Below are 72,089 nucleotides of genomic sequence, written 5' to 3'. Positions count from 1 at the left end.
TTCACCCTCTTCACTGGCAGCGCCAATCTTCACCTCGCGGACATCATCTTCTTCCCCGACATTCTTCTCCACTTCGTCATCGTTGTCTCCACTATGCCTCAGAGTGATCGTTGCCGGTCAGGGCCCTTTCCAATCTTCACCGGAGATGTCGATAGCTTGTCGAGGCCTCTTTCTTTCCTTGCGATTGCGACGCAAGCCGTGAGCTACATTGCTGTGCTCGGCATCGACCCTTTTTTGCACCCAGATCTTGCAATGTTCTCTCCTGATTCTTCTTACTCTCGATATTATGGTGCCGCCCAATCGTCGGATGTTGTTAGAATCAATCGGCCGCCTGTCCAAGGCGAGCAGGGAGCAACGCTGAGCCGTAGTTTCCTCCCTGAGCCGATGTCACCCTCTTGTCAAAGACCAGATCGAAGACATCGCCGGTCAAGGTAGAGCTGTCAATCTCCTGTAGGACTGTTAGATTCGATAGAGGGGGGGGGTGAATATCGATTCGAAAATACAGAATATAAGCGCAGCGGAAAAGTAAATGAACACAGTTGTTTTTACTTCGTTCGGAGCCTGTGACGACTCCTACTCGAAGGCCCGTGGTCCTTGACCACTTTCGTTGGGCAATCACTAACAGGTCGAAATATGATTACAGAATAAATACATGAAATGATAGCGAAAACAAAGTAATACCGACAAGGAAATTAACTAAAAACCGAAAGAGCACTTTGTCGGAGCTTTGTTGACATCGCAGCAGAGCAGCAAGACCAGCAGTAGAAGAGTTCTCAGATTGATGATAGATTCAGAAGCTCCTGCCTGGGGCTTCTTTTATATGCTGCTCCAGGCGCCTGGATTCCTTCCGGGCGCCTGGAATGTGACGTAGCTGCTCAAACCGAGATGCTCCACGTGGCGACGACTTGGCTGGATATAATTTGCCTTCCGGGCGCCCGGATCCCCTCCGGGCGCCCGGACCACCTTGTTCCAGAAATCTCCTTCTTCCTGCAAAACAAAGTTAGTCCGAGGCAATATATATCCTGCAAAATAGATTGTTAGCACATTTTATCATAGTAGGAATTAGCACAAGTAGTATGACTTAGATTCCATCTTTCCGAGACCGGAATCTAGTCACGATCTCGACTTAGATATCCGAAATGGATCTAAGCCGGATCGACGCCTAATATTCCCTTCCCGGGAAGGCGTCCTCGCAGTCACTCCCCTCCAGTGACTTACCTCACTTACTTGCCAGACGTCCGGTCAGCCCGTCGACCCGTCTGGACTTCTTGCCAAGCGTCCGGTCAGCCCGTCGACCCGCTTGGACTTCTCGCCAAGCGTCCGGTCAGCCCGTCGACCCGCTTGGACTTCTCGCCAAGCGTCCGGTCAGCCCGTCGACCCGCTTGGACTTCTCGCCAGCTATCCGGTCAGCCCGTCGACCTAGCTGGACTTTGTGCCAGACATCTGGTCAGCCCGTCGAGCTGTCTGGACTTCTCCTGCACACTCGATCAAAGTGTCAGATAACAATGAACCTAACTTAACCTGATTTGTCATTCATCAAAACCTGAGTTAGACCGTTAGTGCTACCCGCACCAACAATCTCCTCCTTTTTGATGGAATGACAACCTGGTTAAGTTAGTGAAAAAACGTAAAAAACAGGTACATCGGTTTTAAAGTTAGTTTTAGTGTTTTCAATTTGGTTTATCTAACTTAACCGTCCTAACCCTCCCCCTATGGCATTCATCAAAAAAAACAAGGGTAAACATAGTGTTGAGTTACTGTAAAACAGCTGATGTTGAAAAATATCTGAGTTTGTTTCAAAATTCAAGGAAAAAGTAAAAAAATCCAAGTAAAAAAAATCAAGTTGACTTGGGGGAGACAAGTTGAATTTTGAAAAGTATAAATTAAAAAAAAATTTAAATCAGGTTTTTCAACTTTTCAAAAAAAAATTTCGGTTTAAGTAACTTTTATTTTTCAAAAGGTAAATTTTCAACTTCAATTTTTCAAAACAAAGCAAAAATTAAGTGAGATTAAATTTTGGCAAAATAAATTTTTAAGGCTAATTTGATAAAAGCTAAATTTGTAAAGTTTAATAGTCAACTTTTTAAATCAGGTTTGAAAATTAGGTGGAATTAAACTTCCAAGTTTTTCAAACACTTAGTTAAATTTAACTTTTTGTGAACTAATGTTCAAACATAAATTAGTTTAAAAGGCATTTTTCAAACACACAAAATTTTAGTTAATTTCTCCCCCTGAACTTGATACTTAAATTTAACCAGCTGTCTAACCAATTAGGTACTAACTAACTATCAGAAGATAGTAGCTTTCACTTGGTTAGTCAGATTAAGTTGACTTGACTGATCAACTTAATTTGATTAATATCTGAGTTATATTTAACGTCCAGACTTATGCTGATGCACTGAAATAAGCATCTTAAGTCCAGACAATTTGCCTATGCATCTCACCCCTTTCTATGTTTGTCAAACACAAGCAAGGTAAACCTAAGGTGTTGGTGAGATGCTCAAAAACTAGACCTATGGGTACATGCTTTCTAAGGATTCAAAGCTAGTCTAAGGCAAAAAACTGTTTTTGAAAATCTAAAAATGGAAAGTTTTGAAAGCAAACAAGTTTAACTTATAATTTGAAAGAATTATTTTTGAAAAACCATTCTGACATTTAAAATTCCTAGTCTATTGAGCACATCCCTAATTTTCGACGTAAGTTGCTAAACTCACTTTCAGGGAGTGGTTTTGTGAAAATGTCTGCTAGATTTGATTTGGACTCAATGTATTTGAGTTCAATATCACCTTTAGTAACATGATCCCTGATAAAGTGGTGCCTAATTTCAATATGTTTGGTTCTTGAATGATGCACAAGGTTCTTGGTTAAGTTAATTGAACTTATATTGTCAATTAATACTTTTACATTTGTGATATTTAAGTTGAAATCTTTTAGAGTATGCATCATCCATAATAATTGTGCAACACATTCACCTATAGCTATGTATTCTGACTCAGTTGTAGATAGAGCAACACAATGTTGCTTTCTACTAAACCAGCTAACAAGTGACGAACCTAATAATTGGCATCCACCACTTGTGCTTTTGCGGTCTAATTTACATCCAGCATAATCTGAGTCAGAATACCCTACTAGTTCAAAATTATTGGTCCTAGGATACCAAATTCCTACATTTGTTGTTCCTTTAAGATATCTAAAAATTCTTTTAACTTGTGTCAAATGGGATTCCTTAGCACAAGTTTGGTATCTAGCACACATACTAACTGCAAATAAAATATCAGGTCGGCTTGCAGTTAAGTACAATAGGCTACCTATTGCACTCCTATAATATTTTAAGTCAACTGATTTTCCATTTGGGTCATTATCTAAGATTGTGTTTATTGCCATAGGTGTTTTTATTTCTTTTGTATTTTTCATTCCGAATTTTTTAAGTAATTCTTTAGTGTATTTGTGTTGATAAATATAATTTCCTTCATTTGTTTGTTTGATTTGTAATCCTAAGAAATAAGTTAATTTTCCTACTAGGCTCATTTCAAATTCTTTTTCCATTAGCTTAATAAATTCCTCTAAAAAATCTGAATTTGTTGAACCAAATATTATATCATCTACATATATTTGTGAAATAAATATGTCTGTATTTAACGATTTAACAAACAAGGTTGGGTCAATTTGACCTTGGTTGAATCCTTTAGATGTTAAGTAGGATGTTAGCCTTCATACCATGCCCTGGGTGCTTGTTTAAGTCCATATAATGCTTTCTTTAACTTAAATACATAATCAGGGTGTTCTAGACTTTCAAACCCAGGAGGTTGACCTACATAAACTTCTTCTTTAATTAGTCCATTAAGAAAGGCAGACTTAACATCCATTTGGTATAGTTTGAATCCCTTATAAGCTGCATAACTTAGTAACATTCTAATGGATTCTAATCTGGCTACTGGGGCATAGGTCTCATCATAGTCAAGTCCTTCAACTTGACTAAACCCTTTGGCAACTAGTCTAGCTTTATTTCTAGTAATTTCCCCAGTTTCACTTAATTTGTTTCTAAATACCCATTTTGTTTCTATTATTTTCTTATTCTTAGGTGGTGGTACTAGGTCCCAAACTTCATTACGCTCAAATTGGGCTAGTTCTTCTTGCATGGCTATAATCCAGTCTGGGTCTAGTAGGGATTCATCCACAGTTTTGGGTTCTATTTTTGAAATCAGGGAGATTTGACTCAAGTTCCTAAAAGATGATCCGGTTTGAACCCTTAGGTCTGGGTCACCAATTATTTGATCAGTTGGATGGTTGGGATTCACTCTTATAGTCCTAGGGGGTTCATTTTCTTGATGTTGCTCCTCTTCTTCATGACTTAGAGTCTGGTTGGTTTCTGGAACAAATTCAGGTGGTTGTGTACGTTCTAAGTCTTGTTTAGTTTCTTCAAATTTTACATTAGTTGTTTCTTCAATTTTTAAGGTTACCTTATTGTAAATTCTATAGCCTCTACTATTTAGGGAATATCCTACAAAAATTCCATTTTCAATTTTAGAGGAGAATTTTTCTAAGTGTTCTCTTGTATTTAAGATAAAAGCTGGGCACCCAAATACTTTAAAATATTTTATATTTGGTTGTTTATTATAAAACATTTCGAAGAATGTTTTGTTATGGGTTTTATTTATTGTTGTACTAACGACTTCTGCCCAAAAGTATTTAGGTAGGTTATACTCATTTAACATTGTTCTAGAAGCTTCAAGTAAGGTTCTATTTTTTCTTTCTACAATCCCATTTTGTTGGGGGGTTTTAGGGCATGAGAACTCATGATGGTAACCGTTTTCAAGACAAAAACTGTTAAAGTTGTGATTTTTAAATTCTCCCCCGTTGTCACTCCTAATTCTTTTAATTTTAATATCTTTTTCGTTTTCAATTTGTTTGCAAAAATTTGTAAAAATTTCAAAAGTTTCATCTTTATGTTTTAAGAATTTTACCCAAGTAAACCTAGAATAATCATCTATAATTACTAAACAATATAAGTTTCCATTTATAGATTTGACTCCATGGGAGTCAAAAAGGTCTAAATGTAGAAGTTCTAATATTGAGTTAGCTTGTGGCTGATTTGTTTGTTTGTGAGTGGATTTAGTTTGTTTGCCTTGTTGACAAGCATTACATATGGTTGAATCTAAGTTAGGTAATTTTGGTAAGCCTCTCACAAGTCCATTTAGTTTACTTATATTTCTGAAGTTGGTGTGAGACATCCGCCTATGCCATAACCAAGTTTCTTCTTTTTGTGTTAAATAACATTTAATGGACGAGATGGTTAAGTTGATGGCATAGATGTTGTCTTTTCTAAAACCTTTTAGGCTTATGGTAGGATTATCTAGATGTTTGATTAAACACTCTGTGGATAGAAATTTAACCTTATACCTAGTATCACACAATTGACTTATACTCAGAAGATTATATTTAAAATTTTCAACAAGTAAAACATTTGTAATTATAAAGTCTAATTTTAATTCAATATTACCTATACCAATTACCTTGAGTTTGTCGTTGTTTCCAAAGGCAACTGTTCCTAAGCTTTTGTAAGTGAGTTGAGTGAACTTGGTGTGATCTACAGTCATATGTTTGGAGCAACCACTGTCCAAAATCCACTTGGTTTCCTACAGTAGGATTTAAAGTTAGTCCTTTTTTTGAGCAAACATTATTGTAGTTAAGTTTTAAAGATTTGAAATTAATTTTTAAGTTTAAAATTTTGAAATTAATTTTTAAGTTTTAAAATTAAAATTTTGAAATTAATTTTTAAGTTTAAAATTAAAATTTTGAAATTAATTTTTAAGTTTAAAATTAAAATAAATTTTGAAATTGATTTTTAAGTTTAAAATTAAAATTTTGAAATTAATTTTTAAGTTTAAAATTAAAATTTTGAAATTGATTTTTAAGTTTAAAATTAATTTTTAAGTTTAAAATTAATTTTTAAGTTTAAAATTAAAATTTTGAAATTAATTATTAATTAAGCAAATTTAAGCCTTATTCATCTCACCCGATCTATATTATCAATCAGGGAATCCTATGATTTTGTGAGATGACATTAGATTTTTTTTACTTATGGAATTTTGGTTTAACTTGTGTTCGATTCAGATTTAGCTTTGGTCTCCACAAATAGGCATTCTTCGGATAAATTTCTAAATTTGGTGAGTCACATGGACGTCATTAGAAGTAACCAACTTTTCGAGATTTTCCGAATAGTCCTATCCACGGAGCTTAGTACTAAATCTTGGTCTAACTGGTTAGGATTCGTTTAAGGGTAGCTTCGGTCAGTTCCACTTGGCCAAATACACCAGATCGAAGCCATATCTTTCTAGACATGCGATGCCCAAGTTTCCCTAACGTACTATCATCCAAAAACTTCACCGGTACCATGATTCAAGTTAAACTTGGTCTCTAATCCTAATTACCCTGCCGGGTTAATTTGTTTTGGGTTATCCTGTCGGGTAAGTTAGTTTTGGAGGTGCCAGCTATTCTGGAGCCTCCCCCTGAATTATTGGCCATTGATTTTAAATTTTGGTTTTAGGTTTGTGTCGATTCTTTTTATAGTTATGGTTAACTTGGTGATAATTTTGTTGATTTTTAAAGTGTTTAGATTTTGAATTTGATTCAGGTTTGTATTTTGGATTTTGGTTTGGTTTATTCGATTTTATATAATGTATTTTTTCTTTAGGTATATAATATTGATTAAGTCCTACTTGCGTGGTCAGACACGCTTTCGGAACCCAAGCTTGATTAGTTGATTTGTATTGAGTTATTAATGACTTAAAAGTTTTAATTGAGTTTGACTTGTATCCGAGTCCGGTTTTATTATAACATGCTTTTTGATTGTTCAGGATTAAGTCAAGATTTTTTGATTTTGTTGTGAATTTTTCTAACATTTCTTTTAAATTGTTAATCTCATTTTTTAGTGATAAATTCTCCTCCTCAAGTGTTAGATCTTGAGTTGGATTTGAAGTTTTGATTTGTTCCTTGAGGTTTTGATTTTCCTTAAGAAGTGATTTATTTTCATTTTCTATTTTAGTTAATTTACTATTTAAACAGGAAATAATTCTAAAAATTTTTTTGTTTAAATTAAAATATACCTCATTCGGGCCTTCGGAAACGAGTACGAACTAGTGGCTTGTTTCGGGTTCAGACCCGTCTTCATCTTCCGACTCGTTTTCTGTTTCGTCTTCGCGGGCCATTAGTGCGAGGTGGCTCTGATGTTTCTGCTCTTCTTCCTCCGATTCGTCCGAGGAGTCGTCCCACGTTGCTTTGAGTGCCTTCTTTCTGGTTGGCTTTGGTTTGTCGAACTTCAGTTTTGGGCATTCGTTCTTGTAGTGTCCCTTTTTATTGCAGCCGTAGCAAGTCACGTTGTCACGCCCCAAAGAAGTCCCTGCCAGACAAAAATCCGACAACAACTCCCCTGTACCGGTGACAATATGAAGCATCACTACAACAAAATATACATCAGCCACATGCGGCTGGAATATTTATATACACAACCACGCAGTTATAATAACAGCCCACACGGCTGGAATGAAACAATCACAACCACGCAGTTATATATAAAACAGCCCACACGGCTGTACTAAAAACCAACACAGCGGAAAAACGAAAACGGAAAGCCCAATACAACACAATCAACACACTGCTAGCCGGCTAGGCTTTATACAACAACCACAACAACAAATACAACAACACACCAAATACAACACATATCGAATACAAATAAAGATATACCAAAACCCGAAACGATCGTCGGATGTGACGTAGGACCCGGCAGACAGGATACTCCGAGCGACACCAACCATCTATAAGCTACCTGAAAACATAAATGTATACATGCGGTGGTGAGTATAGGTAACTCAGCGTGTAATAGACAAGATAGTGCATGGTCCATAAACAACATGGAGATCACAAGTATACAGTCTCAGTAGGGAATAAAGAACATGATCATACTATCATAATCAATGCACCTAAACATAACTGACATAATAACCTGACATATAAACTGTACAAACCATAACTAATATAACGATAGATACATACCCAATCTGGAATCGACACATGGTACAATGATCAGTAAACTCACCGGATCTGCAACAGATATACCCGTGACACCTGTGCAATATAAGTACGACTGCATATATATGTAAAATAAATGACATGTATGCAGCATGACAACCAAATGCAACAACCATATCTCAATCAAGTGCAACAACGACAATCACATGCAACTAGTATCTACTAGGCATGTATGCAAATATAACCCCCAGATGCACCGCGCATCATATGCAAAAGTGCATGCATGCTCCATGGTCACCCCCGCCACCTCTCCAGATACCACGACCCCTGTATGGCCGAGAGGCTTGGGTCTGTGACAACTGTACTACCCTCCAGCCCACTATATAGTGGTCGAGGCGGACAGTCCACTAATAGCTATCTAGCTACATAGCATCAGGGTCCCTGACTGCTCACAACGCCGGATCTCACAAAACCTCGTGACCGGGTGGCACGACAGGACTAGCAGCAACTGCTCCAGCTACCACTACCCATGAGTGGTCGAGTGTGCGGTGCTATTCCCAAACCAACTGATGACTCTCTCAACAACAAGGGAGATAATGGTCATCAGATGCAATGTATGATGAACATGATATATATATATAATCATCATCCATGCAACAACCCCAAACCTCATCAATACCTCCAACATGAGTATAATCGTCATGATACCTCCACGTATCCCACCAAACATATGTACACACTACACATGTATAATCAACCAAAAATCTCCAATAATCCCACCAGACACATGTACACAAAAGATAAGTACAATCAACATGTATCCTCCAATAACAATACGATAGACATGTGTATATACTCTAAACATACAATCAACACAACTCCTCTAAAAGTACATGACAAATACGTGTGTACATACAACATGCAAATGCACGGTCAACACGATGACTCCTATAACGCATCCCCACCTATGTACAGTCAACATCATATACCCAATCAGCATGGTAATATCGACAACCCGACAATCCCAACAAGACATACTCTACACGTGAAATCACAACATAGTAGATATCAAGAGTGGAGACTGTATATGAATTAAATAGATCATCACAAGGGTCAAGCATAAGTATCATGCAGGAAAAACAGCAACCGATCATGATATAAGATAAAGCAGCCTAATCCATCCAATAATAACCATGCACTAAGTACAAGAAAGTCTACATAGAGGCCAAGGAAGAAATACCCGCCTTAAATATAGATCGTGCCAAGTAATCCCGTGTCGAGACTCTCGTCCCGAATCCAAGTCCTGCAGCAATCAATATATTTATATTTTATTTAGCTAAATTTATATGAATTAAATAGCTAAATAAAATCCCTAACCCAATAGGATCACTCTAATCAAAACTGATCTCTGACTAATCCTCCAAATCAACACATCCTTTAATCCAATAACAAATCTCTATCATAAATCTACAACAACCTAACATCATCATCAACAATTCCAATCCAATCAGAAATACCTCATTGATACATCACTTACCTTGGAAGGTTGTAGCTGATCCACACTCACAGCTCCCACCATAAACCTGCCAACAGCTACCAAAGCATTCATACATCAATCCTTCCAAAAATTTGTCCAAGAAGCAAAAATACAGCAATGTATCTACTGAATCCTACAATCGGAATCACATTCACCTCAATTGATCCCAAATCAAGTTGCTGTTCACCACCCGGATCAAGAAGGAGGGATCAAAATTCAACCAAACAACACATCACTAACTCATTTCCAACAACAACTATGCACCTTACCTCTTCACCCGAGAGCTACCAAAGACCCCAGCCACAAGAATTGGAGAAGAAGAAGTTCTTCTCAAGGAAGATCCATCACTAGGTTTATCCGAAGCATCCTCCTAGACCAGAACAGAGAGAGCACCATAAACGCATAAAAAAATCCTTGAATTCATAGAATCTCTCGACCAAGCCTTACCTCAATCAATCCCTACAGCTGGTGTCGTGCGATCCACAACTACTGCAACGAGGAACCGAAACTAGGGCTCCGATTCTTGCTCTTGGCCAAGATCAAGTTGTGCTGAGGCGGCACCTTGGATCAAGAAGAAGGTTGTAGACCCGAAGCTAGGGCTCAAGAAGCAGTGGCCAGCACCAGCTGCTCATGAATGTCCGGCAATGGCTAATCGGAGCGGCACGGGGTCGGCATCGCGGGTTAGGGGAGGAATCGCCAGGGAGAGGGAGGAGAGGATCGAGCCGCCTAGTAGCCAAGAGAGCTTGGCATCGGAGAAGCACGCAGAGGAAAGGTCGCTGCCGGCGGTGAACTCGCGGTGGTCGGCAATCGGGCAAGGAGGAATCGCCGGAGAAGGGTCGGCAGATGAGTTGTCGGGGAAGGAAGGTAATTGGGTTAGGGTTCGGCGTTTGGGAAAATAAAAAGGAGAGAAATATAAATTAAATCCAACAATTCCTCACTTAAACGAGGTATCCTAAACAGGCTTTATCCGAACCCATAAGTTTATCCCCGTAAAACCCGCCGTACGAGATCCGAAAAATTCCCAGAAAATTTCTAAAAATTATGGAAAAATCCAATAATATTTATTATTTAATTTTTCGATATCTTACACACGTTCTTTTGTTCTGAGGGCGAACTGATCTTTTGAAGATCCTTTTTGCTGAAGCTCCTTTTTCTCCTGGTGAACATTTTTCTTACCAAGTTCACCAGGTGTTCTTCGTCTTCAGAATCTTGGTCGGAATCTTCTTCAAATTCAGGCTTGCTTTTCTTTTCTTTGGTGGAACCTGCAAATAAGGCTATACCTTTCTCGGCTCCAGCATTAGTTTGTTCATGTAATTCTAATTCACAGAAAAGCTCATCTAACTTTAACTTGGAAAGATTTTTAGAAATTTTGTAGGCATCCACTATTGATGCCCACAAACTATTACGTGGAAAAGCATTTAATGCGTACCTTATTAAGTCTCTATTTTCCATCTGGTGGCCTATCGCATGAAGCCCATTGAGGATATCCTTGATCCTCGCGTAGAGCTGATTCGCCGTTTCCCCTTCCTGCATTTTTATATTAAAAATTTTGTTTAAGAGCAAGTCTCGTTTGGTTACCTTGGCGTCGCTTGTTCCCTCGTGCAGCTCGATCAATTTGTCCCACAGCTCTTTAGCGTTTTTGTGTGGACCGACTCTGTTTAGTTCTTCTCTTGTTAATCCGCACTGTAGAGTGTTGATTGCTTTATTTTCTGTTGATGCCTTCTTCTTCAAATCAGCTGTCCAGTCTTCAGGATCCAGTATATTCCCGGAAGTGTCTGCTGGAATTTTGTAGGGTCTCGTAACGCTCATCCACTGGTCGAAGTCTGTTTTGAGGTAGACCTCCATGCGCTTCTTCCAGTACGGAAAATCATCCCCGTTGAAGAGTGGAGGTCGTACTGTGCTGAAACCTTCTTGTTGAGACATCCTGTACACAGATAAATAACCAAAAAAGAATCCCAAGACTTGGTCTTGGATTAGTAGTGCGGGAAGAGAGAATAGAAGAAAAATCTAGATTGGTGTTGCACCAATTTAGATTTAATTGCAAAAAAAATATTAAAAAATGATGAACCAGTTTTGAGTTTAAGTGTAAAACTGAAGACCGGAAAAAAAAAAGGAAACAAAAAATTTCACCCCCAGTCTGATTGGTGGTTGCACCAAATCAGAGCGGTACCTGCTCTGATACCACTTGTAGGACCGTTAGATTCGATAGGGGGGGTGAATATCGATTCGAAAATACAGAATATAAGCGCAGCGGAAAAGTAAATGAACACAGTTGTTTTTACTTCGTTCGGAGCCTGTGATGACTCCTACTCGAAGGCCCGTGGTCCTTGACCACTTTCGTTGGGCAATCACTAACAGGTGGAAATATGATTACAGAATAAATACAGGAAATGCTAGTGAAAACAAAGTAATACCGACAAGTAAATTAACTAAAAACCGAAAGAGCACTTTGTCGGAGCTTTGTTGACGTCGCAGTAGAGCAGCAGGACCAGCAGTAGAAGAGTTCTCAGATTGATGATTGATTCAGAAGCTCCTGCCTGGGGCTTCTTTTATATGCTGCTCCGGGCGCCTGGATTCCTTCCGGGCGCCTGGAATGTGACGTAGCTGCTCAAACCGAGATGCTCCACGTGGCGACGACTTGGCTGGATATAATTTGCCTTCCGGGCGCCCGGACCACCTTGTTCCAGAAATCTCCTTCTTCCTGCAAAACAAAGTTAGTCCGAGGCAATATATATCCTGCAAAACAGATTGTTAGCACATTTTATCATAGTAGGAATTAGCACAAGTAGTATGACTTAGATTCCGTCTTTCCGAGACCGGAATCTAGTCACGATCTCGACTTAGATATCCGAAATGGATCTAAGCCGGATCGACGCCTAATATTCCCTTCCCGGGAACGCGTCCTCGCAGTCACTCCCCTCCAGTGACTTACCTCACTTACCTGCCAGACGTCCGGTCAGCCCGTCGACCCGTCTGGACTTCTTGCCAAGCGTCCGGTCAGCCCGTCGACCCGCTTGGACTTCTCGCCAAGCGTCCGGTCAGCCCGTCGACCCGCTTGGACTTCTCGCCAAGCGTCCAGTCAGCACGTCGACCCGCTTGGACTTCTCGCCAGCTATCCGGTTAGCCCGTCGACCTAGCTGGACTTCTCGCCAGCTATCCGGTCAGCCCGTCGACCTAGCTGGACTTCGTGCCAGACATTTGGTCAGCCCGTCGACCTGTCTGGACTTCTCCTGCACACTCGATCAAAGTGTAGATAACAACGAACCTAACTTAACCTGATTTGTCATTCATCAAAACCTGAGTTAGACCGTTAGTGCTACCCGCACCAACATCTCCTTCCGTGACTTAGGTTCCATTGTCGGGTCTTTCTTCACCGTACTTGTGAGTTATGCCTCTGATCATCGGAAACACTTGGTTACAGCCATTCCTTGGCTTAACGAGGGGTTTCTGGCCACAAGAAGATTATTAGTTGCGCTGATTCCTATGGCGTGGAAGATTGTTACAAATCTAGGGCCCGGATTTGTATTGAACCAAGTTGACTCGTGTGCGAGCGCAACCTGTGCACACGAATGCCGGACCGGTCGAGGCAAAAATTTAAATTTGCCCAAGTTGAATAACCAACATTTTGCCGCGTAGATCTTTTGCTGCTGTGAAATGGACTGTAACGACCCGCCTTCTACTACTAGGTTGTAAGGCCGATCGTCACATTATGCTGTGTTAAACTATTCCCTGACCATTACTAAATCTAAATGCGGAAGCTGTGCTAATTAAAATTTTGCTAAACGGCTATCACTTCTTGGTTCTATACATGCTAAGGGAGGTAAACTAACCATTCATAACATGTTTTTACCTTCCCCATGGCCAAGGAACTGAACTTAGACACTTCCCCGCTGATACCAGACCTCCCAATCGATCCACGGATCGATTGGAATAGTCGAATCGATCCAGTGATCGATCCAGCCGGCTACTGTATGCGGGACATGAGTTGGATCGATCCGGTGATCGATCCAGCACGCTACTGTGCTCGGGGCAATAATTTGGATCGATCGGCTGATCGATCCAGGCTGGTCAATCGATCCAGTGATCGATCCCAGAGCTCTCTGTTCGCGACGGAAATGGCTGGATCGATCGGCTGATCGATCCAGACGCCTACTGTTCGCGAGCCGAGTCGCCCAGTCGATCAGTTGATCGATTAGAGACCCTCGAATCGATCAGCTGATCGATCCGAGTTTCTGATTTCGACCAGAGGTCTGATTTCAGCACTTGTTCGAGCCAAAATCACCTACAACAATTCTAAACCAATACCAAACATTCTAACAACATTTAAATGACATTCTAAGCATGATTACTAACGATCTAAACAAGTCTTTCATAATTCATGCATCAAAACAACTAAAAATGAGGAAATTAACATTATATAAATCTAAAGTATTAGTTTGCTAGTTTTTCTAAGATCTCTACTCCAGGTTCCTTCCACACACATCCTCATCCTTGCATTGACCTCCAGCCTCCGCTAGTCCATCTTTCCTTTACCTTTATCTGCAGTATAAGGAAAAGAAGTATCTATAAGCTTTCGCTTAGTAAGAAACCATCTACCTCACAAAAACATGCATACGATGCATTTATGATTTTAAAACATGCTATTTGAAATATGTACTGATTAACTAAACGTGGCATGGCATATAAGCATACAATCATGGCATATCTAAAGCTGAACATGTTATCAATCACATGGTATCAATGAAGAACTAAGCTGATACTAAAAACTAAGCTAAGCTAATACTGAACTACTGCTAGGACTGTACTGAATTTACGAACTAATTTGTGAGAGGTTGAAAACCATATACATATAGTAAGTAAAAATACTAAACATGCTGCTGATGGGCCTTGGCAACTGTACTTGCTGTGCGCGCATCCCTAACTAGACCCGGGATTGCAAGTTCCGAATTTAGTAGGGTTTACTAGGTTAGCTAAACCTAGGGACGACTATGGGAGCCCAACCCAATGGATATCTAATCCAGTACAGTGCCACTGAAAAGTAAAATACTGAAATAGCTAATACTATTTTGCTGAATCTAGGTTATCTGAACCTAGAACTAGGTTGTCTGAACCTAGAGGCGACTGTGGGAGCCCACCCATTTGGACATCTAGTCTCATAAAAGCTGAAATAAAAACTGATCATGCTAATTAACATGTTCTATGGCATTTAACTAAATGCCCACTGTATCATAAGGCTGTGCTAGGCATTTTGTCGAGCATCTGGCGCTCTCTAACTCTCCTCTCGATCGGGGAGACCACCTCTAGGCACCCAGCAGCATCTAAACCCCTATCTACAGAGGATACACGTGCTCGACCCATCTAGAGATGCTCACTAATCCCTAAATCTATGAGAAGAGTTAAAATACGCACTATATACTGACAAAATTCAATAAACTAATCTAATGCATAAAAGAAAACACACGAGAGCTACTTATACTGCAGGTGAGGGGTTTCTTACCTTGTGTGCTAGATTTCTTACAAATCTAATCGCTAAAAATTCCTGTGGAGATGACTTCTCGATGGTTCGCTCGCGTCCACGTGCTCTACTCGCAGAGGGGAACGTCCTTGTGCCCGAGATGTCACCGGAAGGCACTCCTATGGCCCTAGGGATGAAACCCTAGGCTTGCTTGGGTGTTGGCGCCGAGAGAAAGAGAGGGAGACAGGGAAGGAGAGGGTATTCGGCGGTGAGGGTTTTTTGAGAAAGAGATGTTGCCGAACCAAACTAAAAATAACCCAAACCAACTTAAGTTTTTAATTTATATTAAGTGGGTAACTAGGCCCAACTCAAATATAAATATAAATGTTTCCCTTCTCTTTCAGCACGGCCCTGTTGGGTTCAACTGGTTACTAGTATTATCCCCAAGCCATAGGTCTCGGGTTCAATCCCCACTTAGGCCGTTTTCGTTTTCTAATTATTTTTGCTACTTCCGTTACTCTAAAAATTCCGGAAAAATATCTAAAAATTCCAGAATAATCATAGAATATTTTTAATTTAGCTTTGAGAATTTTCGGGTGTTACAATCCCCCATACCTTATAAAAAGTTCATCCTCGAACTTAGAATAATTCTGGGTACTTCTGTCTCATGCTGGCTTCTGTCTCCCAAGTTGCCTCTTCTGCTGTGTGACTGTGCCAAATAACTTTGACTAATGATACTTCCTTGTTCCGCAATTTCTTAACTGCTCGGTCTATTATCTAAATAGGCCGACTGTCGTAGCTGAGGTCTTCGCGGATCTGTACCGACTGGGGCTCAATCACCTGGGTGGCATCTGGGGTATGCTTCTTCAGCATAGAGACATGAAATACGTTGTGGACAGCTGACATTTCCTGGGGTAGCTCTAGCTCATATGCTACCTTGCCCACTCTTCTGCTGATAAGGTATGGTCCCACATATCTGGGACTTAGCTTGCCCTTCTTCCCAAAACGCATTACTCCCTTCATGGGAGCTACTCTGAGGAACACTGAATCCCCAACTGAAAACTCTAAGGGTCTGCGCCGTGTATCAGCATAGCTCTTCTGGCGGCTCTAAGCTGTCTCTATCCTCTGGCGGATCTGCTATATAGCTGCTATGGTATCTGCTACTAGATCTGTCTGAAGCTCTAGTTCTTTCTGTTCACCACTCTCATACCAGCAGATTGGAGATCTACACCTCCGCCCATAGAGAGCCTCGTAAGGTGTCATGCCAATAGTGGCCTGATAGCTATTGTTGTATACAAATTCTGCTAAGCTCAGATATTTGCACCAACTTCCCTTGAAGTCTAGGGCACACGCTCGGAGCATATCTTCGAGTACCTGATTTACTCGCTCCGTCTAACCATCATGCTGTGCTGATCTTTAACTTAGTGCCCAACGCTGACTGTACACACTCCCAGAAGTGTGATGTGAATCTGCTGTCTCTGTCTGAAATGATGGTTCGTGGGACTCCATGTAGTCTGACGATCTCCTGGAGATACAATAGAGCTAGCTTCTCCATGGAGTAGGATATCTTGATAGCTAAGAAGTGGGCTGATTTAGTCAACCTGTCGACTATTACCCAGATGGCGTCAAAACCATTCGTGGTTCTGGGCAGTCCCACTATGAAATCCATAGAGATATCCTCCCACTTCCATTCTGGAATCTGTATAGGCTGCAGAACTCCTCCTGGTCGCTGATGTTCTGCCTTGACTCTCTGACAAGTGAGGCAGATGCTAACATATCTGGCGATGTCTCGCTTCATCCCGGGCCACCAAAAATGGTTCTTCAGGTCTCGATACATTTTGGTGGAACCTGGATGCATCACGTAGGGAGTCTTGTGAGCCTCATCTAAAATCTGTCTCCGTAGCTCCTCCTGATCTGGAACACAGAGTCTGTCACCAAAATACAACACCCCGCTATCGGACACTCTGAATTCTCTACTTTCTGATTCTGCTAGCCCTTGCTTGATTTTCTGAATTTCAGGGTCCTGCTCCTGAGCTAACTGAATATCACCAAGAAAGGTAGACTCTAAGGTCATAGTAGAGAGCTGTCCAACAATGAGTTCGAGACCGAAATCTATGATCTCCTTCTGTAGGGGCGGTGATACGGCTGTAAGAGATAATAAGGTAGCACTGGATTTTCTGCTAAGTGCATCTGCTACCCTATTTGCTTTCCCTGGGTGGTAGAGGATGTCTATATTGTAATCCTTGACCAGCTCTAACCATCTGCACTGTCGCATATTCAGATCCTTCTGAGTGAAGAAATACTTCAGACTCTGATTATCTGTATACACTCTGCACTGAGCTCCATATAAGTAATGTCTCCAAATTTTGAGAGCGAACACTACTGCTGCAAGCTCAAGGTCATGAGTAGGGTAATTCTTCTCATAAACCTTGAGTTGTCTGGAGGCATAGGCGATCACCTTGCCGTTTTGCATCAGTACTGCTCCTAGTCCCAACTTAGAGGCATCACTATAGATGTCAAAGCTGCTGGTGTTGTCTGGTAAAGCCAAAATGGGAGCACTGGTCAATCTCCTTTTTAGCTTGCTGAAGCTGTTCTCACAGTCCTCTGTCCACTGAAATTTCCTGTTCTTTCTGGTAAGAGCTGTCGTGGGGAGGCTATCTGGAGTAATATACTGCTAATCCCGAAAGCTCCGGATCTCGCTGGCGTTCTTAGGTCTCTTCCAGTTACTTACCGCTTCTATCTTGCTGGGATCTACCATAATACCATCCTTTGAGATGATGTGACCCAGGAAGGACACCGATCTAGCCAAAATTCATTTCGTGAACTTGGCGTATAGTCGGTTCTGCTGAAGGGTCTGCAATACTAGTTTCAGGTGCTCTGAGTGTTCTTCCTGAGTTCCTGAGTAGATAGGGATGTCATCGATAAAAACAATAACAAACTTATCTAAATACTCCCTGAATACTCTGTTCATGAGATCCATGAATGTAGCTGGAGCATTGGTCACGCCAAAGGGCATGACTACGAACTCGTAGTGTCCGTATTCCGGTCTGAATCTTGTCTTGGGTATATCCCTTCTTTAACCTTCACCGATGATAACCTGATCTAAGATCTATCTTAGAGAACACTGCTCCCTTCACCTGGTCGAGCAGTCATCGATTCAGGAAGGGGATACCTATTCTTGATCGTGACTTGGTTGAGTGATCTATGTATAGACGCATGCTTCCATCCTTCTTCTTCACGAACAATACAGGCGCTCCCCATGGTGAGTGACTCGGGCGTATGAAACCCTTGTCAAGCGGCTCCTGAGTTGCTCATTCAGTTCTGCTTGAGCCATGCGATAAGGCGCTTTGGAGATAGGATTTGTACCGGGAATGAGCTTTATCTCAAAGTCAATCTCCCTGTCTAGTGCTAAGCCTGGTAACTCTTCAGGGAAGACTGTTGGTTAGTCACATACGACTCGAACCTCTGCTAGCTGTTGGCTCTTGTCCTGGCTAGCGTTGACTACGTGTGCTAGGAATCCTGTACATCCTGTATCCAGTAGCTTCTGTGCTTTCATAGCTGAGAGAAACTTCTTGGCCTTTCTCTTTGGTTCCCCGCTGTATTCAAATTGCACTGCCGCTTCAGGTTGGAACATGACTTTCTGTTTACGGCACTTTATGGTAGCACCATATCTGATCAGAAAGTCCATTCCAAAGATAATGTCATAGTCGGTCATCTCTAGCACTATCAGATCACAAAAGAGCTCTCTGTCTGCTATGATGACCGGCACTGCTCTGAGCCAGTGCGTGGATGCCATGATCTCTCCTGAAGGTAATGCCGTCAAAAATTGACCACTGAGTACCTCTGAGGGTATTTCTAATTTTTCGGAGAACATCCTGGCTATATATGAATGGGTCGCCCCAGTATCAAATAGAACAGTAGCACTATACTGTAAAATGCTAATCTGACCTGTGACAACTGTCGAGGCATTGGCTACGTCCTCTCTGGTGAGTGAGTAGATCCTCGCATTCGCCATCATTGGAGGGGCTTCTAATCTGCCCTGGCTGATAAGTGGACCTTCTAGAGCGGCCTGCATCTGATATAACGAATCTGCTGTGGCTGAGGGAGACCGGTCTTGTTCGGGCACTGCTTGGCCATGTGCCCTTCTTGTCCACATTCAAAGCATCCTCGTGTGCCCTTGCGACAAAACCCTGGGTGGAATTTCCCACAAGTAGCACACTTTGGATAGCTGGGTCGCTTGCTAGATGGTCCTCCTTTTGGGTCACTCCCTGATTTGCGCTTGCTGTTGGAGTTCCCTTTCCAGTTAGAGCTGTGGCCTTGCTGTTTTTGAGTGTGAGAGTTTCCTTGGCCTTTGGACTCTGAGGAGACTTGCTTCTGCTGCTTTATGCTATTCTGGTAATGCTCTGTGGTCAAGGCACTGCTCACTAACTCCTCTGTGGTTTGTGGCCTATGTATGCCACCAGCCACGTTCACTGCTATCTCTGGCCTCAGCATCTTGAGCATCAACCGAATTCATTCCTTCTCTATGCTGACTAGCTCTAGGCATAGACGAGCCAACCTGTTGAATTTCTTCACGGCTTCCTCAACTGAAAGGTTGCCCTGACGAAACTCGGTGAACTCGTCGTAGTGGCGGTTTGTAACCCGTATGTGAAAGAACTCCTCGAAGAATTCTTTCTCGAAGTCAGCCCATGACATCTGGTTCACTGGGCGCTTCGTTCTGATTCTTTCCCACCACATGCGTGCGTCTCCTGTTAGGAAAAAGGAGGCACACTTCACCTTCTCGTGTTCTGGCCAGTCCAGAAGCTCCATCGTGCTCTCCAGTGTTTTGAACTAGGCTTGTGCATCCCATGGTTCACTAGTGCCTGAGAAGTTCTCTGGCTTGACTCACTGCAACTGGATCAGATAGGCTTCCCTCCTTGGCTCAGCTGCTGGGACTGCTGGCGCTGGGCGGAGCTGGTGGAACCTCTAAGACTTCTGGAGTCGTCGGGTTCGGTTCCGGGGGGGTACTCTACTGATTAGCCTTGAGGGTGGCTATCTCCCATTCTTTGTTCGCTAGCAACTAAGCCACTAATGTAAGAGGGGAGGCACCGAACCGCCTCTTCTTGCGGCTCGATGCTAGTGCCCTTCTAGCTGGGCGTCCTCGTGCCATTGCTAAAGACGTAGAGGACGGAACATGAATAACTATTACAATCACAACTGTATAACTATCGTTATCATGTTATATACTATCACATACTATCAAGCAGCAGTTTATCTATAAACATGAGCTATACAAGAAAGCAAGAAACATAAATAAAGTAGAGGTATTCTTACTTGGAAGTTGCAGGTTCAATGCTGATGTGTGTGTAGGAAGTATGGAACGCTGCTCTGATACCACTCTGTAACGACCCGCCTTCTACTACTAGGCTGTAAGGCCGATCATCACATTATGCTGTGCTAAACTATTCCCTGACCATTACTAAATCTAAATGCGGAAGCTGTGCTAATTAAAATTTTGCTAAACGGCTATCACTTCTTGGTTCTATACATGCTAAGGGAGGTAAACTAACCATTCATAACATGTTTTACCTTCCCCATGGCTAAGGAACTGAACTTAGACACTTCCCCGCTGATACCAGACCTCCCAATCGATCCACGGATCGATTGGAATAGTCGGATCGATCCAGTGATCGATCCAGCCGGCTACAGTATGCGGGACAAGAGTTGGATCGATCTGGTGATCGATCCAGCACACTACTGTGCTCGGGGCAATAATTTGGATCGATCGGCTGATCGATCCAGGCTGGTCAATCGATCCAGTGATCGATCCCAGAGCTCTCTGTTCGCGACGAAAATGGCTGGATCGATCGGCTGATCGATCCAGACGCCTACTGTTCGCGAGCCGAGTCGCCCAGTCGATCAGTTGATCGATTAGAGACCCTCGAATCGATCAGCTGATCGATCCGAGTTTCTGATTTCGACCAGAAGTCCGATTTCAGCACTTGTTCGAGCCAAAATCACCTACAACAATTCTAAACCAATACCAAACATTCTAACAACATTTAAATGACATTCAAAGCATGATTACTAACAATCTAAACAAGTCTTTCATAATTCATGCATCAAAACAACTAAAAATGCGGAAATTAACATGATATAAATCTAAAGTATTAGTTTGCTAGTTTTTCCAAGATCTCTACTCCAGGTTCCTTCCACACACATCCTCATCCTTGCATTGACCTCCAGCCTCCGCTAGTCCATCTTTCCTTTACCTTTATCTGCAGTATAAGGAAAAGAAGTATCTATAAGCTTTCGCTTAGTAAGAAACCATCTACCTCACAAAAACATGCATACGATGCATTTATGCTTTTAAAACATGCTATTTGAAATATGTACTGATTAACTAAACGTGGCATGGCATATAAGCATACAATCATGGCATATCTGAAGCTGAACATGTTATCAATCACATGGTATCAATGAAGAACTAAGCTGATACTATAAACTAAGCTAAGCTAATACTGAACTACTGCTAGGACTGTACTGAATTCACGAACTAATTTGTGAGAGGTTGAAAACCATATACATATAGTAAGTAAAAATACTAAACATGCTGGCAACTGTACTTGCTGTGCGCGCATCCCTAACTAGACCCGGGATTGCAAGTTCCGAATTTAGTAGGGTTTACTAGGTTAGCTAAACCTAGGGACGACTATGGGAGCCCAACCCAATGGATATCTAATCCAGTACAGTGCCACTGAAAAGTAAAAAATAGCTAATACTATTTTGCTGAATCTAGGTTATCTGAACCTAGAACTAGGTTGTCTGAACCTAGAGGCGACTGTGGGAGCCCACCCATTTGGACATCTAGTCTCATAAAAGCTGAAATAAAAACTGATCATGCTAATTAACATGTTCTATGACATTTAACTAAATGCCCATTGTATCATAAGGCTGTGCTAGGCATTTTGTCAAGCATCTGGCGCTCTCTAACTCTCCTCTCGATCGGGGAGACCACCTCTAGGCACCCAGCAGCGTCTAAACCCCTATCTACAGAGGATACACGTGCTCGGCCCATCTAGAGATGCTCACTAATCCCTAAATCTGTGAGAAGAGTTAAAATACGCACTATATGCTGACAAAATTCAATAAACTAATCTAATGCATAAAAGAAAACACACGAGAGCTACTTATACTGCAGGTGAGGGGTTTCTTACCTTGTGTGCTAGATTTCTTACAAATCTAATCGCTAAAAATTCCAGTGGAGATGACTTCTCGACGGTTCGCTCGCGTCCACGTGCTCTACTCGCGGAGGGGAACGTCCTTGTGCCCGAGATGTCACCGGAAGGAACTCCTATAGCCCTAGGGATGAAACCCTATGCTTGCTTGGGTGTTGGCACCGAGAGAAAGAGAGGGAGACGGGGAAGGAGAGGGTATTCGGCGGTGAGGGTTTTTTGAGAAAGAGATGTTGCCGAACCAAACTAAAAATAACCCAAACCAACTTAAGTTTTTAATTTATATTAAGTGGGTAACTAGGCCCAACTCAAATATAAATATAAATGTTTCCCTTCTCTTTCAGCATGACCCTGCTGGGTTCAACTGGTTACTAGTATTATCCCCAAGCCATAGGTCTCGGGTTCAATTCCCGCTTAGGCCGTTTTCGTTTTCTAATTATTTTTGCTACTTCCGTTACTCTAAAAATTCCGAAAAAATATCTAAAAATTCTAGAATAATCATAGAATATTTCTAATTTAGCTTTGAGAATTTTTGGGCCTTACACGAGCACATTAAATTCAAGATTAATGCAGAATGAAACCGGCCGAGTAATATGGTCGTTTCGCTGCTCGACTAATAATGAGTATTAACGTCATTAACTCTGGCCACTGATCCGAGCTCCTATATTAGGAGACTCCGATCATAGGCAGAATACACAGCAAGCAAGCTAAGCTCTCCGTTTTCTTCCTCCTCCTCTATCGTGCAACTCCTGCTCGGCAGAGTGCCTATGGTAGCATTCGGGTACCACTCAGCTCGTTGTGACCACCAGTGCTTGGTCGGATTCATGGTCGGCCGTTGTATCCTGGGAAACAGACGACCCTTGTAAGTCTCAAAGCACAGCCGGAGGTGGGCAAATCTGTTTCAAGGAAACTACGACTCGTAGACCTCAGTCAGCTTGCTCGGTCGGTCTCTTTGTCTGACTGACATACTTCTCTGCCCACTCGAGATCTTCACCCGACCTGCTTGTCTCGGTCAGCCTGCTTCACCCGACCTGCCTGTCTCGGTCGGCCTGCTTCACCCGACCTGCTTGTCTCGTTCGGTCTAATTCACCCGACCTGCCTTACTCGGCCGGTCTGCTTCACCCGACCTATCTGCTTCGACTAGTCTGTCTGCTCGACCCAACCGACCTCTCTGATAGCCCGGCCTGTCTGCACTGCTCGACCAGTCTGCCTCGTCCGACCGTCCACTCCTGCTCGCCCTGTCTGCCTCGTCCGACCGACCTCATTGCTCGGACGCTCTGCTCACTCAATCACTCTGAGGTTGGAACTTGGATAAAAACCAGCCCCTGCTGGCAGTCTGAGATCATGTGCTCAGGTCAACTCAACTATAAGTTGAATTTAAATTCTGTGTAATTTTAATTTCAGCTAAGTCCTTAAAATCTCCAGCAACAGATTATTTGTGTCCAACATATGCTACTGACAAAAAAGAAAATTCCACGATATATATCACATATATAACATGGACTTAGTTCAACTAACTTGATTACAACCCGTATGAGGTAAAATTGAAAAACTTTTAGTGTTGTGGTTGGCATCTCAATGAGTCAAGTTTTCTTAAAGGGTAAGGTTTTGGTGGAGCTAAGGTGATGATTATATGGTTAGGTTGGATTAAAGTTATGAGAACTATATGTATTCTTCCAATGTGGTCCAAAGAATACCCTCCCTCCCTCCCTTCCATTGTAGATGGTCGACTTCCCTTGTAGAGGTCTTGAAGCGTGCGCGTGCACATCTAATGGGTAAGCTTGTGATGTAATTGTACTCTTAAGCCCAACTTATTCTCTCTTTCTTTAGTTTAGTTCATCCTATTTTAAGTAGTCTTTCACACCCTCATTCTCACACACTAATTATCTTGGTTAAGTGCTCCATTTTCACCTAAAATTGCATTCAATTTAATTCAACTACTTCATATATTTACTCAAACCATAAATTTAATTGATTTGAATCTCCTTAAGCTAATTATTTCTTAAAATTTCCTCTATCTTGAGAGGACAACCAAAACCCCTCTCAATTTGGATGCATAATTTGGCCCTGTTAATATATGTATGAGCTAGGGGGATGAATAACTCACTTCGCTTCTTTAAACTTGAATAGCAGTAAAAAAACTTGAAGCAAAACTCTCAATGGCTAACACCTTTAATTTTACTTGGTATTAATCTCCTTGAGGTTTGGTTCTCTCTCATAGCTTCATTATGAGAAGGCTAATACAAACTTGAACATGAGAATGTTGGTGCAATCATCCTCGGGTAAAAGTTGATTAGTTTGACTAAGGTCGAGTTGGCTCGAGCTTGAGTTTCGATGTTTGATATAGGTCAAGGGAGAACCGAATACTAGTCTAAGAAAGTCCTAACTAGAGATTAGATAAGGAAGTTCTCACTGGAGGTTAGGTAATTAGAGGTTAAGCAATGAAAAATCCCTAGTGAGTGAAGTTAGGGAGTGAAAGTCCTAGCGGGGTTGGCAATGAAGACCTAGTTGAGAACTAAGCAATTAAAGTTCTAGCGGGGTTAGGCAGTAAAGACCGAGTTGGGAACTAAGCAAAGAAAGTCTTAGCAAGGCTAGGCAATAAAGCCCTAGTGAGAGAAGCTATGTAGTGAAAGTCCTAGCAGAGCTAGCTAGTGAACACCCAGTTGGGATCTAGGCAGTGAAGACGTAGTTGGGAACTAGGAAATGGAAGTCTTAGCAGGCTATGTAGTGAAGACCTAGTTGAGAACTAGACAATGAAAGTCTTAGTGGGGCAAGACAAGGGGAAAAGCCTAAGTGGGTCAAAGGTTGATCGGACACATTGTTGGATCAGAAAGACGCTAGAGAAGGGGGGGGGGGGTGAATAGCGATCGTCGCTTTTGAGAAATCAAAAGTATGCAACGGAAAAGAAACACGAAAAGTTAAACGCTAATACAAGTAATTTTTTACTTGGTTCGGAGCCTTCGACAACTCTTACTCCAAGATCCGCATGTGAGAGTGCTTTTGATGGACAATCACTATCAGTTCAAAAATGATTTACAAAGATTTAGTACAAGAACTGAAATATTAAAGTTACCAACAAATAGAAAGGAAATTTAAAGTCTTTTGTTCTTCGAACTTCAGAGCATCTTTTCAGTATTGCCGGAGCCTTTTCGGAGCCGTACACAAGAATGAAACTTATAGTAGATGTTGTTCTCAAGGTACTGGTGAAGGCCTTTATATAGACCCATTCTGGGTGAATGGAACCGTTCTAAGCGCCTGGACTATTGCCGATGTGATGATCTCTCGTCGAAACTTGATATGTCAAGTTTATCCACCTTCGGGCATCTGAATTGTTAATGTTAGAACCCCAAGATTGTTTTGATGTGATCAACAAGTTAAGTTAGGTCTTGTGGCATTTTAACCTTGTGTCTAAGTGTACAGGAGCTTAGGAGCATAAGAAGTCGAGCAAAAGATGTAGCTAGCGAGAAGGACGGCACGGGAGAGTGCCGACGGGCTCGGTGCGTCTGAGGGACGAGGTGATGCGGAAGAGTACGTGGGCGGACGTACCCATTCCGGGCACCCAGAACTATATTTTGACTGGATCGGATTTGACCGCGATCCATTACGAAGGGGATAAAACTTTATCCCCCCTCCAGGCACCCCTACCAAGGCTATAAATACAACCTTGGTCCAGAAGCTTTAAAACAGAACAAGAATTGGCAATACAACACTTGTGAGCTTCCATTTCTAGTTTAGCTTCTCTTTTTGCGCTTTCACTGCTGTAAGAGGCTTCTCCACCTGAAGGAGATATTTTTAGTGTGCGATTCATTCCTTGGATTAACAACCTCCCCGGTTGTAACCAAGTCAAGTCTGTGAGCATTTTCTTTTAGTTTATTGCTTTCAATTTATGCAAGTGTTTAAGTTATAAGTTCAAGAAGGGTGTTTTGTGTTTGTATTTTTATTAGGGTTATTCAACCCCCCTTCTAGTCGGCCAACGCGGTCCAACAAGTGGTATTAGAGCCAGGATGCCTTAGAAGGACAAACCGCCGACTAAAGCAATGAGATTATCGGAGCTAACATCTATCCACCAATGTTCGAGGGGGAGTTCGCGTTTTGGAAGTGACGAATGGAAGTATTTCTTTAAACCGATTTTAATATGTTATTAATAATGAATTATGGTTATGAAGCTCCAAATGACACAAAAGGAGAAGAACTTGAGGAGCATCAATAGACTAATGAGCAACGCGACGAATTCATGACAAACGGTAAGGTTGAATCCCGCCTTCTGAGTGTACTACCTGCCCAGGATCTCGAAAGAGTCGAAAAATATAAAAGTGTAAAAGAACTTTGGAAAAGTTCTTAAAGCTCTATGAAGAATCGATTGAAGCTGAATCTGACTCCTCGATGGACACCGAGTCGTCGTCAGAAGAATTCGAGACCGAAGAAATTACCGGGGCATCCCTTATAGCTGAATTCCTTCTCGAGGACACAGAAAGCTCATGCCAGATGAGCATCGATGAAAGGGGAGAGTCTTCAGAGAAAAGCAACTCTATAGGGGGAGGATCAGAGATCGACAAGGTAAGTCAAGTATGGTCTCTACCACCTGACCAAATGTTTAAATTTGTTAAATTATTAACTAAAGATTGTTGTATGCTAGAAAAAGAAAATAAAAAATTAACTTTAGATAAATTTTGTCCGTCAGAAGATCTTAAAAGATTAGAAGCAGAAAATGATAAATTAAAATTAGAAAATAATAATTTGAACATGCAAATAGATATTTTAAAAAATTATGCATGTTCTAATAATCAACATATTAGAAAATTTTATAATTTAAATTGGTATTATAGATATCACAAGGGACAAATTAGGAATATTTCAAAGAAATATGTCCCCAAAAAATTCTTAGTTAATCCAGTTGGCTGGAACTTATATTAGGTTCCAAAGTCTTATCTAACTTAAACTTTAATTAGACTTAGCGCTTTCAGCGAGAAAATTAAACATTTAATTTCATTATGAGACTTTGTCTAGAAAGTAGTTGTTGCTCCAATAATCAAGAAGGCCTAGTGCTTCGCCACTGTCTGAAAGCCAAGTATTGAAATAAAAAGTTTAATTGACTAACTAAAAAAGTATTAAATTAAAATTAATTAATGCTTTAAAAGGGTTACTCAAAAATATTTATCCTTGCAAAAGTTTAGAAAAAATTTTCTAGAATATTTTTTTTTGCAAAATTGTCTAAACTTGGAAATTTTTAACTTAAAAAAAAAAATTTTGTTTGAAATTTTCTTTTACTTATAATTTTTTTTAAAAAAAATATTGAAATAAGTTTCAAAATTTTCAAATTTTCAAATTTTCAAAATTATTATCCTTAGATTTTCTCTTGGTACCCCATTGTTTATGTGATCAAAGGGGGAGAAGGAAAAGGTTAAGTCTAGGGGGAGGTAGATTCCAATTTTTTATTTTTTGCACTTTATTACAATATTAATTGTTTTACTTTTATATCTATTTACCCTATCTTAACTTAGGTTGCTCACATCAAAAAGGGAGAGATTGTTGGAACCCCAAGGTTATTTTGATGTGATCAACAAGTTAAATTAGGTTCTGTGGTGTTTTAACCTTGTGTCTAAGTGTGCAGGAGCTTAGGAACCCAAGAAGTCGAGCAAAAGACGCAGCTAGCGAGAAGGACGACACGGGAGAGAGCAGATGGGCTCGGTGCGTCTAAGAGACGAGGTGCTATGGAAGAGTACGCGGACGGACGAGAAGGAATTGCGCAGCATTTCCGAGGGATGAGAAGCTAGAGCGGATGGTTGCTCGAGAAGGCCAAAATTGGGTTCGGGTGAGCCTTATTTCGGTTGGCTGAAATCACCCAAGCGAGCGGAGCTGGAACGGAAGACCCGACCCGAGGCGAGCAGTACTGGAGTAGAGGGCCCGGACCAAAAGTCAACTAAGTTGACTTTAGTGGTCCGGGCGCTTGGAGCGATTCCGTGCGCTCGAAACTAGATTTTGACAGGAACATGTTTAACCGCGATCCGTTGTGAAGGGGATAAAACTTTATCCCCCTTCTAGGCGCCTGGAACCCTCAAGGCACTCCGACCAAGGCTATAAATACAGCCTTGGTCCAGAAGCTTTAAAATAGAACAAGAATTAGCAATACAACACTTGTGAGCTTCCATTTCTAGTTTAGCTTCTCTTTTTGCGCTTTCACTACTGTAAGAGGCTTCTCTGCCTGAAGGAGATATTTTTAGTGTGCAATTCATTTCTTGGATTAACAACCTCCCCGGTTGTAACCAACTCAAGTCTGTGAGCCTTTTCTTTTAGTTTATTGCTTTCAATTTTATGCAAGTGTTTAAGTTATAAGTTCGAGAAGGGTATTTTGTGTTTGTGTTTTTATTAGGGGTATTCAACCCCCTTCTAACCGGCCAACACAGTCCAACAGTTAACATTGTTTCGGCCAATCATCGTATCCAACTCAGCTTCTGGATGACTTTTCTGGTCTAGGAGCTGGACCAACTCTGGGCGCTCGGACCCCCCGGGTGCCTGGCCAAGCCGCTCGGGTGAAGGTGTTCTGGGCGCTCGGAGTCCAGGTGCCTGGATCCCTTCTGGGCCCCCGAACACTCTTTTTTCAGCCTCTTCTTTTTTTATAAAAAAGAGTTAGTCCAAGCAGCAAAAATATGTTTATCCTAAAAAATAAAATTAACATAACATAAAAAGGTAGGAGAAATAATTATATCCTATCTCCCCGAGACCAGGATCTAGTCAAGGTCTCAACTTAGGTTTCCTAAATAGACCTAAGTTAGACTGACATCTACTGTTCCCTCAACTAGGAACGCGTCCTCACTGGATCTCTTCTCTAGTTACTTACCTCAACTTACCAACTGTAGTCCCTTGACTTATCTTTAACCCACCAGGTCTTCCCTCCAGTTATCAGGTCCCGTGGACTCAACTGGACTTCGATCGATTGTCAAGTCCTTTGAACCCAATCGGACTTCCTGCGTGATATCGGACCCTACAAACTTATCTGGACTTCTTACCAGCTATCAGGTTTCACAAACCTAGCTGGATTTTAGCCTAGTGTTAAGTCCTTTAGACCCATCAACTCCTACACACTTAGTAAAACAATTAAATTTCAAATACTCTAACTTTAATCCACTTGTCATTTATCAAAATCTGAGTTAGATCATTAGTGCAAATTGCACCAACAACATGGTGATTGAAAGTTCAATGGGAGTTGGCATGAGATGGAAAGTCTAAGTGGATTAAAAGTTGACCTGGTACTTGGAAAGTAAGTCCCAATAGGTCAAAATTTATTGGGGTTGAATAAAGAAACCCTAAACTCAGATTAAGGGAGTTAGGGTTGGGCAATTGATTAAGGTAATTGATTGGTCCAAAGTAATTGATTAGGGCAATCAATTGAGTAGTGCCTCTCACAAATAGAAGATGTTCGAATTGATTAAACAGATTGCCTAATCGATTGGGACTTGTTCCAATAGATTACATTATCTGAATAGATTGGCTAATTGATTAGACTTTATGTTAATCGATTAGGGCAATCAATTAAGGGTAATTTTGCATGAGAATATAAGTGCTTAGAATTGATTAGGGAAATCGATTCAGACTTCACCAATTAATTAGGGTAAACAATAAAGCATGTTTGTGAGAGCACAATAGGTGTTGGGATCGATTAGGCAATCAATTAAGGTCAAACCAATCGATTAGGGTAATCGATTGAGGGTTTTTTCACGATAACACAGAAAGCCTTGGAATCGATTGGGCCAATCGATTATAGGCTTTCTAATCGATTGGTATGTCTCACTAATCGATTAGACATTCAAAAAGAGTCATTCTATAAGTTTTTGAATGGTCTTCTGACATGACAATCGATTGGGGGTAAATTAATCGATTAGGAGATGTCGAAGTAACCCTAGAAAAGAGGTTTCACAAAGATATGAAGGAAGAGTTATTCACCCTAGTTCTTGAGGGTTTGGAGGAGAAGTGCTATTGTATTTTTAACCACCAAGAGACAATCCAAAGTGACAAGTAAGCATCAAAAGCAAATAAGTCATTGTAAAGTGTTGAGCTTTTATTTTCCATTCGTTTTTGGTGTTGCTTATATTTTATTCTAATGCTTGAGTTTGTACGAGGCTTCTTCACTTCTGGGAAGAATGTTTCATAATGCATCTATGAGAGTGAGGAGTAGACCCTTGGATTAGTCACCTCAAGGAGGTGGAGACAAGAAAAAAATAAAGGTATTAGTATTGCTTCAAGTTTCCACTACAACATCAAGTTCAAAGAAGCGATAGAGGCTATTCACCCCCTAGCTCTCTACATGTCCTAACAGAGAATACAATAAGAATCATAAACAAGATTATAAATGAAATCAAAAATGACTTTACAACAATGAACCTTTCTTTACTTACTCTTTTCTTGCTTTGGTTAGCCTCTTGATGTTTAGAAAATATAGCATCATTTGTCAGCAAAACCTCAAGAACCGACTTTTTCAAATGTCCATGAAACCCCCATTTTTAGGGTTCTTTTGACGCCTCCTAATTGATTGGGCTCATCCCTAATCATTGCCACATCATCTCGATCATTCAAAATCTACAGCATGACTCTTTTTCACCTGACTAATAGATTGGTGAGTCATATTAATCAATTGACAACTTCTAATCAATTAAGCCAATTGATTCTAAGATTTCTATTCTATCTCAAAGAGACTCCAATCGATTAACCCTTGCTAAATTGATTGCCTCAATTAATTCCAACAACTTATGTTCTTTCCACGAAAAACTCTAAATTGATTGCCCCAATCAATTCAGAACTTTTCTGTTTGAGGAGACAAAAAGCCTAATTGATTGCTCTAATTAATTTTAGATCCTATTTTTCATAAAACCCTCTCCCAATCAATTGGCGATCCTCGCAAATCGATTGGCTCTTGTCAATCGATTAAGCCAATCAATTTGAGCAGCAAAACTAGAACTTTCAGGTTTAGATTTGTCAATCAATTAGTGAATCTCACCAATCGATTGCTAACCCTAATTTTAGCCTTTTCAAGATTGAAATCACATCTTGCCTGATATCTAGTTAATCTCAACCTACCAAAACTTTCATTTTCCAACATCCAGTCATCCGTGACCTATTCGGACTTCCCATTGCCTATCATTCGGTCAACCTTAATCTGCTAGGGCTTCTTCACCAAGTGTCCGGTCAGCCATTGACCTACTTAGACTTTTTCATTGCCTATCCCTAGCAGGACTTCCGTTGTCTAATTTCCAATTAGGTCTTCCACTGCCTAGCCCTGCTAGGACTTCCTTTTCCTAGCTCCCAACTAAATCTTCCACTACCTAGCCCCACTAGGACTTTCCATTGCCTAACATCTATTGTAGGTCTGCGTTAGGTCGGCTAGAGGGGGATGAATAATTTGAAATTAGAGTTAAAAAAATCTCTTGCTATTTGAACAAGGCAAGGATGCAATATTAATTAAGCAATTATAACTTTAAAGAAGAACAACATAAAAGGAAATAAGTAAGAATGCTACAGTATTTTACTTGGTTAAACCTAGTTGGTTGTTAATCTAATGTAGATGAAAGCTCATTAAAATTCTTCTTTGTTGAAGGTGGAGAAGTCTCTTACAATCTTTGATGGCTCAAAAATATACTAGGAAATGAATACAGGAGTTGTTGCTAATTTCCTATTTCTAGGGGTCTTTTTATAGCCCTTAGAAAATCCTATACGTGGCACGGAGGCGCCTTCAAAATGGTCCAAGGTGCCTTCAATGAGATAAGTTTTATCCGCTGAAGATAAAACTTTATCTTCGGCTAACGACTATTGAAGGCGCCTTCAACAAACTTGAAGACACCTTCCATGGGGCTTTGGAAGGCGCTTTTACAAGGTAGATTAGCCTCCAACTGGTCTTTTTCGCGTGGGTGATGCTTTGGTTATCTGGAGTTGAGCTCACCTAAACCCAACTCTGACCTTCTCCTCGAGTAGGCTTCCTCCCTGACTTCTCGTCCATCAGATACGTTGTGCGTGTCCTTCTCGTCCATCGGTGTACTCTTCCACAGCTTATCTCCTCTCGGATGCACCGAGCATCGACTCAATTCTCATGTCATCCTTCTCGCCACAAAATCTAATTGCTCTTTCTTTGTCCAAAGGTACTCTTCTTTTTGTTTGTCTTTTTGATCTTTTGAAGCTTCAAAATCATATTTGATTATTAATAAAACTTTAAAGTCAGTTTTAAAAAATACCTCCATTTACTTTTTCCATAGGGTGAACTCTCCCTCGAATTTCGATAGGTAGATACTTAGTTCAACCATTGTCTTGTTTGCTTCGATCGACGGTTAGTCCTTCTGAAGTTGTTAGTCTCTGATAGTAATTGTACGTCTGCATTAGGCCAGCTAGAGAGGGGTAAATAGCTGGAAATTAGAGTTAAAAAATCTCTTGCTATTTGAACAAAGCAAGGATGCAATATTAATTAAGTAATTATAACTTTAAAGAAGAACAACATAATAGGAAATTGTTAGTTAGAGCCCTAGAGCCAATCATTTGATGATTGTATGGACTCATTGTATCATATTCTTGTATATTAATAAAGGCATTTGTTTGGTTATTATACTTATTTGTATTAGTGCCAAATAGACTAAGTATAATAGCATCCTTGAGTAGAAGGTTCATACCTATATCAATCGATTAGTTGAATCGATAGTGAGATGATATAGGGAACACTACTCTTAATCATTCCTAGTCGAGTATTAACATTCAGGGACAATGTTAATGCAATAAGAGTAGCATGTAGGTCAGCTCGATGACTTGATCTCACAAGTCATGGATATAGAGATATCAAGCTGACACATGGGTATACATTGTCAAAATCTAATATCTCACAAGTCATTGACTCATTAATATATAATTTTGAATTATATATTAATTTTGTGATAGTCATGGCCCAAAAACCCAATATGATTGGATTGTGTTGTAATTCATAATACGACCTGCGTGCCGTTATGTGTTTGCGCGTGTTGTATGTTTTTATTTTTCCGCGACCTGCGCGTTGTGCCTTTCTCATATATTCTTGTTGTAAATTAGATTTAGACTCGAATGTAACTCAAGTTTCAAATTGTAATGTACAAATTGGAGCGGTGGAGGGTCCACACGAGACGGAGTTTCGAGGCGGGCACGAGCAACACAAGGTGGTCAAAGGGAGGAGCTTGGAGAAGCTGTTCACCCTAGGTTGACCATTCGATCTTCTCATTGGTTTGAGAAGATCATAGTGGGGCCATGACTAAATCACAAATAGATTAATTAGTTAATTGCTTATGTATATGATGCATGTTTAATAAGTAATTAATTAATTAGTGCCTTACGATTAGATTAGATCTAAGTCGTGCACATGATGCACCCTTGCGATTAGATTAGATCTAAGTCGTGCACAAGATGCATCCTTCTCGATTAGATTAGATCTCGATCGAACCAAATCTAAATGCCTAACCGTGCCGTGATACCTATCACTACCTCGATCACATGTATTGTTGAATTTGCCAAAGAAGAGCAATATATATTATCTTGGTAGGGTATGGAGGGACAATCTTGGTCCCGCCTATCAACGCATGGGTGAATACAAACTCAATTAGATTGAGTATTCCTAGTTGCTCGGTTAGATCGAGTCAACTATAGACATTCTTCCAACGGTTGGAAAAGATAGGTCAAAATCACATCTATATTAACTCTCGGGCGTATTAGCCAAAGCTAACTCGAGTTTAATATAAATGTGGATATTGATTTTATAAACAGGAGTTGCATAGAGATGTAATTGGTAATCGTTACCTACCGATCATACTAAGCCTTGGGCGTATTAGCCAAAGCTAACTCAAGGGTTAGTATGATGTGGATCTTGTCCCACAAGAATTATAGTATTCAGTGGGAGCATCATTTAGTTAAAGACCTAATTAAATGATTTTAAAAGAATATGATATTTATTTCTGCAAATTTTCTGTTGTAGATAACCATGACGTCGAACACGAATTCCTTCTCTCTACGATCTGTCCTTAAGAAGGACAAGCTCAACGGAGCAAATTTCCTGGACTGGTACAGGAACCTGAGAATAGTTCTCACCCAAGAACGTAAACTGTACGTTCTGGAGCAGCCCATTCCGGAGGCTCCTCCTGCCATTGTCACGCGAGCAGACCGAGATGCTTACAAGAAGCATCAAGATGACGCATTAGATGTGTCTTGTCTTATGCTCGCAACCATGAACTCTAAGCTTCAGAAGCAACATGAGTTGATGAGCGCTTATGATATGGTTGAACATCTTTGTCACCTATATCAAGGGCAAGCAAGGCACTGGAAGAGGAACTCCAAAGAATACCTGGAAGATATTAAGAAGAAGAGAAATAAGATTTCTACTTCAGGTATACATGTTATAGAAGTCAACCTCTCTATTTCTTCATCGTGGGTATTAGATACCGGATGTGCTTCGCACATTTGTACTAATGTACAAGCGCTAAGAAATAGTAGGGCATTGACGAAGGGTGAGATAGACCTACGAGTAGGCAATGGAGCACGGGTTGCTGCTATTGCTGTAGGAACTTACCATCTATCTCTGCCCTCTGGGCTTGTACTAGAATTAGATGATTGTTGTTATGTGCCTGCCTTGACTAAGAACATAATTTCAGTTTCTTGTTTAGACAAGAAAGGATTTTCGTTTACAATAAAGAACAAATGTTGTTCCGTCTATTTAAACGATATGTTCTATTGTAGTGCACCTCTAATAAACGGACTCTATATTCTAGACCTTGAGAGCCCTATCTATAACGTTAGTACCAAGAGGTTCAAATCGAACGATATGAACCAAACCTACCTTTGGCACTGTCGCTTAGGTCATATAAATGACAAGCGCTTATCCCAACTCCATAAGGATGGTTTGTTGGACTCATTTGATTTTGAATCATATGAGATATGTGAGTCATGCCTACGAGGCAAGATGACCAAGACTCCCTTTAGTGGGCACAGCGAGAGAGCGACTGATTTGTTAGGACTCATACATAGTGATGTATGTGGCCCTTTCAATGTCGCTGCTAGAGGCGGTTATAGGTACTTCATCACGTTTACTGATGACTTCAGTAGATACGGTTATGTGTATTTGATGACACATAAGTCGGAATCCTTTGAAAAGTTCAAAGAATTCAAGAATGAAGTACAGAACCAGCTTGGCAAGAGTATTAAGATACTTTGATCAGATCGAGGTGGAGAATACCTTAGCCATGAGTTTCGTGACTACCTAGCTAAGTGTGGGATTCTATCCCAACTCACTCCTCCTGGAACACCACAGTGGAATGGTGTATCCGAAAGGAGGAATCGTACCCTATTAGATATGGTACGATCTATGATGAGTCACACAGATCTTCCGACATACCTTTGGGGCTATGCTCTAGACACGACAGCTTTCATTCTCAACCGAGTTCAATCCAAGGTCGTGATAAAGACACCATATAGGATATGGACTGGGAGAGATGCCCAGGTGTCTTTCATGAGGATTTGGGGCTGTGAGGCTTACGTACGACGTCAAGTCTCAGACAAATTAGAACCCAAATCCGACAAGTGCTATTTCATTGGATATCCCAAGGAAACTAAGGGATATTACTTCTACATTCCCAGTCAGCACAAGGTAGTTGTGGCAAAGAATGGGGTCTTTCTAGAAAGGGACTTTGTTTCTAGAAAGACTAGTGGGAGCACGTTCGATCTTGAAGAAGTTCAAGATGCGAACAATAGCACTGATGCCTCGATGGAAATTGAACTGGAATCACAAAGTGTTGTGGATGATGTTGTTCCACAAAGAGTTGAGGAACAACAACCAGTTCAAGTAGACATACCTCTTCGCAGGTCTGATAGGGTACGTCGTCAGCCTGAGAGATACTCATTTCTCTTGTCTGACCATGATGACGTTATGCTCATAGAGGATGAGCCTACCACCTATCAGGAAGCTGTGATGAGACCAGATTTCGAGAAATGGATAGAAGCCATGAGATCCGAGATGGAATCCATGTACACCAACCAAGTATGGACTTTTGTTGATCCACCTGAAGGGGTAAAACCCATTGGGTGCAAGTGGGTCTTTAAGAGAAAGACTGACATGGATGGACTTATCTATAAGGGTCGCTTCGTAGCTAAAGGTTTCAAGCAGATTCATGGTATTGACTATGATGAGACCTTTTATCCAGTAATGATGTTTAAGTCCATTCGGATCATGCTTGCTATTGCAGCCTACCATGACTATGAGATATGGCAGATGGATGTCAAAACTGCGTTTCTGAATGGAAACCTACTCGAGGATGTGTACATGACACAACCTGAGGGTTTTGTAGATCCACAGCATACTAGCAGAGTATGCAAGCTACATAAGTCCATTTATAGACTAAAGCAAGCTTCTCGGAGCTGGAATCTTCGATTCGATGATGCAATCAAAAAGTTTGGTTTCATCAAGAACGAAGATGAGCCTTGTGTCTACAAGAAGGTTGTAGGGGATATAGTTGTCTTCCTCATATTGTATGTGGATGACATACTACTCATTGGGAAGGACATCCCTATGCTTCAGTCTGTCAAGACCTGGCTAGGGAGTTGCTTCTCAATGAAGGACTTAGGTGAGGCATCCCGCATTCTAGGGATACAGATCTATAGAGATAGATCTAAGAGGTTGCTTGGCCTAAGTCAGAGTACATACATTAACAAGGTACTCCTTCGGTTTGCCATACAGAACTCCAAGAAGGGATTTCTGCCGATGTCACATGGCGTGAGTCTTTCGAAGACTCAAGGTCCCTCTTCTAGAGAGGAGAGAGACCGCATGGATCAGATCCCTTATGCCTCAGCCATAGGATCGATCATGTACGTCATGCTATGTACTCGACCTGATGTCTCGTATGCTTTGAGCATGACGAGCAGATACCAGTCAGATCCAGGTGAAAGTCACTGGATAGCGGTCAAGAATATTCTTAAGTACTTAAGAAGGACTAAAGAATATTTCTTGATATATGGAGGCAATGATGAGCTAGCTGTAAAGGGTTACAGTGACGCTAGCTTCCAGACCGACCAGGATGATTATCGATCGCAGTCAGGGTTCGTATTCTGCATTAATGGTGGTGCTGTGAGCTGGAAGAGTTCGAAGCAGGACACAGTAGCTGATTCTACAACAGAGGCCGAGTATATTGCTGCATCAGAGGCAGCAAAGGAGGCAGTTTGGATCCGTAAGTTCATCACTGAACTTGGGGTGGTTCCCAGTATCGCTGACCCTATTGAGCTCTACTGTGACAACAATGGAGCTATAGCACAGGCGAAGGAACCTCGCTCACACCAGCGGACCAAGCATATACTACGGCGCTTCCATCTCATTCGAGAGATTATCGATAGAGGAGATGTGAAGATTTGCAGAGTACCTACAGAGGCTAACATCGCAGATCCATTGACCAAGGCATTGGCACAGAGGAAGCATGATGGTCACACTAGGTCATTAGGCCTTAGAGCCTATACTGATTGGCACTAGTGCTAGTGGGAGATTGTTAGTTAGAGCCCTAGAGCCAATCATTTGATGATTGTATGGACTCATTGTATCATATTCTTGTATATTAATAAAGGCATTTGTTTGGTTATTATACTTATTTGTATTAGTGCCAAATAGACTAAGTATAATAGCGTTCTTGAGTAGAAGGTTCATACCTATATCAATCGATTAGTTAATCGATAGTGAGATGATATAGGGAACACTACTCTAAATCATTCCTAGTCGAGTATTAACATTCAGGGACAATGTTAATGCAATAAGACTAGCATGTAGGTCAGCTCGATGACTTGATCTCACAAGTCATGGATATAGAGATATCAAGCTGACACATGGGTATACATTGGAGAATGTATACTGAATGGCCCGCCATGAGAAAGTATCATGGATCGTTATATGAGTGTCATATACTTTCTCATGTGGCTATTAGTATGACTATTAGTCCTTAGACCTGAAGTCACCATGGATCCCTACATAAGGAGTTATGTACTTTGGTTTCGTCAAACGTCACCCATAACTGGGTGGACTATAAAGGCGATTACTGGGTATATAATGAATTATGTAGAGGGATGTGAGTGATGTAGATGGGATCTATCCCTCCCATATGACGGGAGCGACATTGGTATTCTTGATAGAGTGAGACCACTAAGTGCATGGTCATGCCCAAATGAGTCAACATTAGATGTTGAGCTCATTTGATAGAGTGAGTCTACTTGGAGTTTAAGATTTAGATTGATTAGAGGATGACACGGTCTATGCCTCATATTGATCAATCTAGATGTCTAGGATAGAAGGACACTTGTCATATATTGTGAGGAGTCACAATTAGTAGTCACAAGGTGATGTTGGATCTCAACATTTCTTGTAACTTGGGTAGTAATGATGTGTTGCTAGATACCGCTCATTACTTATGCTCCTAAATGGGTTTAGGGTATTGCCAACGTTACAAGAACCTATAGGGTCACACACTTAGGACAATTAGATGGAGATTAGGTTCATATGATGAACCAAGAGGATTAGATTCATTTGATGAATCAAATTGGATTAAGAGTAATCCTAATTGGGCTAACTTGAGTTCGACTCAAGTTGATTCATGTGTTCAATGAGTCTAATTTAGATTTTGACTCATTGAATCAATTTAATTTAATGAATTAGATTTATTATATTAAGTTGGCTCGAATCAAATGGTTAGATTAGATCAACCATAGTAGAGATTGGGTCAAGTTTGACTTGACTTGAGAAGGTAGACCAAAGGTCAATTTTGACTTGACCTTTTGCCACCTCATTGGTGAGTTGGCATTAGGTGGACCAATAATGATGTTCCACATCATCATGGGTGCCACCTCATGGAAGTTACAAAGCCATTTTCTTAATAACTTCACATTAATTGCATTTAATGGGGAGTTACTCTTGAAGATTGTGGCCGGCCACATTTTGAATGGGATGAATTGATTTTCATTCATTCATTCAAGTGATTACTCCTTCTTCCTCAAGCTCTCCCTCTCCCTCTCCTCCTTGCTTGGCCGAATCTTACCAAGGTGCTAGCACACCTTTGTGTAAGGTTTTCTCCACCTACGTGTCCGTGTGGATACTTCTAGAGGACCGACGCTTGACGGTCTAGAGATCCGGCAACTCCTTGGACAAGCGGGAACGCGAAAGGGCACGCAACAAGGGTAAAGCTCTCAACACATAGATCTAGGAGTAGATCTAAAGGTTTTTGTAACTCGTACTCGTAATTTTTCGTTCGGTTTTCCTTGCACGGATCTACGGCTTTGGGTGATTCGGGGTTTCTGCGACGTGAAAAGCGGTTTTCGCGGCCCGAAGAACCCAACAGAAATAAGTAAGAAAGCTACAATATTTTACTTGATTATAACCTAGGTGTTTGTTAATCTAAGACAGATGAAAGCTCACTAAAATTCTCCTTCGTTGAAGGTGGAAAAGCCTCTTACACTCTTTGATGGCTCAGAAATATACTAGGAAATGAATACAGGAGTTGTTGTTAATTTCCTAAATTCAGGGATCTTTTTATAGCCCCTAGAAAATCCTATCCATGGCTTGGAGGTGTATTCAAGATGGTCCAAGGTGCCTTCAATGAGATAAGTTTTATCCGCTGAAGATAAAACTTTATCTTTGGCTAACGACTATTGAAGGCGCCTTCCATAGGACTTTGGAAGGTGCTTTCACAAGGCAGATTAGCCTCCAGCTGGTCTTTTTTGCATGTGTGATGCTCCGGTTATCTGGAGTTGAGCTTACCTGAGCCCAACTCCGACCTTCTCCTCGAGTAGACTTCCTCCCCGACTTCATGTCCCTTAGATACACTGCTTGTGTCCTTCTCGTCTACCGATGTACTTGTTAGAACCCCAAAGTGTTTTGATGTGATCAAATAAGTTAAGTTAGGTCCTGTTTGGTTTAACCCTTGTGTCTAAGTGTGCAGGAGCTTAGGAACACAGGAAGTTGAGAAGAAGACGTGGCTAGCGAAAAGGATGGCACGGGGAGAGAGCCGACGGGCTTGGTGCGTCTGAGGGACGAGGTGACCGCGGAAGAGAACACCGGTGGATGAGAAGAACATACGCGATGTTCGAGGGACGAAAAACCAGGAAGGAAGGCTGCTCGAGGAGAAGGCCGGAACTTGGGTTCGAGTGAGCCCTATTCCGGATGGCCGAGATCACCCAAGCTAGCGAAGACGGAGCGGAAGACCTGGACCGAGACGAGAAGCACCGGAGCAGAAGGTTCGGACCAGAAAGTCAACCTGGTTGACTTAGTGGTCCGGGTGCCCGGATCCATTCCAGGCGCTCAGACCATTCGGGCGCCGGGAACCATTCCAGGCGCTCAGAGTTGGACTTTTGACCAGATCGCGTCAAGCACGATCCATTGTGTTGGGGATAAAATTTTATCCCCCCAGGGCGGCCGGAACTCCTTCGGGGCACCCCGACCAAGGCTATAAATATAGCCTTGGTCTAGAAGCTTTTCATCAATCACAAGTAATTCAATTTCAGCACTTGTACGCTCTATTTTAAAGTTAAGCTTCTATTTCTTGTGCGTCAACGTTGTAAGAGGCTTCTCCGCCCATAGGAGATCTCTTAGTACGCTTTTCATCTGCCTTAGATTAACAACCTCCCCGGTTGTAACCAAGTAAATTGTGAGACTCGTTTTTTCTGTTCTATTTTGTTTACTCTGTTTATGCAAGTGTTTTAGTTGAAAATCCGAGAAAGGGCTTGTTTTATTTTGTAGGGCAATTCACCCCTCCCCTCTTGCCGGCCTCCAAACGGACCAACAAGTGGTATCAAAGCAAGGAGACTTCAGAAGGACTAACCGCCGACCGAAGCAAGCAACCAATGGCCGGACCAAGCATCGTTCCACCAAAATTCGAGAGGAACTTCGTACACTGGAAGCGTTGTATGAAGGTATTTCTAAAAATCGATTTCGAAATTTGTTTAATAATAAAGTACAGTTTTGTAGCTCCGACAAATCAAAATGGAGAAGAAAATGAAGAGAGTCTTTGGATGACTCCGTAGCAAATAATTGAGCGGAGTATCACTTGCTGAGCGTGCTACTACCTCAAGAAGTCAACCGCATCAGAAGCTACTCGTCGGCCAAAGAACTTTGGGAAAAATTCCTGGAGTTTCATGAAGGCACGCCTGAGGCCAAGCTCGCCAGAAGAGATATACTTTGGAACAAGCTGACAAATATCCGTCTGGAAAGAGGTGAGAAAGTAGCCAATCTACATGCAAAGGTAAAAGAGTTAATTACCAGACTCGAGAATCTCGGTGAAACGGAAACCAACCGGGACACCATATGCTACGCACTCAACGCTTTTCCCAGAACTCCAGAATGGATGTCAATCATCGACGCCTATTACATTTCAAAGGACCTAGAGGTAAGTACCCTAGAAGAGTTATTTTCTACAATTGAATTACATGAAACCAGATGTGCAGGGACAACAAAGGAATCAAGTCAGATAATGGCGCTAAACACAACCAAGAAGGATGAACCCGAGTCAGACACAGAAGAAGATCAAGAAGCGTATATGGTAAGAAATTTTAAAAAATTCTTTCGATCTAATAAATTTAAAGAAATGCATAATAAGAAGAATCCAAGAAATAGAAGAAGGGTTTGTTGCTACCAGTGTCAAAAAGAAGGACATTTAAAAGAGGACTACCCAAAACTCAAGAAGGACAAAGTGAAGATACCCAAGAAGCACAAGAATCTAAAAGCTACTTGGGACGACACTTCATCATCTGAATCCAAAGTGCAAGAATATGCTGGACTAACACTGATGGCGAGCTATGAAGGACAAAGTATATCGGAACCCAGCATCGATGAAGGGGGAGCGACTTCAGATGAATGCAGTGAAGCAGGGGGAGAGTCAGGCTTCAAGTGTGATATGGTAAATGAGGTATGTCTCTTACCTCCTGATCAACTTTATTTCGGTATTAAGGCTATGGCAAAGTCTATGTATAAATTAAAAAGTGAAAATACTAAATTAAAAAAATGAAAACTTAGAAATAAAAAGAACTTTAGAAAAATCATATCTGATAGAGGATTTTGATAAAATTAAACTTGAAAATAAAAAATTGAAAGAAGAAATAAAAAAAATTGAAAAACTCTACCTGTTGAAACTTTTCTTCTTTTAGAAATTATAAGAGATTGAACTGGTACTATAGGTTTCATAAAAGTCAGATTAAAAAAATATCAAAGCTTATGTACCTAGAAAATACCTGATTAACCCTGTAGGATGGAATCTATATTGGGTTCCGAAGTCGTGTTTAACTTGAACTATTAATTAAGTTTAGCGCTTTCAGCGAGAAAATTAAACAGTGAATTTCTTTATAAGGCTTTGTCTAAGAAAGTGGTTGTTGCTCCAATACCCAAGAAGATCTAGTGCCTCGCCACTGCCTGGAAGCCAAGTATTGAAATAAACAGTTTAATTGACTAACTGAAAAAGTATTCAAATTAAAATTAATTAATGTTTTAAAGGATTACTCAATTTGTTTAAGTATATATTTTCAAAAATATTTGTGTTTACGAAAACTTAGAAATTTTTTTTAGAAATGTTTTCAACACTTAAAAAAAAATTTTCAGTTATCCGACCGGTCAAGCGCTGCACTTCCCTCAGATTTCTTGGGGGCGACATATCTTGTAATGCTTTCACTTTGCTGGGATTTGCCTCGATGCCCCGCTCGGTCACTATGTATCCCAAGAAACACCCGCCTTTTGCTCCGAACAGACACTTCTGATGGTTCAGCTTAACTCCATACCTCCTCAGCGTTCGGAAAGTCTCCTCCATGTCTTTAAAAAGATCGGCCGCTCGGAACGACTTGATGAGAATGTCATCCACATATACTTCCAGATTTCGCCCGATCTGCTCCTTGAACACTTTGTTCATCAAGCGCTGGTAAGTTGCTCCCGCATTTTTTAGTCCGAACGGCATCACATTGTAGTAGTATATGCCGTCGGCTGTAACGGAGCTAACTTTCTCTTGATCTTCTAGGGCGAGTGGCACTTGATGGTAGCCCTGATAGGCGTCGAGCATGCATATCAACTCGCAGCCGGATGTGGAGTCCACCAGTTGATCGATTCGGGGCAGAGGATAAAAATATTTTGGGCACGCCTTGTTAAGATCCCGGAAATCTATGCATACTCTTCACTTGTTGCCCGGCTTGGAGACTAGTACCACGTTCGCCAACCAGCTCGGGAACTGGACCTCGCGTATGTGGCCGGCCTCCAGGAGTTTCTCGACCTCCGCTCGGATGATTGCATTTTGTTCGGCGCTGAAGTCCCTCTTCCTTTGCTTCACCGGCCGAGCGTCCGGTCGGACGTGGAGCTCGTGCTGTGCTATACTCGGTGAAATTTCGGGCAGCTCATGCGTCGACCAGACGAAGACATCACAGTTTCTCTGGAGGCATTTGATCACCTCTCTTTCTGGCTTGCCTCCAGATCGGCCGTAATGAACGTGGTGGCCTCCGATCGGGTCGGGTGAATCTGCACTTCCTCTTTTTCTTCATAAACCAAAGAGGGAGGTTTTTCAGTTATAGCGTTCACCTCGATCTGTGGCGTCTTCCGAGCGTAATTGGCTTCTGCTCGGACCATCTCGACGTAGCATCGTCGAACCGCTAGTTGATCTCCTCGTACTTCTCCCACTTTGTCTTCAACCGGGAACTTGATTTTCTGGTGGAAGGTGGAGACGGCCGCTCGGAATTCACTGAGAGCCGGTCGTCCCAATATGACATTGTATGCCGACGGAGAGTCCACCACAACGAAGTTTGCAGTCCGCGTCCTTCTGAATGACTCCTCTCCCAGCGAAATGGCCAGCCGGATCTGTCCAACCGGCGAACTTCATTGCCCATAAACCTGTAGAGGGGGGTTGTCATGGGCAGCAGCTCGGCTCGATCAATTTGTAGTTGATCGAAGGCCTTTTTGAATATGATATTGACCAAGCTTCCTGTGTCAATAAAAATGCGGTGAATAGTATAGTTGGCTATTACCGCTTTGATGAGAAGAGCGTCGTCATGTGGCACTTCGACTCCCTCCTGTAGGACTGTTGGGCCGGCTAGAGGGGTTGGTAAATAACCTGTCAATTAAAAACAGACAACCCTTCCTCGAACGATTAAGCTAACACTTGTAAAATGAATTAAGCAGATAAATAGAAGCATAAAAGAAAAGACGAGGCACCAGATGTTTACTTGGTTACAACCAATGTGGTTGTTAATCCAAAGAAGATTAAGCTCAAAAACTCCTTCAGGCGGAGAAGCCTCTTACAGCGTTTAGGTTGAGGGGGAGTTCTCTTTTTGGAAATGTCGGATGGAGGTATATTTTAAAATTTATTTTAATATTTCACTAACAATTAAGTATGGTTTTGATATTCCCAAAAGCAAAGAAGGAAAAGAACTTGAGAAGCATCGATGGACTGAAAAGCAGTGCAACGACTTCATGACTAACGGTAAGGCTGAATTCCACCTTCTAAGCATACTGCCTTCCCAGGATGTTGACAAGATCGACAATTACGATAATGCAAAAGAACTTTGGGAAAAGTTTTTAAAGCTTTATGGAGAACCAAAAGTAGCCAAATCCAACTCCTCGATGAACTCCGAATCGTTATCAGAAGCAGAAAATGAGGAAATTGTCAAAATGCTCTCATATCCAAGTACCTACCTGAAGATAAAGAAAGTTCTTCAGAAATTAGCATTAAGAGTATCAATGAAGGGGGAACAACGTCGGAGGAAAGCAGCTTTACAGGGGGAGAATCAGAAGTCGACAAGGTAAGTTAGGTACAGTCTTTACCTCCTGACCAATTGTTTAATTTGATAAAAATGTTGTCGAAAGATTCTTGTAAATCAAAAATAGAAAATAAAAAATTATTAATAGAGAATAATGAGTTAAATGAAACTCTAGCAATAGCTTATCGATTAGAGGATTTCAAAAAACTAAAAACAGAAAATGAAATGTTAAAGGAACATACACAAACTTTAAAAATTTCTTCATATTCAAAATTCTCTGCTTCAAATTTTAGAAATGATTATAGACTAAAATGGAAATTTAAATATCACAATGGGTAAATTAGAAAATTATCAAAAACCTAAAAATTTTCTTGTTAATCCGGTAGAAAGGAATCTATTTTGGATTCCAACAACATGGTTTTTTTTTTTTTTTTTTTTTTTTGCAATTGAATTTTTTTAAAACTACAAAATTTCTTTTGAGTTTAATCATTATTCGAAATTAATTTGATCCCAATTTTTTTAAGAAAGAGGAATTCAATATTTATCTATAGAAAAATCTCAATATTTGAATTTTGTTATTCAAAATTTTCAAGAGTTATCCAAGCTAACTAGGAAAACTTTTTTGAAAAGTTTTTGAGTTATTTATCTAAATATAATTATTTTTTAAAAAAAAATAAATTATAAATCTTGAAAATGTATTTTCTTTTGTCAAAATGCATGCTTTATACATTTTTAAGAAAATATTTCAAGATTTCTAAAATTATTTTAAGGCCTTCAATTTCGATTTTTTTCTCTTAGACTTGTGTTTAAGATTCACTAAATTTTTTAAGTGATTTTAGCCATATAAATTCAGAATTTTGTTTGTTAAACGACTTAAAATTCTTAACAAGTTGCCCTTAAACTTTTGAAGTACCCCACTTTTTTATGTGATCAGATGGGGAGAAGGGAAGATTAAGTCTAGGGGGGAGGTAGTTTAAACTTTTTCAATTTTTGCACTTTATTGAAAAAATTATTGCTTTTTTACTTTATGTTGGTTTACCCTAACTTAACTTGGGTTGCTCACATTAAAAAGGGAGAGATTGTTGGTACCCCAAGGTAGTTTTGATGTGATCAAACAAGTTAAGTTAGGTCATGTTATGTTTAACCTTTTGTATAAGTGTACAGGAACTTAAGAGCACAGGGCGTCGAGCAAAAGAAGTGGCTAGCGAGAAGGATAGCACGGGAGAGAGTCGACGGGCTCAGTGCGCTGAGGGATGAGATGCTGCAGAAGAGTATATCGACGGACAAGAAGGGAGCATGAGGTGTTTCCGAGGGATGAGAAGCCGAAGCGGAAGATTGCTCGAGGAGCAAAAGACACAGCTGTCCAAGGGACGAAAAGCTGTGGAAGAGTATGCTGTCGAACGAGAAGGAAACAAGGAGAGATTCCGAGGAACGAGAAGCTGGAGCGGAAGTTTGAAGGCTGAAAGTTGGGTTCAGGTGAGCCCTATTCTGGATGGCCGAAATCACCCAAGAGAACCGAGCCAGAGCAGAAAACCCAGATCGAGGTGAGTGGGAACAAAGAAGGAAGCTCGGACCAAAAGTCAACAAAAGGCTGACTTCTGATGACGGGGACTCTTGGACTAGTCTAGGGCGCCCGGACCAGTCCGAGGCGTCCAAAGCAGGTCGGGGCGCTCGGACTAGTCCGGGGGTGCCCGAAACCTGACTTTTATCCAGATCAATGTGGCTTTTTACCATTATGTCGGGGATAGATTTCTATCCCATTCCAAGTGCCTAGAATGCTTCCAGACACTTGGAACACTTCCAGACGCCCCGAGCAGGGCTATATAAACAACCCTGCTCCCAGAAGCTAAGGAGAAGAAGAAACTGTGAAACAACACTTGTATGCTTTTAGTTTTCTATTTAGCTCTTTGATTCTATACTGTCATTGTTATAAAAAGGTTTCTCCACCTGAAGGAGAAATTACTGTGCTTTACTTCCTTGGATTAACAACCTCTCCGGTTGTAACCAAGTAAATTCTCGGTGCCTCTATCTTTTAGTATCTCTATTATACTTATGCAAGTGTTAGATTTATAAAGCTGTAAATCCGAGAAAGGTCTTTTTGTTTTATTTTTGTGCAGAAACTATTCACCCCCCCCCCCCCTCTAGTCAGTCGCCAAGGGTCCTAACACCTTCTTTGTCACTCATGGCTTGCACCCCTAATGAGATATGTGAAGGAGTGTATCACTATAACTGATTAACAAAGAAGCTTCAAGAGAATATTTCCTGATAAGTTTGTCAGACTGTCATTAGGTTATCGACTACTTGTCTGCTAAATATATTTCACCTGATCAATAAGTTGATCGTATATTGAGAATACTCTCTGTTGAACTTATCTTGGCTGGTCGTTAAGTCAGTCGTACATTAAGAATACTTTCTTTTAAGAATATATCCTGGCTGGTCTTTAAGATGGTCGAACATTAAGAATACCTTCTGTTGAAAATATCCTGGTCGGTCGTTAAGCCGGTGGCACACTAGGAATACCTTCTGTTGAATATATCCTAGTCGGTCGTTAAGCCGGTTGCACATTAAGAATACTTTTTGTTGAATATATCCTAGTCGGTCGTTAAGCTGGTCGCATATTGGGCATACCTTCTGTTAAAAATATATCCCGACCGATCATATGCTAAAAACTTTATAAGGATGAGCGCCTTTAAGCTCGATCAAGCTCTGCTCGGTCGAGAGCACACGAGCACCCTTATGCTCATTCAGACTTCGCTTGGTCGATCGTATGCTAGAAGCTTTGCAAGGCTGAGCACCCTTAACCTTGATCAAGCTCTGCTCGATCGAGCGCACACAAGCACCCTTATGTTTGTTCGGCCTTCATTCGATTGATTGTATGCTAAAGGCTTTACAAGGCTGAGTACCTTTAAGCTCGATCTTGCTTTGCTCAGTCGAGCGCACACAAGCACCCTTATGTTCGTTCGGCCCTCATAGGGTCGATCGTATGCTAAAGGCTTTAATAGGTTGAGTACTTTTAAGCTCGATCAGGCTTTGTCCGGTCGAGCGCACAAAAGCACCCTTATGTTCGTTCAATCGATTGTATGCTAAAGGCTTTACAAGGCTAAGTACCTTTAAGCTCAATCAGGTTTTGCCCGGTCGAGAGCACACAAGCACCCCTATGTTCGTTCGGCCTTCGTTCGACCGATCGTGTGCTAAAAGCTTTACAAGGCTGAGTACCTTTAAGCTTGATCGGGTTGTGCTCGGTTGAGTACCCACAAGCACCCTTATGTTGAATCAGGTTTATGTCTGGTCAACCCTATCTAAACATTCTGCTCAAAGAACGCTCGAGTGCGCTCTCAGGACTTTGATGTAGGACAATCGACAGAACCAGGTAATAAACATTACCCTGTCCTAACTTTGATTATCACATCATCTTGACTTTTAATATCCCTATCATTTCCTGAATTCGCTCGGCATAATCCGTATCACTAGGATTCCCCTCAAGTCTACTCGAAGGAGGTGTAGCTGACTGACTGAACTGCCAGTTCTAGTCTTGTTTACTTCTCATTTGTGACTTTATTTCTACAAGAGTCAAATTTTCAATTCTCTCTTTTAAAGAGGATGACCCAACTTTGAGGCTGTTGTGCTACAACAACCTTGTCTTTAGTTGGATCATATGGCTTAATTGCTTGCTTAAAAGGGTGTAGTCCTGACAAACTAAGTATTCCCTGGTTTAATCAAACTAATCATACGTTCATGAAATTCAAATTTAAGTGTTTCCTAGCTGTATTCCTACTCACTCATTTTTATTTGATTTTAGGGTTCTTTTAAGATTCATGTTCTCGACCATACCTTAAGCACTTGGCAATTCGTGCCTTAGGCACTCAATAACTTCTTCGCAAAGCAATCTACATTTTTCTAGGTTGAGCACCGAGAATGTGTCAAAAGGTATTTCTGATTGCTAAAAGGTCTCGCTTGTCATGCCCTTCATAAATGTCTATTCATAGATGATTATCACATGTCTTTGCTTCTCATTCTTCACGACGGTTGCTAACATCCTCATCCTCGTAAAGTACAATGGCACGTTCGTTCAACCTTGTAAATCAATGATTCCCCTTGTGTGGGCCCTTTCAATCAAAATGGTGATGCTTGAACTATCCCTTATAAAACCCTAAACAACAACGACTATTCACTTATCATTTCTCATCTTCTCCCATTTGTTCTTTCTGGCGCCCTCTCCTCCTCTGCATCTCTTTCTTCTTGATTTCTAACAAACTCAGTAAGTTGTTCATCTTTTATTCCATCATGGCCCAAGAATCCTTTATCCCCTGGTATGCCTCCACCTCTTCAAGATTCAATGCGTCCGATTGAGCCCATCTTTATTCTAAGTATGGAATACCTCGTGACCATTAAATTCGCCTCCCTTCTCCAGATGAACATCTCCATCTTCCTCCTGATGATCATCTCACTTTCTTTTCTGACTAAGTGGTGGCAAGCTTGCGCTTTCCTATACACCCATTTTTCTCTGAAGTAAGTAAATACTTTCACATTTCTCTGCAACAATTCATCCTGAATGCTTTCTGATATATGTGTGGGATGTACATGTTATTCTGCTTGTTCAGGATTCCTCCGACTCCTCGCAACTTATATCTGTTCACCTATCCCAAAAAATCAGAACTTAGAACCTTCCTTTTCTAGTCTCGCTCAAAGGCAGTTTTCTTTAGGAGCATGCCCTCTTCCAATAAAAGCTGGAAATCTCATTTCTTCTTTATGAAAATGCCTGACTCCGCCACTTAGTCCACCGCTTGACAATCTTCCTTTCCTCCTCTCCCAGATCCCACTCAGCTTAAAAAGGATCTCATCTTCATTTCTTATCTCCCTAAACTGAATAGCCAACAATTCAAGATTAATCAATGGATACAGGATGACTTTTTGTATCTTTATGGCTTGAGTCTTGTTCAAAAGAAACTACCCTATTCTTTTGGTAAATTCTGCTAATTTAATTTTTATGTTATCACTAACTGAAATATTTTCTATTTTGTGTAGTGGATGTTGTGTAGTGGATGATGTTTTAAAAGCTCTAGTTGCTAAAAAGATTGCCCTTTCTTAGGAGAAGCTTCGTACTAAAGAACAGGAACTATTAGCTGAGCGGGGCTTATCTCCTACCACTAGTTCTAGTCAAGAAGCCGAAACTAGTGCTACTACAACCTCAGAAGAGCTTGTTCCTGCTTCACCACCCCCATCAGAGGATGCTCCCCTAGAATCATAGGTACCTCTGAAGAGGAAACATAAGGGACGAAAACTCACTCTCACTCCTTCCCCTAAAAAATAAGCAATATCTATCCCAGAGGATGACACTCCTGAAGAAGGGCGAGAACAATCTCCATAACCCACCTTGTCCGCTCTTTATCCTACTCTCACACTACCTAGTCCCATGCAAACTGGGGAAGGCCCCTCATTGCCCAGTGATATTCCAGCCTCTAGCCTTCTGCCTTCCCCTCGGGGAAAATCCAATGACCCTGCGCTAGAGGAATTTGGCCCATCCCCTATGCTCTTCTGTTTACCTTCTACCCCTAGTCCAATTTCCCCCAACTATCTTCCCCCAGTTACCTTTCTCCTTTTGTTAGGAGGATGTTTAGTAAATGGTTGGGCAGATGCTCAAAAAATATTGGGTGAACTTCCTCCCAAAGAACTATCCAATGAATTTGCATATGAACAAACTAAGGTACCCTAACCTTAATTGATCAATCTCCATCTATTTTATTTGCTCTAATTTACTTATATTTATGCTTGTCATCCAGAACTAGGCTATTAGCATGAGCATTGCTCAATGTTTCCATGATTCGGCTCAAGAAAATGAGCTATTAAAGTAGCAATCGTTTGAGGCAGTTGATGCAAGGGAGTCTGAACATGTAAAGGAGATATCTGTTCAACTTCAAGAAGCTCACAGGCTAGCTAAAACTAAGCTTGAGAGAGCAACCCAATTGCAGACCACCTTAGATTCTATCAAGCTTCAACTTCAAACAGAGGCAAGTCTTCAAGAAAAAGCACAATCAAAGTTGACCGAGCAGATTGAAAAGAATGCACAATTGTTCAGTTGATTACAAACACAAGAAACTACCCATGCCACTGAGCTATCTGCTAAGGTCTCAAAGCTAGCAGCTCAATAGGTTGAGCGGGATTCTTTGACATCTGAGTTAGTAACCGCCAAAATTAATCTGGTGTCTACCCAAGTGGAATTAACCACTATCCAAGCAACATTAGAGACTTACCAAGCAGGAGAAGAAGAGCGATTTAACATAAAGAAAATGAGCTCTTCCGAACAATAGAGTTCAATACACCTATTGCTAACTCCATTGTCCAGACACTTATACTGGGAGCGCAAGGTGCAATGGAACAACTGAAGGAGGGTAGCTACTTAACCTTTGACCCTCCTGCCAGCTCTCTGGATTATGATAGGATAACCAACAGTGCTCCCTTGATCTATTTCCTAAATTTTCATGATTTATTATGTGTTGGATTATCTGTTAGTTTAAGGGTGTTATGAGACAAGTACTGTTATTTGATATGTATTGAACTTTTATTAATTTTCAATGAGTATTTTCATTTTACTAATGTTTCTTTTTCCCCCCTTTGGTTGAAGCCATGAAGATTGCTTAGGCCTTAAACCAGCCGACCAAAACAAAGTGCACGAAGTCATCAATTCGATCAGAATTTATTCAACCTTAAGTTGGCCGAGTGAATAGCGACGTGCGAAATTTATTATCTCGATCAAAACTCGCTCAGTCTTAATCTGACCCACCTTACTATGATACCCGGAGTTCTATCTATCTGATCAACCCACTGAATCTGTTCGAGATGTAAAACTATCCGTTTTATGTCCGAACTGTAAAGCTCGTTCGAACTTATAACTAAAGAATTGCACAGAAAAACAAGGCCACCTTGACAAAATTAGTAAACTACCTATCAAATCTATTACCACTACAAGCTTTTCATTGGTAACACATGTGTATACTTCCTTTAAAGGTATACAACTTTTTCTCTCTCCACTGTTCTACCTTCCCCATCTTACGGTCCACACTTGATCCTACACTTCTTGATTGTTATGATCGGATGATTCTTATTTAGGAACCTTTTTTCAAGAAGCCCTCATAAATGTCTCATGAATAAACCCTAAGTCATTCTCTTCATCATCTTCCTTCTCGTTTCCTTTCCAACCTCCTAATACTCTTCTTCTTCATAGGATGGCAGAGAATAACGAGTAGTACGCACAATGTTCTTCTCACAATACTCTCGATGATACCTACCATCTTCATGTCAACTACGGTCTTCCCTTTGATGTGGTAATCCCTACTCATGAGGATCGTCCTCACCGCCCTCCTTCGGGTAGCATCACCATTTTTGCAGAACAAGTTGAATCGAGGCTTCACTTCCCTTTACTTCCTTCCTTTATCATTATTAGCCGCTATATCAATATTCCCTTGAATCAATTTATCCCCCAATCCTTTAAGATCTTAAATGGTTTCGTCATCATTTATCTCTTACTTAACATTCCTTTGTCTCCCATTTTGTTTCACTATTACTTTCTCCCTCGTCTAATAACAAAAGGACTGTTTAAATTTCAATTCCGCTCTAAGGAAATTTTATTCAACCATGTACCAGCTCAGGAAGAATGGAGAGTTAAGTACTTCTTCATCCGTCTCCCATCTCCTTCTCCTTACTCCACTACTTAGCAACCAGACCTTTCTCTTGTCCTTACCTTCAGGAATCTTCATATAGACCCGAATTTGGGTCCAGCTATAGAATATATGAAGATCCTAAAATTTACCATGCCTGAATTAACTATAGAAGGCCTACTGTATATTTTTAGACTTACTCCAGTTGACCTTGAGTTAAGCGCCTCGTTCGGTAAGAAGAAATCTTCCTCTTTCCTTTAATTGGCCTATTATAAAAATCCTTGGTGTTTTTACAGCTGAGGCCATTAGTGCGACCTTTCTCTTTAAAAACCCAAGATAATGAGAGAAGCTTTAAATTAAATAGGTGAGAACTTATTAAAGAGTTGTCAATGTGAACAAGCTTCCTCCTCAGGCAGGCTACTTACCCATGCTCCCAAGCCAGCTTCTAGCTCTTCTGAGTCAAATGTTCCTCTCATCACCAGATGTCTAAGGCCTTGATCTTCTACTTTGGCATTATCAACACTCCCTTCAACCGGGTAAACTTTCCCTTATACATTGGAGGATATTTTTGCCAAGGGGAAAGAGCCTACACCTCCGATACATCGTCAACACAATCTCAAGCTCGCAATGATGCAACCAGCTAAATTGATCTCTACCTCTTGTAAGATAATGCAGGCTTTCCTACCAACCAAGTTGGACAAAAAGATGTCCAACACCCCTCTAGAACCAAGTACAGGGAGTCATGGACCTCTAGCTCCAAGAACTTTAGTTACAGACTTACCTGTGCTTCCTTCATCCACCTCAATTTCCCTTGGTGAACTCACAGCACCTCAAGCCCTCGACCTTCAATCTTGACCTACCAAGCGTTCGCGCTCGCACACCTAACCTACCAAGAAGGCATTAGTTATTACTATCACTGTTGGGATGTATACTATAAGCCTAGCATTTGTATGAACATCTATTTTTAGGATATTTTGAAATGAGAATCACTTTGGTTAAATGTCTGTATTTTATATTTATATATATGTCGATGCAGTTTTCTATTTAATTTATATTATAGATAACATGGTGTGTGATGTCACATAAAAGATCATGTTATCGGTTCCTTATAAATTATAATTAATATCTCACAACCAAGATGCAGTTGTCTATTTAATTTATATTATAGATAACATGGTGTGTGATGTCACACAAAAGATCATGTTATCGGTTCCTTATAAATTATAATTAGTATCTCACAACCAAGATGGATAGGGGCAAACCATTGGAATAGTTATAGTATAATTTGGTATTAGTTTGTCTTGACTATATAATTACACTAGTACACTATGTGTGTATTGAGCAGGACCATTTGAGGTTGTTCAATTTATACTGACTATATAAAAGAACAGAATCTCTATTATTATGGATGTGTATACTATTAATCCCGCTATAATAACAAACACATATACTTAGTATTTATTTCTTTAACTTATCAATGGGTGAGATTTAATCGTTAAATCAATAGGCCCGATAAGTTGGGAGATAGTACCATTTATATGGTGTGTTGTTGATTATAAAGGGAAACTGTGTCCTATTTATTTAGGTTGATGATGCCCCCTTGAGGAGCTCATAAGGATTATCATATAAACCCTGCAGGTGGACTTAGTCCGACATGATAATAAAGTTGAGTGATGCTACTCTTGGAATCAGATGTTAATTAATTGAGTTGTCAGTAACTCATTTAATTAATGGGCATACGATATTTTAAACAGAGGAGATTAACGCACTCATGATAAGAAGGAGTCCATATTGTAATATGGAATTGGTGCAGTAGTTCAATAATAACCCTTTAGTGATGAGTTATTATTGATGGACTTGCGTTGGGTGTTCAGGCCGAACACAGGAAGCCCAAGCCCATCAGGAGACCTAAACCAATTCCTCCTCTAGGTTCCCGTTGTTGTAACAACCCACCCTTCTTACTTCTACTCTCTAAGAGCGAATGTTACCTAACTACAACTCTCTATCTAGTGTCACTGACGCTATTATTAGAGTTAGTTAGATTTATCACGGTTCAGAGGAATTCCTACCGAAAAATTTCGGTAGAGTCTCCCCTGTATCGGTGACCAAATCTATAATACACAAGATATATATGCAGCCACATGCAGCTGGAACACATTTTATTCACAACCACGCAGTAATAAATTCATACTATAACCAAAAGACTAGACTAGCAACAAGAACTAAACAAAACTCCCAGAATAGGACATAAATAAGCTACAATACGAATCAAACTCAATCACAATCACATAAACTTCATAACAGTATTTAAAGAAAAGAACTAAAGCATAAACTCTAATCATTAGGTCCTGCAAGTTTGCTAGCACTCTCTGGATCTCCCCATAGTCCAGTCACCACACACATTCATCATCACCACCACCCTGTCGCCTCCCTTCATATCTTAGCTTTTCCTTTATCTGTAGTAGGAGGAAAGAAAACAAAACTATAAGCGAAAACGCTTAGTAAGTACTAATCTATCTCATAAAACTCGAAGTGCATAAAAAGTAATGCAATAATACTGAAACTGAAATGCTAAAGCAAATCTGCATGTGCTCATGGTATACAGAAAATGAAACTGAATACTAAACATGCTCAGTATCTAACAGGATAATAAGAAATCAACACTGTAAGCTTAGAATTAAAGAAACTAACCTTTTATTTATTCTAAGCATAAAACTTATTATATTTTCTTATATCCTTGTACCAGAAATTAATCTTTTAATTTCTCGTTTACTTTCTTCTTCTTTCTTCTTACTTTTCTTATACTAGAAATTAATCTTTTAATTTCTCTTTTACTTTCTTCTTCTTTTCTTCTTTTCTTTTCTTTCTTCTTCTTTGGGCCCAGGCTAGTACCATCTTTGTTTTGCGCGCTCTCTAATAGTGACTGGGGTAGCGAACCTCCAGCCCTATGAGGATAAAGACCTCGGTCTTACCAGGGCCAAGACCTCGGAATTGGTCACCTGGATTTGTTTAACGACAACCTCGGAAGTCGGGTACTAGCATCTTACTTTAATTTACTTGTTATCTCTTTTTAACTAGACTTTAGTCTTTTTCTTTACTCACATTTCTCATAATCCTTTATTAGAGTTTATTAGAATCTTGTAGATATATCTAACAAGTGTAGGATTACAAATAACCAAGCATGCTATATGAAAATACACAAGGGAAGCAGATCCGAACTCTCTAAGCATGTTATTAAACAAAGCAAAGGAAAGCGACTTTGAACTTACTAATCATGCTATAAAATAGAGCAAAAGAGAGCTAATTCGGACTTTCTAAACATGCTGTAAAATAGAGCAAAAGAAAGCTAACTTGGACTTTCTAAACATGCTGTAAAATAGAGCAAAAGAAAGCTAACTTGGACTTTCTAAACATGCTGTAAAATAAAGCAAAAACGATCACCACATGCTTTAGATTAAAGAGCTATTAAAGCTAACTAACACAATATATGCATATGTATCAAAACAAAGGAAACTGCTCAAATCTATAGCAATGAAATACAAACATGAAGCTGATCACATAGCAAGGCCTACTGAACTATAGTCAAAAACACAATCCTTCAGTTCGCTACAGCCGGGAACACCACAGCATGTCAAAAATAAATAAAACTATAGTCTAAACAGTAGGTTTACTAATTTCGAAATCAAAGATTTAACAAGCTACTGAAATCTACTAGAATGAATACAGGAATGCTAGACAAGGTAGCAAGACAAACAAATCCCAAATCCTTGTGATGTGGCTATTTGTACTAATCCAAATAAGCAAGGAAATTCAGAATGTCACTGTTGGAAAGGAATAGGGTTGTTCGTGTTTGAGAATAGCATCAAAACTAAATTTTGATTCCACTTGACTACCCTACTGATCATGCCTACCAATTAATCCGACTTACCTAACTTGAAATGTTAAAGACTTAGGGTTGTTTATGCCCATCCGCATAGATCGGAAAGGAAACCACTTGCTGGAAATCAAAGAGCTGTTCGGGTCATCATAATGGAGGCATCTCAATCACAAAACCTGAAACTCTCATACAAATAGGTATGATTATTCGGCTTAACAGACAAAACAAGGGAAGCATGGCTCTAGCATAAAACTTTACTCGACACAGCAAAATCCACAAGCAAGGAAACAAACCGAAGCTCGGAGCAACATCTACCGCAGGTGAGTAGTACTTACCGAGGGTTCTTGGACTTACAACCGAGAAGAGGAAATTTAGGGGTTCGGATGGGGCTTGAAGATCTCGGTCCCTTCTCGTCCGTGCGTTCACCTTGCCGAGAGAAGCTCGGATGTGTGCCGAACCCTCGGAGGAAGAAGCTCGCCGGCCGCCGGAGTTAAGCCCTAAGCCGGCTTTCTTCGTTTCCGCCGAGAGAGAAGGCGCCGTCGCGAGGGAGAAGGAGAAGAAAGATTTCGGGAGAAAATGTTGGGTTTTTGGAAAATCCAAAACCTAATTCCCTTTTATATATAAGGGTTTTATTCCAAACTATACTATATCCTTAATTCTCTCTATATAGGGTTAACAAAAATCTCCTAGCTTAGTTGGTCAGGCCGGTTTTGGCTTGGGTCAGTCTGACCCGAGGTCCCGGGTTCAAACCTCGCTTCCAACGCTTTTTGCCTAAACTTCTTTGGTTTTGTAAAAATGCTAAACGACCTCCAAAAATTACGCAAAAATACTCTAAAATTCTCTAGAATATTTTAAAAGCATTTTCAAATATCTTTATGGACATTTGAAACTCAGAATAGGGAAAATTGGGTTGTTACAATCCCCCATACCTTATAAAAAGTTCATCCTCGAACTTAGAATAGCTCTGGATACTTCTGTCTCATATTGTCCTCACGCTCCCAAGTGACTTCCTCGTGCTTCTGGTTCTACCAGATGACCTTCACTAGTGGTACTTCTTTATTTCTTAGTCTCTTGACTGCTCTGTCCACTATCTGTGTAGGTCTGCTCTCATAACTAAGATCCTCTTGGATATGCACTGACTGAGGCTGAATCACTTGGCTCGGGTCATGGGGACACTTCTTTAGCATGGAGACATGAAATACATTGTGTATTGCTGACATTTCTTGTGGTAAGTCCAGCCTATAAGCTACTTTCCCAATCCTCTCTATAATCAGGTAAGGTCCTACATAGCGAGGACTTAATTTGCCCTTCTTGCCAAATCTCATCACTCCCTTCATAGGAGCGACCTTGAGGAAAACTGAATCTCCTACTTGGAATTCCAATGGCATACGGCGGTTGTCAGCATAACTCCTCTGTCTACTCTGGGCAGTCTCAATCCTCTGTCTGATCTTCACTTTGCTCTCTCTGTATGTCCTCAAGCAATGTGGACTCTAAGGTCAATGCGGAGAGCTGTCCGTAAATAATTTCAAGTCCAAAATTTGACAACTCCTTCTGCAGTGGCAAGGCTAATGATGACAAAGACGTCAGGGATGCACTGGATTTTCTGCTGATTGCATCTGCCACTTTGTTAGCTTTGCCTGGGTGGTAGAGGATTTCACAGTCGTAATCTTTGACCAACTCCAACCACCTGCGCTGTCTCATGTTTAAGTCCTTCTGAGTGAAGAAGTACTTAAGACTCTGATGATCTGTGAAGATTCTACACTGAACTCCATACAAATAATGTCGCCAGAGTTTAAGTGCAAAAACCACAGCTGCCAGCTCAAGATCATGAGTAGGGTAGTTCTTCTCATAATCTTTGAGTTGTCTGGAAGCATAAGCTATGACTTTTCCTTCTTGCATGAGTACAGCTCCTAAGCCCATCTTGGAAGCATCACTGTAGATGTCGAAACTCTTGTCGCTCTGTGGAACAGTCAGAATGGGAGCACTGATCAATCTCTTCTTTAGCTCTTGGAAACTCTGCTCACATTTATCTGACCATTCGAATCTCTTGTTCTTTCTTGTGAGGGCTGTTAGTGGAGAGGCTATCCTGGAAAAGTCCTCCACGAACTTCTTGTAGTACCCAGCTAAATCAAGGAAGCTTCTGATCTCTCTGACGTTCTTGGGTCTACTCCAGTTGTTGACCGCTTCCACTTTGGCTGGATCCACTTGAATACCTTATTTATAAATAATGTGACCTAAAAACACCACCTGATTTAACCAGAACTCGCACTTTGAGAGTTTAGCATAAAGCTGCTTCTGCTGAAGAGTCTGCAGTACTATCCTCAAGTGCGTGTCATGCTCCTCTGGGGTCCTTGAATAGACCAGAATGTCATTGATGAATACAATGACAAATTTGTCAAGATATTCTCTGAACACTCTGTTCATTAAGTCCATGAAGACCGCAGGTGCATTGGTCACTCCAAAAGGCATAACTACAAACTTGTAGTGTCCATATCTGGTTCTGAATGTCGTTCTGGGTATATCTCTTTCTTTCACCTTCAGCTGATGGTACCCAGAGCGCAGGTCTATCTTTGAGAACACCGTTGCTCCTCTTAACTGATCAAATAAGTCATCGATCCTGGGAAGGGGGTACTTGTTCTTGATTGTCACTTGATTCAAAGCTCTGTAGTCTATGCACATTCGCATTGATCCATCTTTCTTCTTGACAAACAACATAGGAGCTCCCCAAGGTGAGTGACTAGGGCGAATGAAGCCTTTGTCAAGTAACTCCTGTAGTTGCTCTTGTAACTCCTTCAGCTCTGCTGGAGACATGCGATACGGAGCTTTTGAAATTGGACCGGTTCCAGGAACCAATTCAATCTCAAATTCCACCTCTCTGTTGGGAGGTAGTCCAGGTAGCTCTTCTGGAAATACTTCTGGATACTCGCATACTACCCGGACCTCTTCTTGCTTGAGTCCCTTCTGCTCTTCTGCCTTTACTATGTATGCAAGAAAACCTGCACACCCTTTAGCTAACATCTGGTGAGCTGCTAGAGATGAGAGAAGTTTCTGGGTCTTCTTCCTTGGCACTCTTGTGAACTCAAAAGTTGGTTCACCTTCTGGACTAAAAATCTCCTTCCTTCTGCGGCAGTCCACCGAAGCACCGTACTTGCTGAGGAAATCCATACCAAAAATGATATCGAAATCCTGCATGGCGAGAACTATTAGATTCACATATAGCTCTCGGTCTGCAATTCTGACCAGTACGGCTCGGAGCCACTGATTGGATTCCATGACTTCCCTAGAAGGTAGGGTCGTCAGGAACTTGGAGTTCGTACTCTCTGTAGGCACCTGTAAACTACTGGCAAAAGGCATCGATACAAAAGAATGGGTCGTCTCAGTGTCAAATAGTACAGTAGCTATGTGCTGGAAAATAACTACTTGACCTGTTACGACCGTGGAGGCACTAGCAGCTTCTTCTTTGGTGAGGGAGAATACTCTGGCACCATCAAAGGCTGGAACTGGTGGGGCTTCTAACCTTCCTTGACTGATATAGGGTCCCTCCAATACTGCTTCCATGTGGTGCAACTGTGCAGGCTGGCCTCCATATTGCAATGGCTGTGGCTGAGGTGCTTTGAATTTGTTAGGACACTCTTTAGCTATGTGTCCTTCCTGACCACAGTTGTAACATCCAGTCTTACCCAAAAGACAGGCTCCTGGATGTGTTCTCCCACATTTGGGACAGGGAGGAAACTTGGTCTGCTTGTTTGCTGGTCCTCCCTTCTGACTACCTCCTGTGTTCCACTGCTTCCTTTTACCTTTGCCTTTCCAGTTCTGTTTACTTGACTGTGATTTCTGGCTTCCTGTTGTCTTGTCCTCTGTCTTCACTGGCTTATATTCCGCTCGTCGTGCCTTGATGTTGTTCAGGTAGTGTTCAGCAATTAATGCTCTACTGATCAACTCTTCACCAGTCTGGGGCCGACGAGCTCCACTGCTCACATTCAGTGCTATCTGGGGTCTCAGCATTCTGAGCATCAGCCTGACTCGCTCCTTCTCTGTACTTACTAGCTCTGGGCAGAGACGAGCTAGTCTGTTGAACTTCTTGGCTGCTTCCTCCACTAGCAGGTCACCTTGCTTGAACTCTATAAACTCCTCGTAGTGCTTGTTGGTGATCTGCAGGTGGAAGAACTCTTCATAAAACTCTGACTGAAAATCAGCCCAGCTCATCTGATCATCCGCTCTCTTGGTCTTTATCCTCTCCCACCACATACGAGCATCTCCAGACAGGCAGAAAGAGGCGCACTTGACCTTCTCGACTTCTGGCCAGTCAAGAACCTCCATAGTGCTCTCCAGTGTTTTAAACCAAGCCTGGCATCCTAGGGCTCAGTCGTGCCTGAGAAGCTCTCTGGTTTCAGCTTTAGCCACTGTATAAGGTAAGCTTCTGGTCTCTGAGGTGCTGTGACGGTTCCCAGGGAAGCTAGTGGAGTCTCAGTTACCACTGGATTCTCTGCAGTGACAGCTGGAGGAGGGGGAGGAACTGCTTGCTGGTTTGCCATCAGATTGGCAATCACTTGCTACTACTCTGCTACTTGTCTCTGGAGCTGAGCAACCACTTCAGAAAGATTGGGCTCAGTTGCTCTGGGAACTTCGTTCTCTTGAGCTGGTTCCTCAGTGTGAGTAGCACGGGGGCGTCCTCTTCTTGCCATCTAATTATGCAAGGTAAAGGCTTGATATCTTACTTTAACCCTTCTAATCATACATAAATATGAATAAAGAAAAGGAAAACTAAATCTTTGATCTTACTTAAGTACTAAAAAAACAAGTACTCTATACTGCAGTTAATAATAAGGAAAGCAGAATAAAGAAAGAATTTAAATACTTTCTTACTTGGAGACGGCGAGGATGATGCTGATGTGTGTGTGATGCTGGAGAATGGAACACTACTCTGATACAACTGTAACAACCCACCCTTCTTACTTCTACTCTCTAAGGGCGAATGTTACCTAACTACAACTCTCTATCTAGTGTCACTGACGCTATTATTAGAGTCAGTTAGATTTATCACGGTTCAGAGGAATTCCTACTGAAAAATTTCGACAAAGTCTCCCCTGTATCGGTGACCAAATCTATAATACACAAGATATATACGCAGTCACATGCGGCTGGAACACATTTTATTCACAACCACGCAGTAATAAATTCATACTATAACCAAAAGACTAGACTAGCAACAAGAACTAAACACAACTCCCAGAATAGGACATAAATAAGCTACAATACGAATCAAACTCAATCACAATCACATAAACTTCATAACAGTATTTAAAGAAAAGAACTAAAGCATAAACTCTAATCATTAGGTCCTGCAAGTTTGCTAGCACTCTCTGGATCTCCCCATAGTCCAGTCACCACACACATTCATCATCACCACCACCCTGTCGCCTCCCTTCATATCTTAGCTTTTCCTTTATCTGCAGTAGGAGGAAAGAAAACAAAACTATAAGCGAAAACGCTTAGTAAGTACTAATCTATCTCATAAAACTCGAAGTGCATAAAAAGTAATGCAATAATACTGAAACTGAAATGCTAAAGCAAATCTGCATGTGCTCATGGTATACAGAAAATGAAACTGAATACTAAACATGCTCAGTATCTAATAGGATAATAAAAAATCAACACTGTAAGCTTAGAATTAAAGAAACTAACCTTTTATTTATTCTAAGCATAAAACTTATTATATTTTCTTATATCCTTGTACCAGAAATTAATCTTTTAATTTCTCGTTTACTTTCTTCTTCTTTCTTCTTACTTTTCTTATACTAGAAATTAATCTTTTAATTTCTCTTTTACTTTCTTCTTCTTTTCTTCTTTTCTTTTCTTTCTTCTTCTTTGGGCCCAGGCTAGTACCATCTTTGTTTTGCGCGCTCTCTAATAGTGACTGGGGTAGCGAACCTCCAGCCCTATGAGGATAAAGACCTCGGTCTTACCAGGGCCAAGACCTCGGAATTGGTCACCTGGATTTGTTTAACGACAACCTCGGAAGTCGGGTACTAGCATCTTACTTTAATTTACTTGTTATCTCTTTTTAACTAGATTTTAGTCTTTTTCTTTACTCACATTTCTCATAATCCTTTATTAGAGTTTATTAGAATCTTGTAGATATATCTAACAAGTGTAGGATTACAAATAACCAAGCATGCTATATGAAAATACACAAGGGAAGCAGATCTGAACTCTCTAAGCATGTTATTAAACAAAACAAAGGAAAGCGACTTTGAACTTACTAATCATGCTATAAAATAGAGCAAAAGAGAGCTAATTCGGAATTTCTAAACATGCTGTAAAATAGAGCAAAAGAAAGCTAACTTGGACTTTCTAAACATGCTGTAAAATAGAGCAAAAGAAAGCTAACTTGGACTTTCTAAACATGCTATAAAATAAAGCAAAAACGATCACCACATGCTTTAGATTAAAGAGCTATTAAAGCTAACTAACACAATATATGCATATGTATCAAAACAAAGGAAACTGCTCAAATCTATAGCAATGAAATACAAACATGAAGCTGATCACATAGCAAGGCCTACTGAACTATAGTCAAAAACACAATCCTTCAGTTCGCTACAGCCGGGAACACCACAGCATGTCAAAAATAAATAAAACTATAGTCTAAACAGTAGGTTTACTAATTTCGAAATCAAAGATTTAACAAGCTACTGAAATCTACTATAATGAATACAGGAATGCTAGACAAGGTAGCAAGACAAACAAATCCCAAATCCTTGTGATGTGGCTGTTTGTACTAATCCAAATAAGCAAGGAAATTCAAAATGTCACTGCTGGAAAGGAATAGGGCTGTTCGTGTTTGAGAATAGCATCAAAACTAAATTTTGATTCCACTTGACTACCCTACTGATCAGGCCTACCAATTAATCCGACTTACCTAACTTGAAATGTTAAAGACTTAGGGTTGTTTATGCCCATCCGCATGGATCGGAAAGGAAACCACTTGCTGGAAATCAAAGAGCTGTTCGGGTCATCATAATGGAGGCATCTCAATCATAAAACTTGAAACTCTCATACAAATAGGTATGATTATTCGGCTTAACAGACAAAACAAGGGAAGCATGACTCTAGCATAAAACTTTACTCGACACAGCAAAATCCACAAGCAAGGAAACAAACCGAAGCTCGGAGCAACATCTACCACAGGTGAGTAGTACTTACCGAGGGTTCTTGGACTTACAACCGAGGAGAGGAAATTTAGGGGTTCGGATGGGGCTTGAAGATCTCGGTCCCTTCTCGTCCGTGCGTTCACCTTGCCGAGAGAAGCTCGGATGTGTGCCGAACCCTCGGAGGAAGAAGCTCACCGGCCGCCGGAGTTAAGCCCTAAGCCGGCTTTCTTCGTTTCCGCCGAGAGAGAAGGCGCCATCGCGAGGGAGAAGGAGAAGAAAGATTTCGGGAGAAAATGTTGGGTTTTTGGAAAATCCAAAACCTAATTCCCTTTTATATATAAGGGTTTTATTCCAAACTATACTATATCCTTAATTCTCTCTATATAGGGTTAACAGAAATCTCCTAGCTTAGTTGATCATGCCGGTTTTGGCTTGGGTCAGTCTGACCCGAGGTCCCGGGTTCAAACCTCGCTTCCAACGCTTTTTGCCTAAACTTCTTTGGTTTTGTAAAAATGCTAAACGACCTCCAAAAATTATGCAAAAATACTCTAAAAATCTCTAGAATATTTTAAAAGCATTTTCAAATATCTTTATGGACATTTGAAACTCAGAATAAGGAAAATTGGGTTGTTACAGTTGTAGCCTCTATATAAAGCCTCACATCCACCCATCCATAACTTGGTTTAGTTTAACTTAACTTGGTTTGGTTTAACTTAACTTGGTTTGGTTTAACTTGGTTATAGAAAGGGAGATTTTTTCTAAATAGAATTCGGTTATAGAAAAAGAGATTTTTTCTAAAAACGAATTCTAATATTTTTCTTCCTTTGCAACCGGCGACAAGCCTATAGAAAGGAGTAGATGCTGGCTCCTAAAACCTAATTTTCTAATTTTCCTCAAGCCCCTTCTTTCCTTGTGGTCGGCACCCCTCTTCCCTTGCTAGGGCCGACCATATCTCCACCTAGGGTCGACCACATCTCTTCCTTGTGGTCGGTGCCCCTCCTCCTCCACAACAAGGTCCGACGCCCCTCCTCCTCCATAACTAGGGTCGACGCCCCCTCCTCTTCCTTGGTGGGCAGTGGCTTGAAGAACTTGGAAAAGAGGAAGAAGAGGAAGAAGAAGAGAAGATGCCCCATCCTAGAGTCTCCTTTTGTAGCCAGCGGTTTGGAACACATAGAAGAGAAGGAGGGTGGTGTTGTCTTGGTAGATCATCGCCCACACGACGTCCAAGAAGAGGAGAGGAATATGGCAGAAGATCAAGAAGTCTTAGCTACAAAGGAAAGGTACAACTAGTTCTTTAATTTCGCTGCGTAATTAGTTAGTTTTTCTTTGTATCATTTTCAGAATACTAACACAAGAGGACAGCGATCTTGTACTTCGATCAAGGTGTGCTTTGATCATTCAAGAACTTGCTTAATTGATCAAACACATGTTTGATCGAACATGCGGGTTGCTAGGAAAAGTTGTGTTCTTGTATAATTTTTTGTACAGGGAAATTGAAACATAACAGAATTCCAGCGCCCTTCAAGTGGTATCAGAGCAAGTTTTCTAACTCTGCGTGATTGGTTTTTAGTTAAATTATGCACTGATCATACATCGGGGTGAGTATTCGGTTAAAATCGAACCAAATCAAACCGAATTAACCAAACCAAACTGAACCGATTTTTTTTCAAACAAATCGAACCGAACCAATTTTTGATAAAAACTAAACCGAACCAAATTTTTAATAAAACTGAACAAATCGAATAAACCTAGTTTTTCTAAAAATTTGGTTTGGCTTAATAAAAATTTGGTTCAATCTTAAATTTATGGTGTAAAAAACTAATTTAGTTAAAAAAATTCAGTCTATTTGATCAATTCAGTTTAACCGAATAAAAAAATTCAAAACCAAACCCAAACCAAATTAACCGATTTTTTGGAGAAAAAAAACTGAAATTTTAAATTCGATCGGTTTGATCGGTTTATTCGGTTTAACCGAACTTTTGCTCATCCCTAATCATACATAAGTTTAGGCCAGATAATAGTAGGATGTGCTAGAAAGATTAACTCTGTGGTTGTAGACATCCTAGATCCAAGTATTATGACTTTTTGTGTTTGTGTGTGATTTGAACCCTCGGGCATATCGAGGTTGTTTGTGTGTGCATGATTTTAATAATTAAATATGATCGGTTGTCATATTATTTTTTATATTTTGTTCGATTTAGATTACATGTAAATTCCTTTGTGGAATATAGGATCGATAAATGTAAAAAAAAAAATTTGTTGTTGTTGCGGCTTATATCCTTGCTATGCGAGATAGACGCGACTACTTGATCCTTTGGCGGCACATTGGAGGACAACGATCCATTGGCGGTATATTGGAGGACAGTGTTGGATGAGGCCATAATGTTGGAAATTTTATTTTCATATTTATTGCCTTTATATGTTATTTGTTTGTGCTGTGATGATGCTGTTTTTATGTGTTGTGATGTGCATGCATGATTAAAATTCCTCAATTTAAATAACTAAGTAGGAGAGGGATTATTTAAATAAATTCCACAATCTCCATTACTGGTTTGTAAGTGATGCATTCAAACTTGCGTGTTGGCTTTGAGTGCCTTCCTCCACATCGGATGAGTTTGTTTACGGGTCATGAGATCAAACTTCCTCTATGGATGATTATAGGAAATTATTTAGGTTTATGTGATCTTCTCCATCTGAAGGGGCACAATCCTAATTAATGGACTAAGTATCGAGTAATGATGTATACTTAGGCGCATTTAATGGTATCCTCCCTATCGGAGTCACTGCTATTATTTGTGTGACCGAAGATGATCCAACTATTAATTTTATTTGTCATAAAGTTAGGTTGACAAGATAATAAAATTAATGGGTAAAACCTCCTCTTATAAATATTTGAATTAGTATACATCCACACTATCATGGCATACGAAATTCACGGTGTTTTGAGGTGATGATGAATTTAAATTATATTATTTGAGGAATCAATATTAATTTAAATTCTAAAGTTTTGACAAAATATTTTATTTTGTGATTCTCAGGATTTCAAAATGGCTTTCAATCATCTTGCTGTTATTTTAAAATAAAATAAACTTACTGGTCCAAATTATATTGATTGGAAGCGGAACTTGGACATTGTCTTAACTGCTGAAAAATACAAGTTCGTACTGTTGGTCCCTTTGGAGGCCGGCAAGAGGGGAGGGGTGAATTGCCCTACAAATTAAAACACGAACCTTTCTCGGATTTCAACTATATAATGAACACTTGTAATAAATAAATAAAAGAGACTAAGTAAAGAAAAAACAGACACCAGAGTTTTACTTGGTTTGCAATCAGGGGATTGCTAATCCAAGGAATGTAAGCGCACTATCTGATTCTCCTCTGGGCGGAGTAGCCTCTTACAGCGTTGAACGTACAAGAAGAAAAGTAAAGCACACAGAAGTTGATTACAAGTTCGTCGTTCATTTAATGCTTCTCGACCAAGGCTATATTTATAGCCTTGGTGGGCGCCCGAAGGGTTCCGGCGCCGGGGATAAAACTTTATCTCAACGCTTCAGATCGAGTTTGACTCGATCTGGTCAAAACCATATTCCGGGCGCCGGATGGTTCCGGCGCCGGAGGGTCCGAGCGCCCGGATGGTTCCGGCGCCTGACCCCAAAAGTCAACTCGGTTGACTTTTTCCGTCCGATCGCTCTGCTGCTCGGTTCAGCTCGTCTCGGTCCGGATCTTCTGCTCCACTAGCTTGGGTGATCTTGGCCATCCGGAATAGGGCTCACCCGAACCCATGTTCCGGCCTTCTCCTCGAGAAGCCTTCCTTCCCGGTTTCTCGTCCCTCGAACGCCGCGCACGTTCTTCTCGTCCACCGGTGTACTCTTCCGCGGACACCTCGTCCCTCGAACGCACCGAGCCCGTCGGCTCTTTCCCGTGCCGTCCTTCTCGCTAGCCGCGTCTTCCGCTCGACTTCCTGTGTTCCTAAGTTCCTGCACACTTAGACACAAGGGTTAAACAACGCAGGACCTAACTTAACTTGTTTGATCACATCAAAACACCTCGGGGTTCCAACAATCTCCCCCTTTTTGATGTGAGCAACCCAAGTTAAGCTAGGGAAAAACAGATGCAATAAAAACAATTTATTTGTAATTAAGTCCAAAGATATTTCATAAAAAAGTTTATATACCTCCCCCTAGACTTAACATTCTTCTCCCCCTTTGATCACATTAAAAATAGGGGTTCTTTAAACAAGTCTAAGGTAAAAAAAATTTAAGTGAATTTTTCATAAAACTTTCTAAAGCAATTAATATTAATTTCTAAGACAATGTTTCAAAAGAGAATATTTAGTAAAAAAAAATTCTAAGTCAATATTCAGAATATCTTTTATCTAATTTCATAAAAGATTTCTAAGGCAATTTTCAAAGGAAAATGTCTAAGACAATATTCATAGAAAAATTTCTAAGTTAATAAAACAACATCTAAGTCAATAATTATCAGAAATTTTCTAAAAAAATTTATTATTATTATTATTATTTTTTTTAAAAATATTTTCTAACACAAATTGAATAACTCTTTTAAAGCATTAGGTAAATTAAATTAATACTTTTTCAGTTAGTCAATTAAACTTTTCATTTCGATACTTGACTTCCAGGTCGTGGCGAGGCACTAGGCCTTCTTGGTTATTGGAGCAACAACCACTTCCTTAGACAAAACCTTATAATGAAGTTAGTCGTTTAATTTCCTTGCTGAAAATGCTAAGTCTAATTTTAAATTAAACAAGTTTTTGGAACCCAGTAGAGGTTCCTACCTACAGGGTTAACCAAGTATTTCCTAGGTACATAGATTTTTGATATATTTCTAATTTGACTTTGATGAAATCTATAGTACCAATTTAAACCTCTATAATTTCTAAAAGTAGAAATATTTGAACTTTTATATTTTTTCAATCTTTCTATTTCTTCTTTTAGTTTTTCATTTTCAATTTTCAATTTATCAAAATCCTCTATAAGACATGATTTTGCTAAAATTCCTTTTGTTTCCAAAATTTAATTTTTTAATTTGGCATTTTCTTTTTCTAATTTATACATGGATTTAGTCATTGCCTTAATGCCAGAGTAAAGTTGATCAGGGGGTAAGAGGCATACCTCACTTACCATGTCAGACTTAAAGCCTGAATCTCCCCCTGTTTGGCTGCCTTCATCCGAGGTCGCTCCCTCTTCATCGTTGCTCGATTCTGATATACTTTGTCCATCGTAGCTTGCCATCAGTGCTATCCCGGCGTATTCTTGAGCTTCTGATTTAGATGAAGAAGTGTCATGCCAAGTTGCTTTTAGGTTGTGTTTCTTGGGAGACTTCCTTTTGTCCTTTTTGAGTTCTGGGCAGTCTTCTCTTATGTGTCCCTCCTTCTGACACTGGTAGCATCGCACCTTTCTTCCTCCTTTTTGATTCTTTTTATTCTGCATTTTAAATTTATTAGACCTAAAGAATTTTTTAAAATTTCTTACCATGTGCGCTTCTTGATCGTCTTCGAAGTCTGACTCGAGTTCATCCTTCTGAGTTGTGTTCAGCGCTATAGTCTGGGTTGTATCCTTTGTCGTTCCTGCACATCTAGTTTCATGTAATTCAAGAGTAGAAAAACATTCCTCTAATGTACTTACCTCCAGGTCCTTTGAGATGTAGTAGGCGTCGATGATTGACGTCCACTCTGGAGTTCTGGGAAAGGCGTTGAGTGCGTAGCGTAAGGCGTCCCGATTTGTTACCGTTTCACCGAGGTTCTCGAGACCAGTAACTAGTTCTTTTACCTTTGCATGTAGACCGGCTACTTTCTCACCTTTCTCCAAGCGGATGTTCATTAGTTTGTTTCGGAGGATGTCCCTTCTAGCGAGCTTCGCTTCGGATGTGCCTTCGTGGAGTTCTAGAAACTTCTTCCAAGTTCTTTAGCTGATGAGTAGCTTCCGATGCGGTTTACTTCCTGAGGCGGTAATACGCTTAGCAGGTGATGTTCCGCACGGCTGTTTGCTACGAACTCATTCTGCTCTTTTTTTGTCCAATTGCTTTCTTCTTTTTCTTCACCATTCTGATTTGTTGGAGCTACAAAACCGTATTTCATAATAAAATAAATTTCAATCTCGGTTTTTAGAAATACCTCCATACGACGCTTCCAGTCTGTGAAGTTCCCCTCGAATTTTGGTGGAACGATGCTTGGTACGGCCATCTTTGTTGCTTCGATCGGCGGTTGGTCCTCCTGAAGCGTCCTTGCTCTGATACCACTTGTTGGTCCCTTTGGAGGCCGGCAAGAGGGGAGGGGTGAATTGCCCTACAAATTAAAACACGAACCTTTCTCGGATTTCAACTATATAATGAACACTTGTAATAAATAAATAAAAGAGACTAAGTAAAGAAAAACAGACACTGGAGTTTTACTTGGTTTGCAATCAGGGGATTGCTAATCCAAGGAATGTAAGCGCACTATCTGATTCTCCTCTGGGCGGAGTAGCCTCTTACAGCGTTGAATGTACAAGAAGAAAAGTAAAGCACACAGAAGTTGATTACAAGTTCGTCGTTCTGATTAATTGATTTGCTTCTGGACCAAGGCTATATTTATAGCCTTGGTCGGGGCGCCTGGAAGGGTTCCGGGCGCCCTGGGGGGATAAAACTTTATCCCCCAATGTTCAGATCAAGTTTGACTCGATCTGGTCAAAAACCATATTCCGGGCGCCCCGGATGGTTCCGGGCGCCCCGGACCCCAAAAGTCAACTCTGGTTGACTTTTTCCGTCCGGTCGCTCTGCTTCGGTTCAGCTCGTCTCGGTCCGGATCTTCTGTTCCGGCTCCACTAGCTTGGGTGATCTTGGCCATCCGGAATAGGGTTCACCCGAACCCATGTTCCGGCCTTCTCCTCGAGCAGCCTTCCTTCCCGGTTTCTCGTCCCTCGAACGCCGCACACGTTCTTCTCGTCCACCGGTGTACTCTTCCGCGGACACCTCGTCCCTCGGACGCACCGAGCCCGTCGGCTCTTTCCCGTGCCGTCCTTCTCGCTAGCCGCGTCTTCCGCTCGACTTCCTGTGTTCCTAAGTTCCTGCACACTTAGACACAAGGGTTAAACAACGCAGGGCCTAACTTAACTTGTTTGATCACATCAAAACACCTCGGGGTTCCAACACGTACTTCTTGAGGTATGTCCTAGCGAGATAAGGATTCTAGTGAAGAGGAGATAGAGAGACATACGAAATGGGTCAAGGCAGATGAGATGACGCGGTGTTACATTTTGAATTCTATGTCAAATGTGTTGCAACATCAACATCAGGCCATACCCACTGCCTATGACATGATGTTCAATCTCAAGGAACTCTTCGGACACTAGAATCTGGCTGCCAAGCAGGAGGCCATGAGGAAGGTAGGTTGTCCTCGCAGAAAGGAGAACAATAAAGATATATCTCATTCATTAGTTATTGAAACATGTTTAGCGGTGTTATCTACCAGTACCTGGTGTGTAGATACGAGAGTCACTGATCAAGTCTGCAATTCATTGCAGGGGTTCCAGGAAACCCGATGACTACATGAAGGGGAAATCACCGTCTATGAGAATGGCGGTTGTTGCAGTGGGAGATGTTTATTTATCTTTTGATAGAAATAAAACTTTGATTTTGAAAAATTATCTTTACGTACCATGTTTAGAAAGAACTTGATTTCAGTTTCTAAATTATTTATGGATGGATATTCTATTTCTTTTGATGACAAAGTGGTTGTCAAGAAAAATAGGATGGTTATCTGTTCTAGTGCGTTGGTTGGAAATTTGTATACTCTTAATCCAATAACTCCCACGATGCAACAAATGAAAATTAATAACACATCTTTTAATTCTAATAAGAGAAAGCAACCTTCGGAAATGAACCAAACATATCTTTGGCATCTAAGGTTGGGTCATATTAACTTGAGTAGGATTCAAAGGTTAATAGCCGATGGATCTTTGGGTTCATTGGTAGTCAAAAATTTTCCGACCTGCGAGTCTTGCTTGGAAGAAAAATGACCAAAAGGTCTTTTAAATCAAAGGGGTATTGAGCCAAAGAAGTGTTGGAATTGGTTCATTCTGATTTGTGTGAGCCTATGACTATCCAGACAAGAGATGATTTCGAATATTTTGTCTCTTTTATAGATGACTATTCGAGATATGGGTACATTTACTTGATGTGCCACAAGTCTGAGTGCTTTGATAAATTCAAAGAGTACAAGGCTGATGTGAAAAAATGTCTAGGTAAAAGTATCAAGACACTACGGTTTGATCGTGGTGGAGAGTACCTCTTAGGAGAGTTTAGGAGTTACTTATCAGAGGCAGGGATTCAATCCAAATTTTTTGCACCTGATACACCCTAATAGAATGGTGTGGCGGAACGAAGGAATAAGACTATTATGGAAATGGTTAGATCAATGATGAGTTATTCAA

Source organism: Zingiber officinale, chromosome 4A (genome assembly GCF_018446385.1).
Source record: "Zingiber officinale cultivar Zhangliang chromosome 4A, Zo_v1.1, whole genome shotgun sequence".
NCBI classification, from domain to species: Eukaryota; Viridiplantae; Streptophyta; class Magnoliopsida; order Zingiberales; family Zingiberaceae; genus Zingiber; species Zingiber officinale.
Note: the sequence above shows the minus strand (reverse complement) of the source record.